The sequence below is a fragment of the Diplotaxodon limnothrissa genome, linkage group LG10 (assembly GCF_057381915.1).
Source record: "Diplotaxodon limnothrissa isolate DT_005_m linkage group LG10, D_limnothrissa_male_GT1.1, whole genome shotgun sequence".
In the NCBI taxonomy this organism is placed as follows: domain Eukaryota; kingdom Metazoa; phylum Chordata; class Actinopteri; order Cichliformes; family Cichlidae; genus Diplotaxodon; species Diplotaxodon limnothrissa.
This window is the reverse complement of record NC_140605.1, coordinates 3542508-3614596: the sequence shown is the minus strand read 5'-3', so window position 1 is coordinate 3614596 and position 72089 is coordinate 3542508. Positions and strand designations below refer to the sequence as shown.

The following is a 72089-nucleotide window of genomic DNA, read 5'->3' as shown; positions in this document are numbered from 1 at the left end:
CTGGCACTTACTTCTTGTCCAGACCTGGCAGAATTCTCTGCTGAGTGCAGGGACTCGATCTCACCCTCGATCATTGCTGCCTCAAGACACTCGTGTAGGTCCTTGAACCCGTTGACCTGCAAGGGGTACTGTCCAAACATCTCTGTGTTTTCAAATTTTTTACCTGTGGGATTGCACACATACAACAGACATGGACAGATGAGTGCACTTGAAAGAGCGTCTGAGAAAAACCAGAGTGCACACTAAGTGCCTATTGTGTGGCCTATGCCCCCAAAACGCAACAGTAGAGGTATGAACATCACTTTGCAATATCACTCACATGATTCAAAGTTATATCAAATTCCAATAATTACATCACTTCAGGGATTAACTGTGTTATTCTGTAATTACAGAAAGCAACAGTTTTTTATATTAAATACTGGCCCCGTACTGGGAACAGCAGGAAGTATGTAAATCTTTTATTTTCTTAATGCTTTGTATTTCCACCTTTGTTCTGGATCACAGACTGAATCCTCTTCAGTAAGCAGAATGTCAGTGCTGCACAAATTTCTGAAGGGATACTCGGCCATTGTTCAGACTGGTTTTGTTTTTTAAAATCTGCTATCTGACTCACTTTTTTTTGTCTTTTTGTCGCTATATGCTTCTCTTTAAATTGTATTAGAGTTCACTGGGGTGTTTATTAACTAGTAGCTCTGAATAGTGTGGCTGGTTTTGCATGCAGTGTTAGGAAAACATGTTTTGAGAATGTAGTGCAGCTCCACATCTTTCAGTTATGGAATTTTGGGAAAATAGTTTCAAACTGGAAATAACATAAACGTCAGAGAAAAAAAAAGTTATACTAAAATGTGAAAAAGCTAGACCACAAAGTGTACATAAAAGATGGATACTGTATTACCATAGAAGTAATCTCAACCAAAGAGCCACATCTTATTCCAAAGCATGGGCCATAATTTAATGACATACTCAATTAATGGAGCGCTATCATTTAAATTATAATACATAAATGTTTTAGCTATTGCTTAAGTCAGGTTGGTCACTTGCTTTAATAGTCTTCTGGTGTCAGATGTCATTTTATTAGGGAAGTGTCCATGATGAGTATATTATATTATCTCCCAACATTCTGCATTAAAGGTGTTGGAAATTTTAAAAGAAAGACAAAGGTGCATGGTACCTTTTATACTTCTTTACATCCGAGGTGATTTTTACTTGTTCAGCACCCACATCCTCACAGTGACTAGGGTGAGGAAGTGACTTTAAAAAAAAAAGGTGCAGGACTGGAGTTGCTAGGGGACATGCAGATGAGGCATTAAGGTCGTTTTGTGAACAGCAGAGTCCATGGGCCCAGCTTTTGGTGGCTCTGGGCCAGTACTGTCATGCGTAATAAGCACAATGTCAATCAGCCGTCGAGGTCTTCCACAATCAATGCAAACACTCTCCTCTTTTGCATGGATCACATCTCATTAAGACAAGGTCACCTTTCATTACTAGGGGCAAGGACTTGCTTTGCTTTGCGGCTGCTGCAATCAGACTATGCTAACACTGTATTTCTCTGTGATACGACCAAGTATGCCTCTTTTTTTCTCTTTATTGGTTTCAATTAAACACCCCGTCTCACCTTCATGGACCCCCACAGCAAGGAAACGACCATAGAAAAGTTCCACCATTGGGTTCTTTGGCTTCTCACCCTCCCTGGAGAAAAATCAGGATAATGTTACAGGCCTCACTTCTTCACATTTCATGTAAACAAGGAAATTTTTTTATTGTGCCCTTTAAAATATGTCACATTCTAATGTCGGAATCAGATTACACAATAATCAGCCTGATTATGACACAACCCACATGAAGAAAGCCGCTGATTTGGTTTGGGAACAAAAATGGCTGCTTTGTGCAACTGTTTACCTCAGCTGTTTGAGGAAAAAAAGGGAACCCTTGTGACAGTGTTTTTGCTCATTCCCTACCGTTCAGCTCTCTAAACCTGACTCTAATAGTCTAATCTGTCATATCACTTGAAAACACTGTGTAGTCTGAGACCGGCACAACATCAGCAAGTCAGACAACCTGCCTGACTATGGGGTCACTGTTTCCACAGCAACCTCTGGATCCAGGTACAGCTGAGCTTACCTGTCTTCTTCTGCCTTCATCTGGAAGGCATCCTCCAACCAGTCCAGCAGCTTGTGGGTGAACTCACTAACATCCTGCTGTTGAGCGAAGCACAGATAAAGAGTAAACAAATAAAAGTACAGAAAACCAATAATATGGAGGTCATTCAAATCAATGTCATCTATCATCTGCGTGCACTTTGGATGTAAGAGCAGCAGTCTTATTGGAGAATCTCGCAACCTGGTGAACTTCAAAGGTAACCCGTATGCCTCGAGGGCACTCTCTGGTAGATATCAATGTCATCTAGTAATTCAGGTTAATGTCTATCCAGCCTGAGTAATACGAAGGAGAGACATGACTGATGAGCACACGGGCCATGAGGCTGACCTCAGTTAACCCCTGGCCTAGCAAGGATGTCTGCGTAAGAAGAACAAATGCACCGTTTCGTACATTTTATGCATGTCTATCACATTTCGTGGATGAACACACAAATCAGATAATTAATGGCCAACGTAACTTTTGTGGCAGACTTCAGAGGGGACGAAGAAGGTTAATAGTCACTAAATAAAGGCGGATAAGTGTTTGGGGTTTTCTTTCCCAATATTCCCGACTGATGCAGTTAATACTATAATACTATTGCCGCCAGCGTTAATCTCGTTAAACTGACGTTAACGCCATAACCGCATTAACGCGGCAAATTTCCATTAGCGAGTTATTGCGGATCGCTGACAGCACTATATAATAAATTAATACTTTTGTTAATATTCATCAGGAAAAGGGTGGCGTGCCCACTCCGGGTCAGGGACAAGACCCTGCCCCAAGTGGAGGAGTTTAAGTATCTCGGGGTCTTGTTCACCAGTGATGGGAGATCGGCAGATGGATTGGTGCAGCGGCTGCAGTGATGTGGACACTGTACCAGTCTGCTGTGGTGAAGAGGGAGCTGAGTGTAAAAGCGAAGCTCTCAATTTACCGGTCAATCTATGCACCTACCCTCACCTATAGTCACGAGCTGTGGGTAGTGACCGAAAGAACGAGATTGCGAATACAAACGGCGGAAATGAGCTTCCTCCGAAAGGTGGCTGGCCTCTCCCTTAGAGATAGGTTGAGAAGTTCGGCCATTCGGGAGGGGCTCAGAGTAGAGCCGCTGCTCCTCCACAGCCAGTTGAGGTGGTTCGGGCATCTGACAAGGATACCTCCTGGGCGCGGTTTTCCGGGCATGTCCCACCGGGAGGAGGCCCCGGGGCAGACCCAGGACATGCTGGAGAGATTAGATCTCTCGGCTGGCCTGGGAACGCCTTGGTGTTCCCCCGGATAAGCTTTGGAGAGGGAGGTCTGGGCTTCTCTGCTTGGGCTGCTGCCCCCGCGACCCGGCCACGGATAAGCGGAAGAAAATGGATGGATGGATGGATACTTTCATTATTCACAAAAACATTATCTGCCAAGCCATAGTTTTATGTCAGAGCTTCACATGTAACTGACACTTGGAGCTCAGATGTATTTGTGCAAGCTCAGCAGTTCATTCCTAGACTAATTCATCATAATCATCATCAAATAAGAGACAAAAAGAGGGGGATATTTCTGCTACTACTGTATGGAGGATATTAGTGCTAATGTAATGGCAGGATCCTCTGCTGCCTGGTGGTATTGGCATCGATCAGATGCCAATAATAAGATGAATGGACTATGGAAGCAATCGCCCAACTCTAATGCCTGACATCTAGGGTGACTGCTAACACCGCCCAAACTTTTGGGACTCCAAACGTTAGTCAACAGTAGCCTGCCTCCGTAAAGTGGAACTGAGAATTACTCTAAGTAATTTGTATTTGCATATTTATCACAATTACACATTTGAGATGCTTAAACTAATTTTAATATTAGTAGACGTTAACCTGATGAAGCACAAAATGTAGTTTTTAAATGATGATTTCATTTATTAAGGGAAAGAAAGCTATGTTAGCCTACCTGATCCTGCATGGACAAAGTTGTTGCCCATAAACCTAAATGTGCCACCCTTACCCCAAGAACTGCAAGAAAATGTTTGTGATAACTGACAATGAATCGGTCACATCGCTGTGGAGGAATTTTGGTCCACTATCTCAGACTGAAGTCTGGACTTTGACTAGGCCACTCCAAAAACTTAATTTCATGTGTTTTTTTAAGGTGGACTTGCAGGTGTGTTATGGATCATTGTCCTGCTGTACAACCCAAGAACACTCAGGGTACAAACTGATAACTGGACATTTCCTTTCAGACTTTTCTGGTAAAGAGCAGAATTCATGGTTCCGTCAATAACAGCAAGTCGTCCAGGTCCTGAACATCCTGGTCCAGGTAAAGCAGCCCCACACCATCACACTACTCCAACCATGTTTTCTGCTGGTAAGAGGTTTTTGGGGTTTTTTCCAGATGAAATACTATATCAATTTTCTGCCAGGTGTAACAGAGCTCAGACCTTCCAAAAAGTGCAATATTCATCTCGTCAGTCGACAGAATTTAATTTTGTTACGCGGGTCATTCCTGAGAAGGTTCACCACTGTTCGACATTTTCTCCATTTATGGATAACGGCACTGGCAAAGCCTTAAACTCAGCTGTCCAAAAATGTGGTTAATTACAGTTCTTTCATGATTTAACAAAGGGGGCAATTACTTTTTCACTTGCCAGGTAGACTTAGCTAGCTTTTCCCTTAATACATGAAATCATTATTTAAAGGTTTTTGCATTTACTCTGGTTATCTTAATCTTTAATGCTCTGAAACGTGTAAATTTGACAATTTTGCAAGAAAACATGCAAATAGTTTTTCACAGCACCGTAAAATTTGAAAAATGCTTTCAGTCGCTTTGATTCGATGGACTAAGAACATAATCTCTGACCTCCTTGCAAAAAAGGTCTTTTCATTGGAGTGCTATTCTGCAAAGCAGGTTGTAACAGAAAGAGGCTTACCTGCTGTGACTCACTCGACTTAAAGGCATCTTTGAGGATTTCCACAGCTCGTGATGGATCTACATATTTCCTCTTAGAGCCCACCATGAGAGAGAAAAGGTTCCTCAGCTCCTGCATGAAGGGCAGGTTCCTGTGCTCCTGGACAAAGAATACAATCCGTGTCAACAATTGAGTGGATCAAACTTACTGAAGACAAGCAATCTAGGTCATAAACAAAAGGCATCTTCTCAATTATTATTAAAAAATGAAGGCAAAGCTAAAGTATCAAAAGTATGTTTCCATTAATATCCAAAAACGAATGCTAGGTGTCATTTTAAATGAATGGAGAGACTAAACTGGCTTTGATATCCATGTTTTTAAGATAAGATAAGATAAGATAAGATAAGATAAGATAAGATAAGATAAGATAAGATAAGATAAGATAAGATAAGATAAGATAAGATAGAACTTTATTAATCCCTCGGGTGGGTTCCTCTGGGAAATTCGACTTCCAAAAAAAGCACAGCAACGACCGAAGTTACAGTTACAGAATTGTTATATATATATATACACACACACACACACACACACACACACATATATATAAATACAGAGACAAATATAAATAAAATATACAAAGGGGATAAATAGAATAAATAGGAATAAAAAATAAAAATACAAGTGAATTGCACATTTCAAGTATTGAGTCTATTGCACTGTTGACTATTTACAAAAAGTATTGCACAAGGGGCAGCACGGTGGCACGGTGGTTAGCACTGTTGCCGCACAGCAAGAAGGTCCTGAGTTCAATTCCAACATCAGGCCGGGGTCTTTCTGTGTGGAGTTTGCATGTTCTCCCCGTGTTTGCGTGGGTTCTCTCCGGGTACTCCGGCTTCCTCCCACCGTCCAAAGACATGCAGCTTGTGGGGATAGGTTAATTGGATAATCCAAATTGTCACTAGGTGTGAATGTGCGAATGAATGTGAGTGTGAATGGTTGTCTGTCCCTGTGTGTTGGCCCTGCGACAGACTGGCGACCTGTCCAGGGTGTACCCCGCCTCTCGCCCTATGTTCCTTTTGTTCCTTTTCAAGCGTTGTTTATTTCTGTCAGGCACTTGACATAATGCGGCATAACTGAGCTGCAGTTTGAATAAAACTGTAATATTTTAGTAATCTGTCAATTACCTCTAATTAGCTGCTATGCCAAGCTATGCTAAGCTAGTTAGTGTTCCACCCTCTGACACGCTGCTGACATGTGGTCAACATCAAAACAACACAGCAGTGGCCAAAACAAAACTCTGAGGTTTCAAATATTGAGAAGGCTTCATTGGAGCCATCTTCTACCGTTCTTTTAAAATTTACATTTTAATATTACTCAACATAGGTTTGTGTTCATGCATATTATTTTAAATATATATATTTTTTGACTTTGTAATAGTTTCAACTGTGTTTTTCATAACATGTCAAAACACAGAGAAAATACATACAATCTTTAAGTAAAGAAATTATACATACAGACTTTGAGTTCCTTATCTTTAACATCAGCAATGACAGCGCAGTGACATAATGCCAACAAGATGCAGGGTTTGAAAGCAGACTACAAAAAGCTCACTTGTTTTTTTGTTCAGGGATGTTTATGTAAAGATTAGATTCCAGCCTGTAGCAATGTAGCACTAAAGCAAAAGGTCAGTGATTAAAACAGAGGGAAGTGAGATGAAGGGATGACCACCCCAAACTATGCTTCTAGAGCAGAGGCTTAGACCAGATTAGCAACAGCCGACTAAACCTACGGTGAGGGCTCTGTAAGAAAAAGGTGTGAAGACACCCTGGGAACTACACTGCTAGTACATCGGTGTGTGTGTGACAAGATGAATTTGAAACAATTAATTATTTTTTTTAAAAAAGCTCCTGGATCAATCATAACACATCTGCTCTGCATGCTGATCTCTATCCTGGCAGATAAATACCAAGACTTCAAACATTTCACGCCAGTCGGCACTTCTTACAGCTTGCTAGCAGTCAGTTAAGTTAACTGTCAGGGGGCAAAATGATAAGCTGGAGTGACCTTAGGGCACGATCGCCAGCTGTTGAATGATGGCAAATGTTTCTAAGAAGGTCAAACCCTCAGAGCTAAAGCACTGCTAGCTGTGACAGGCTGTAGTGGCACTGCTATTATATAAATGGGATATGAAGCAGGGCAGTCAACTGAACTTGAAAGCCTTGGACGACATCATGCACAGACTTAATAATCGGTGCTTCGCTTTACCCTGTCGGATCTGAAGAGGTAGGGCTCTCACCTTTTGATTACGAGGCAGGTCGTGGACTCTGGCTGGCGGTGAGTAATTGAGCACCAGCCTCTGGAACTCGAGCAAGTTGAACAGAGACTTGAGGTTGAAGAAGGATGAAGAAAAATGAGTGAAATCTTGCATACAGGAAGGTATGTATTACTGATGACAAATCTGCAATATCTGTGTGATGCTGTCGTATCAATATGCACCAAAATCTCTGAGGACTGTTTCCAGCATATAGTTGAATTTATACCACAAAGAATTAAAGAAGCTATGAAGCCAAACGGGCTTCTAACTCAATATTAACAAGGTACACCTAATAAAGTGGCCAGTCAGTGTACACTTCTATGATAAGCTGATTTATCCATGAATGTCTTTTGCATTTGTCACACAGAAAAAGTTTTACAACAAGAATTTGACTAAATCTAGTAAACATTTAAGAATATTATGTGATTAATATTAATAAAACACAGCCTGTAAGTACTTAAATATGTAAAACAAACATTTACCATGGAAGGGAATGGGATATACTCATACCCTTTATTCCTTTTTTCATATATGTTATTACTATAGAGACAAGAACATGGTCTATCAGAGATATCATATTTCATCTATAATTATTTTCCCCTTTCATCCTCATCCTCTTCTACCTCTGAGACCGTTTTCCTCCACTGCTGGAATCACTTTCAGCTCACCATTAAATTATATTAGTGAGCTGAATTATATTAGCAACAAGACAGAAAAAATGACTTTGGTTAAAATTATGGATCACAAGTATGTTGCTTTGCCTAGTGAGATTTACAAATTTCACCTGCAAATTGTGCTTAACTAGGTGAAAACGATTTAACGTTTCACCAGAATGGCGATTCCCTCTAAAAGAAACCACATTTGGTTCACATAATAGAATTTAATGTTTTATTAATTCAGAAAACCTGTAAATAAACTGACAACTGATCTGTATTTGCCTGACGTGGCTTCAAATCTTTGTCATTACACAGAAGCTTTAGCAGTGAGCCGACTCCTTGGGTCACGTTGGGTTTATTTTCTACAACTTCCTAAATAAACAAATGCTTTCATTGAAAGCTCAAGTTGTTTACAGTTACATTCTGACTTCCCTTCCAGCTATCATGGCCCACCCCATTAAATACTGTGATAAAAGACACTAAAGAGGAAACGGTCACTACATCAGATTCTGGTGCGACTTGTTACAAATATGAAAACTATAAATATTGCAGAGCACGCAGCAAATTTATTGATGCTTTGTAAATGCATTTTTTTAATTAAAAGCCATTATAAATGTTTCTTTTTTTTCTTTTTTTTTTTTAAAGTCCACTGGAGCTCTTTGAACATAAAACATTATCATAATTTGAATTTAGAAAAGAGAAACTTGTTTACTCCTGTTCTTCTAACTGCAGTGGTGTCAGGTTTAAGGAGTACCTTCTACTCCACAGTAGGGGTAAGATTAAACACTGGTGCCAAGCACCATGTGATAGTGTATCCAATGTTGATCTACCATATTTCACCTTAGGTCACATTTTACCACTCAGTTCCCAGCATACAAGAAGCTGGGTCTTGTTGACATATTCTTGCACCCAGCATTAAGGATTTAGACTCTTTAACAGTCTATTCACTCCTACTTAAGCTGACTGCTGCAGATTACAGCAGTGATATTTGCTTCATAAGCAGGGATGCATTAAGGAATCTCAAGGCCAAGAACTCAAAAGCCTTCATAAATCTCCTTTAGCAAAAACAATTTTAAAAAAAGTTAATAAATAGCAGTAAAAGAAACAGCAAAGAGTCCAGCTGACAAACAAAAAGGGCTTTCAATTTGAAACAATCCTGTTCACTTGCTTTTGAGCCCTCAGGAAGTACATGTGTCCACTTGTGTGTGCCTACCTGAATGACCGCGCTGAACCAGCAGGTATTGCCGACATTTTTCAGACCCACAGGGCAGTTGTCTATCCTCTTCCTGTCGTGTGGGTTGGGTGAGTCGCTCCATACCTCTGTGTGAGTGCGCTTCAGACTCGCTTTGTTTTCTGCTATACTGGCCTCCAAAACTCTGGAAAAGCAGGAAGGAAATAAAAACAAGATAGAGGGAATGAACTTGTGTGTGGGTCACTACATCACCTGCTGCTGGTTATTTACTCTGCATCTCCCAAAAGGTCAAATTTCTTTCGCTCTACTCATCTGCTAAAAAACTGTCGGACAACAGAAAGGCTCATCCTGATGGCCACTGTGCTTCAGTTGAACTGGGGTTTAAAATGCAAAATAACCTCCACATACTTATTACATAGTAGCGGACCATCAAGTACCATTCTGGATGGTGGCCAAAAATATATAAATAATAAAACAAAATTATTGGTCAAATAGTCACTGCAGTATTACTCCTGAGAAATAGACGGGTTGTGTAACGCATGAATTTTCTCTCTGATATAAATTATTTACTATTAAACAGATAACATATGCTGCAAAGACACAGCAACTATTTGACCTGACCTAGTTCTATTTATTACAACAGGGATCATGTGTTTCACAATACAAGAGTAAGTATAGTACTTTCATACTTCTTCTCTTGGCTCTTGACGGAGGCGGTCGCACTTTCTTTCCTGCTTGGCTTCTCATGTCTATTGTATAGTCTCGCTTATTCTCTAACCCTAAGAGAGTCTCCCAGACTTGTTCTCTAAAAACCTAAAGAAGAATTATGGATTTGATCAACTGGTCCCTTAATGAAATTGACAACTCCTGGGAGAGCCCGATTGTCCTGCGGAGACGTTTGCTGCCGGATACTCGATGGTCGGTTGCGTCAGGTGTCTGGAGACACTCTTGATGGAGGACATTAAACGACATCTACCAATTCGGAACCATGATAACAGAGTTCTGGCTGACTGGAGCTGGCTCGGACCGGGCTTATCGAAGAACAAGAAGCAGCTACAGCTGTTCAAAATTCCACAAGGCTGGCCGACATGATAGACGATGGGCAGGGCTGTGAGTACTCAGACTGTGTTTTTGAACGCAATATGGATAAGATCTTGGAGAAGCTCATGGCTCTGCTATATGGATAACATCTTTAGGAAGAACAACAGGAATTGAGAGACCTGTGACCAGTGACGGACATTAGACCAATTGTAAAATTGGATGCAGTTTGTTCACACTAACCAAAACAACTACCATCTTCATCTCATGCGGCCCCCCTGGCACCAGCTGGATGCTCAAGGCAAAAGCTGACAGGAATAAAAATTCTCCTTTAGATAATAAGACTGTGGTGTGACTTTCTCCCTCCTCATTCAAGGCCCCTTGCGTCGACCGAAGATTGTTGACTTTTGCCTAACCGGGCGAAGGGACACTTTCTCTTGGCTGAACACGGAACACACACACACACACACACACACACACACACACACACACACACACACACACACTCCTACGCACAGATATGCATGTACACTGACACAGACCTACACTCACCCCCCACCCCCTTCAAATGCCTTCGAAGCTTATGTCTTCTATGTAGTGAGTTTCCCACGCGTGGGACTAATAAAGGTTATCTTATCTTCATCACACTCAGGGAAAAGATAGAGACCGTGTGGGTGAAGTAAAGTGTGGATTTCTTAAAATATCGTTTCCTGTCAAAGTTGTTGTCAGTCGCTGATACCTGCTGATGGCCTGCTCTTCATCAGTGATGCCCGTCTCCCTGAATGCCCGGTTGGATTCCTCCAAGCTGAGGGCAATGGCCCTCTGCAAGTCATCTTTATCATCTCCAGTCAGGTCAATCACGTCTGCATCAACAAAGCACACACGACAGCAATTTGGTTTGGATCAACACTAACATGCAACCATCATTTACACTCTGGATACTTAGTGTCCTGGACTAAAACTTTGTGTTGGTCAAGTGTGGTGTGTTGAATAACACAATAATGATGTGAAACATGCCAATTTAATACAGATATCCAAGTTTCTCACACATTTAAATTCTAATTATGACAGGGTCCGGATACATGTGCACGTGTAACAGGAGGCAAATGTATGCTCTATTATATTAGTTATATGTTAACAACATTCATGAAATGCTCATTTTGCCAACTGAATCAGCCAGCTACCCATCCAGTGACAACCCTTGACCCGCAGACATAGTCCAACCACACTGGTAGCTGGTGCAGGGTCTGGGTATAGAGCATCTCCAGGGCTATTCAAGACTACTGTAGCAAGTATAGTCGTGGAATATGGACTTGGAGACAGTCCAGCCATGCTATGAGAGACTGGAAAAAATCCAAGTTGAATGATATGAAGGACTGCAACAGCAGTAACTTGTTCAGCAAATCATGTGATGAAGCAACCAAAGATGAGAAAGGGATGCTTGTTAGCAGTGACTGAAATTTGAAAATAAGAACAGGATTGTTTACAAGTGCATCAAAATGCTAAAATCCCCTTAAGTTAAATATACTTGATTAGCTTAGTCAGCTCTTAATTTATGTGAGTGTTGAAGTGAGCATGTCTACTTGTGGGACCACTGGATGTTGACGTGCTGTTCTGAAACTATAACAGCACCAAAACTTGAACCAAGCTACTCACTCGTGTCTGCCTGGCTGCCCACGCTGATGTATCTGTCGCTGGCCACCTGGGATGTCTGGTAGTAAGTGGTCTCATCTTGTTGAGGAACCTTGGCATTCTTCTCTGTCAGAAAGGCCACGGCTTCACCCAGGTCTCCATTACTCACCTGCAGCAACAGCATGTTTAGGTTAATGTCTCCATGTAATTTAAAGAAAATTATTAGCTGCAGGGAAAGACTAGAGAACCTCAAAAATGCCTGCATTTAATACAAAGTAAAACTTTGCTCTGGGAGAAATGACTGCACAGTGTAACTTGTGTCAACAGTCCCATTAGAATAAACTGACTGAGTTTAAGACAGAAAACTCTCACATTTCCCACTGAAAAAATATCTACTGTAAACACACAATATCCCTGACTTTTCCAGTTTTTAGCCTGTGTTTCAAAATGTACCTGCAGGGCCTGCTGAAGCAACTGTACATCTGTGGTGCCTGTGACCTCCCTCAACTGGTTCAGTAGTGTCTGCTGGTGCTGTTGAAGAAGAAAAATCATCAAGAGGGTGTTGATAACAGAGCCTGAAAATGATGGAAACTATATTTTACAGGTCCAACTTCTTCTTCTTCTTCAAAACACAAAAACCCCGTCACTGGCTTTCCCCCCTTAACTGGGATGAAAAGCCAGCAACTCAGTTAAATCAATAAATAACTTACTCTTAACTCATAAGAATGTACAGAAGTGTATTGGCAGCTAGATGATTTACAAAAAGCACAGCATGTTAATCAATCCCATCTAAGGGTATATGGGAAGGCTCGATATTTAGTGGGAGTTGTTTAATCATTTAATGATTTTATCATAATGGTCTCCGGGAAATTGTAGTTGGCATCTTTCAGTGTCCCTGCCACTTCATGGATAAAATGATTAAGAAAAAAAAATAGGCAGATTAACAATAACAAAATTATTCATTAGCTGGATTCCTCGGGGGAGGGCACAGACAAACATTGCACTAGCTGTCCACACCGTTCCTCAGAGACTGATTCAAATTATCAGGAGTGTTTAACTACCTTGAGCGCTCCTATCGCTCACCTGGTTGAGCAGGTAACACATATGCAGGAAGCCTGCAGGAGCATGGTTTTGACTCTGTCCCTTACCATTCACTGTTTCACAGTCCCATGTACTCTCGACTACGCTGTCCAATAAAAGGTAAAAAAAAAAAAAAAAAAAGGCCAGCCCAATTAAAGAAAAAAGTGTTTAACTGAGCATTGATTAATCAATAACAACCACAGCCACACCAAAGTCACTTTTGCCTCACATTAAATGATCTTGAACAGTTCTCTTACATGATATTAGGCTAACAGCTGCAGTCAGGACACTATTTATGTAGACTGTATTATAGTAGTAATAATAATTACAAAATTAATAATACGCTGTCTGTCTATCTATAGATGGATAGTCTATTACAGACAGACAGATGCAATTCTTTAACTCAAATATAGTAACTTTTTAAAACTCAAAGTTCAAAAACGATTTTTAGTTATTTTCTGCTGGACCTTGCTGCAGCCCCCTAAACAAAAAAAAACAACAACTTCCCACTATAAGTCTGCTTTCATTTGATTGGCTGCCTCTTGAAAACAACAACAGCAGGTGGTTGGAGCTTTGGCGTGTGCCTAAGACCACATCAGGCAAGGTTTCTGGATTGTGTTTGTTGCAGTAACAACACAGTGTGAAAGGCAGTGCACCTGTGGTAAATGAAATTATTAATATCATGTAAATTTTGTAACGATAAACAACTTGAACATCCGATACAGACGTCATAAGTCTTGACTGAGAGGTCTACAGACTGTAGCTTTCACAGGTGGAACAGGCGACTGACAAGAATATTCGTTTAAAGGGCTCTTTCATGATTTAGGACTCATTATTGTATGTTATTTACACACTATAAGCTAATTGCACAACAAACACCCATGGCAACGTTGTGCACCACCTATGCGAAAAACATTTCTAAACACTTTCAATGGTGTTGCTCCAGCTACGACACAAAAAGCAGTGAAAAAGAGTGATGTCTGGGAGCACGGCATATCACAAAGCAGCAGGTGTTCTGAGCTATGCTGTTGCACAGTAAACAAACCAGGACAACAACTCCAATTACCAAAAATACTGAATTCTTAATCTTAGATATCAGAGCTGGAAAGCTTGTTGATGCATCGTATACTAATACCATGTAGTTGTGTTTTTGTAACTGCAATACACTACAGGAAGCTATGGGGGCAGTATCACCTCTATCGTCTGCCAAGACTGCACTCAGTACTAACGAAGAAGGACATAGCCTGAGCAGCAAGACAGGAGGAGAGAGAATTTAAAAAATGTGAAAGCATTTAACAGAAAACTAAGAGCTAAATGCAGACTGTGCAAAGTGGAACTTTCCTAACATGACAGCACTACTGCAGTGCACGAGTGTATCAAACACCAGCACCATGGAGCTGTGACCTCGAATGTGAATGGGTCCATTTTAGTGTGTCGCGTTGATACTTTGTTTATGTTAATATTGTACAGTTGGAAACTTCCCCGGATGATGGTTGCTAAACGAACCCCATTTCAGTTTAGTTAGCTAATGAGTGAAATGCGATAGTAAACCATTAAACAGGAGTAGTTACACTGTCTCTTTGTTTTTGTTTTTTCTCATATTAATGTTAGCGTTTATTCTGAATAATAAACCTCTTCCACCTAATGTTAGGTAGTTAATCTGAGGGTTGGACAACACCACCTAATTATATACATATAATCAAATACACTGTTTAACTGGCATTAAACACTACACCATCTGAAAAACACACTGGTCATGGTCTTTTCTGATTCTGTTTGGTTGTTTTACTAGTATTAAGCAAAAACATTATGCACTCCACACTGTATATAAATGCCACTTGTTTTGCACATATTCAACTCTGTATATTTTATATATTTTATTATTATTATTATTTTATTTTATTTTTTTACTATTTAATTTGTAAAAATGTGTATACACACACACACACACACACACACACACACACACACACACACACACACACACACACACACACACACAGGAAAATATTTAGTATACACATCCAGAAATGCATACACTATTATATATTGTACATATATTTATTAGTTTCAGGTTGGCCATTCTTGTATTTTGCTCGTTTGTGTTGTTGTGTTTGCACATCTCTGTTGCTTGTGGGGCTCGCACACAAGAATTTCACTCGCATGTGCTGTGCCAGTGTGCCTGCACATGTGATGTGACAATAAAAAGTGATTTGATTTGATTTGATTTGAAAGCGTATAGATGAATTTGCCCTGTAAAGAGGCTCATGCACCTCTCAAATGGAAGTCATGACAGAAAGCATCTTTAGCAGGTTTTCAGCAGCTGGGAACATCATCTCAAAGATAAGAGCAAGCCTCACTCCAGAGCATGTCCACTGCAATCGTGAATTCATGCACTGACTCATCTGTAAGTTATGGAAACATGTTATTTTAGACTGAGAAAAAATCTTTTTGATTTAATTTGAAGCTTTATTTGACCTTATGGACAGAAACCATTTTATTTTCCTATTTGCACTTTAAATACTTTTTGTTTAAATACCACTAACACTTTAATTTGCATTATCCTTACTAATTTCATTTGTATTCTGACACTTCTATTGAGTAATGTTAAAGATACATTCAAATTCATATGTTTCCTGAATGATTATTTTCATTTGCTGTGGGACGAGACAACAGGGTGATACTGACAGGTGGGCAGACCTGAGCAGGTGAGGTACTGGAGTCTAGAACAGGAGGTTTTTTGCCCACAGGAAGCAGAGATAAGAGTTCTTGAAATAATTGCTGACTAATTAACAAATTGAATCATCATCAGAATGCATGATGATCAAAAGTAGGGCTGTGCCATATCATGACATCCAAAATAACCCAAAAGTTTCAAAGTGTTAATCAGGTATTATATACTTCTACGTAAACATTTCCAAACACTACAAAGTCTACTTGTGTGCCTACATTTGCTCTGTCACTACTATTGTCTATAATGCTGCTGGTAACTTGTAGCAACAGATTCACACTTCAGATTAGGTAGTGTGTCATCAATGACTGCAGCTCCTTAGAAAAGGAGGATGGAAAACTCCCCTCACTTGGTTTCTAGTAATAAATGCTACTGCCTGAAGGCTGCAAACACCAATAAACTTAGGTTTGTTTTTTCCTGTGTCGTCATATAATTACCACAAATTTCACTGAAATGTCATGATAGAATTTTGAGACCAAGAAAGCTCTAAGACTAAGGCTGTTCAGTAAAAAACCTCAGATTTGCACCAGCCATATCTTATTATCCTCAAGTAAGATACTCACTTCCTCCAGCTCTAAGGAGGTTTTTCTCTACAAGGCTGGAGGCTTAACTTCTGTTTCTGATGGATGTTATGTGATTTTCCCTGTGCTTCTGTCAACCCTCAAGAGTAAATGTTTTTGCAGAGTCAGTCAATGTAGAGAATGAAGGAAAGTTAACACCTTGCAGCAACAGAATATACAACAAGTCCAATTTGCCTGCAATAACCTTTCAAGTTTATAAAACGAGAATACGCAGCTGACAGGAATACACGCTTCCTATCAACCTTCTAGAGGAAGTGATACTCTGACTTTTGGCCTGTCACTACAGAGAACAACTAATCTTACTTAAGCTTAACAAGTACTAACATGCGAGGACCAATGTCTAAAATAAAACATGAGTCAGAAACTGCTCATATGCTTCCTCACACCCGCTTCAGTTGTCATAACATTTAAACAATATTTGTAAGTCCACAGTGAAGACAGCTTTTCTCTAAGGCTTCTGTTACAGCAGGCCTGTTGTGAATGGTAAGGCATGGTGAGTGGTAAAGAAAGCACTGATACAAAGGTAGTCGTAGTGCAGTGGCTCATGCACCTATCCTAATCTAATGAAAACAGAGCTTCTGAAAAGGTTGTCCCAGAGTGAAAACCTTAGGAAGCTCTCATTTCTGTGTTTACATATGGATAAGGAAAATGAAGCTCTTGTCTTGCATTCCTTAAAAACCTATGCACCTGTCTTTTTTTGACGTAAGAACTCTGTACCTTGTTTTTGTTGTTCCCGTTAGGCTTTTGACTGGCTGACATTTCACCACCTGTTGCTATGGCATAACCATGACATCCGGTTGTTCAGTCTGACGTCACTAGCCGTGTCTGGGTCTAAACTCCGCTGCAGGTCCATATATCAAACGATCACTATGGCATTACTGAGAGTTGAAAAACTGTCTAAAGTCTTTCATCTTTAATAAAATGATCAGCGTTCTGCTCTACCAGGTGTAACAATTGAGTTTAACATCCAGGCATCCATAAAAACGGAATTTATGACATTTAACGGAGTTAGAAGTTAGCAGGGAGTTAGCTCGCTAGCTTCTATCTAAATATAATATAGCATGTCCTGACTGCGGGGTTTTGGAAACAAATTAAAACGTACAGCTCTGTTATCACTTCCAGCATAAATGAAGACAGAAAACTAAACAGCAGTGACGTTTGTAGGGTTACTGAAGTTGGGCTAGCTGGTATATAATGATGTGCTACGTGACCGCTAGCGACACAGCTATGTTAGCATAATATAAACAAGCTAACTTTTTTTCCACTCGATAAAAGTTAACGTGAGTGTTCTCGGTGGTCAGAAACAAATGTAATCGCATGGCAGGATGCTGTAAAAGGACCAAACTTCAGCCAGGAGAACAACTGAGATAATCCATCCACAATACGAGGTTAGTCATTCATATACTGCTGCATGGGCTGGGCTGTAGCTACATCCTAAGGTTTTAAAAACTGAGCTTAAATAAATGATTAGCGGTAATAAAAGCCGAGGGAGGTCAACAGGGATCACTGACTGTTTTAGGAGCTTTTTGAGATCAAATAGAAGAAAATACATAACATTAAACATGTTAACAACACAAAAGCCATATTAAACGCAGACTACTTTAGACCCGGAAGTAGGATTCGTCGCGTCATCACTGAACAACCGGATTGTTCCTTTGCATTTTCACATGGATGTAGATTCTTTTGAAAATGAAAGCAGAAAATCCTTGTTTAAAAACAAAAAGATACCTATGTACATGTGGAAGCAGCCCAGGACAAGAAATGTGAAGGAAGTTGCACCTGTGACAGATATGGGCCAAGACTACCACAAGAACAGTTGCTCAGACACGCACACACGTTTTAAAGCAGATTTTTTTTTGTTTTTTTTTAGGGGGGGGGGACACAACCAAAAATGAAGAAAAGAAATTGTACAGACAGGATCAGAAGTCTTTTCAAATTTTCTCATCTTGCTATCTACAGGTCTCTGCATGAAAACCAGCACCACACCCTGAGTGTTGATGGAGCACAACTGACTACAGCGATATCCCAAAACACACTACTCTGCTTTCAAAACAAATCAGACCCAAACTACTTTATACATATACTCCAATCAGAATCAGCAGAAACCCTACATATTTATTAACACAAGACAAACAATCTATTACAGTTAGGGCTGCCACGATTAGTCGACTAGTCACGATTACGTCGACTATCAAAATCGTCGACGACTAATTTAATAGTCGACGCCTCGTTTGAAGCTTTGTAAGATCACAAAAGACGCAGGAATAAGTAGTAGGATTTAAGAGTGTAATAATGGACTGAAACAGAAGATGGTAGCACTGCACGTACAAGGATGCCAGCTGCCGTTAAACCCCGAAGAAGTAGCTCTGTCCCAGAATTCATAGCGCAGCCCAGCTCAGTTTCCAACTGTCACTGTCGCTACCCGAGCCGTAGCGGAAACCCGATCGGTACCCCGCATGCGCAAATCTTACGTCACTTCCTCTCTTTGCCAACATTGCGACATTCAATATATTTGAATGACACGGTTAGCGCCCAGTTAGCTCCTAGCATTTCTCAACAGCTCTGCCTCCTTTTCGACTACGGGGACATTTAAACAATGGATACCTCCGTATACAAACAAATTCACACTTTTCTCCTCAACAGAGAGCGTCCCCCGATTGAACAACAGCGCCGTAAAATAAGAAGAATGGCACCTAATTACAGAGTTAATAATACAGACTTTGTAATATGTCACGTGAAGATTCATCAGCCAGATGAAGTGTTTACTGACAATTGACAGTGATAGCGGACATCATCATCACTATTCCAATCAATCCTCTCCACACAGACAAGCATAAACACACTCGACTATCACTAAATCAAATTTAGCACACGTTTGTAATGACGCTAATTCAGTTTACAATAGGGTTCATTCACTCAGTCAGCAGGTGGCGGTATCCTCTTACACTGGGGAGTAAACTGCCATTAAACGGACAGAAGAAGAAAACCCCTGCACATGCGTGGTACGGATCGGGTAGACCCGATTTGTACGGTCCGACTTTGCACATGCGCAGTAAGGATCGGGGAGTCCTGATCCGTAACTATCTTTTTGTTTTTTGTTTTTGTCTACATTATATTGAAATGTTTCATTATTGGAAACATTTTAAGAGATACTTATTATCCTTAACATCTTAACAGATACTCTGACCCGTAACTATCGTAAAACGCTTCGACCGGAAGTAGACACCTTTCGCGCATGCGGGGTACCGATCGGGTTTCCGGTACGGATCGGGTAGTGACACCAACAATGGCAGCAGCTAGTTAGTTTTAATATTACTCTTATTATTCTTTCTGGGTCACAAAATAAACGTTTAACATATTTTTAGGCGAGAATATAACTGTGTAAACCTCAAATATCTGCTCAGTTTATCAAGACACCACATATTTTCAAAAGCGCTCCGACGTTTTCGGAGACGTCTGTTACCCACCAGCTCGATAGCTAGCCGGGGGCAAGGTCACTAGAGCCCGTGAGAACGGCAAATCGTCTTCTTCTTTTTTTCTTAGTAAGATACTCTACTCAGGTTAAACATAAATAAGTCACTTAGATAACTTAAAAATGTTATTGTTTGGCTTTTTTTTAGTATTTTATTTGTTCCTGAGTAAATCGGTTTGGCTGAGATTAAAGTTATAGTTTTTACACAGCTGAATAAACGTCAAGCAGACAGCTGATTATCAGAAGTGTGAGATGCTCGAGAATATACTCCGGTGTCCTGTTATATTTTAGATAGCAATGAGTTTATTAAACTTCATCGAAACAATCTGCAAATTTCATTAAAATTTAATAAAGTATCATCTTGTCTTTATTTTTAGTTAGCACATACCTTAAACACTTAAAGCTGTAAGCTAATGCTAGTTATATAAGAGCAGATGGATGCTGGTGCAATAAGCTGTACGTTTTACGTCCAATGGATGCATGATCTGATTAGTTGACCAATCGCAAAAATAATCGGTGACTAGTCGACTATCAAAAATCATTTGTGGCAGCCCTAATTACAGTACACATTCAACAGCTGTTGTTGTAGTATGATGTCAGCCACTAATAAGGTCAGGCTGCTCAATAACAGAAAAAAATTCAAGTGTGAGCCATTACAGAGGCTCAAGTATTTAGTTTGCCTAAGACCGTAACTTGTGTAATGAGCCCACCATATGCCTGATGGTGCTTACTCATGTTTTAAAGGCTGGGGAGCTGATTTATTTGAACACAGCAGGCCTGCGCTGCAGAGCTCCTGGACTGTATGAAGTGTAGTAAAGCATCGCTGCAATTACATAAGACTTTTGCAAAAATATGATTTCTTTTACTCTGGACCCGCGGAGCAAACATCTAACCTATGATTAAGCAACATCACTCAAGTGGTTACATAAGTACTGGGCATGGTGGCCACGGACTAAATCGCATAACTAGGCGTCTAAGCAGCGGATCTTAATGCACTTTGGTAAAATGAGAGCGGTGTGATCAAATGTAACATAATAATCTGCCTTCTCGGTTATGAACTGTCACACGCCTGGCTTGCAATCCGAACACTCAATCCCTGCCAAGCATCGTTGCTCGGGTGGGTTTCCACCTTCGCCGTTGGACATGCTTTGTAAACAAAGGTATCAGATATGTGATGAGTAACATAGGAAACATTTGCTCACACAAACAAAGAGTAAGCACTTGATCAAACTAAACATTAATTTATTTGGTGGTGATGGGGGGGGGGGGGTAGTTTATCAGAAGACTTTAGCTAAAACCGTCAGAGAAATCAAAGATTTACTTACTATGAAGACGTCGACAAGCTAACGTTAAATCTGTCACTGTCACTTAGCCTTGTTTATTTTAAGTGACGAATAGCCCATATTGCTGACGTTACCATGCAGAGCATCATGTTATAATATAGGAATAGCTAGCTTCTGTTAAACGTAACCCAGCGTAAAGGACGATGTTGGGGTTTCAGGTAACTTTACGTGGTACCGTTAGCTATCGCTAACGGCTACATTAGCACGTACACTGGCTAGCAAAATATTGAATAAAGCACTGACCCAGGGTAACGTAAGGCCCAGCTTACATGCAGTTATGTGGGATTTACAAACGGTTCTTCACAAAAGGGTGACGCACGACGTCTTTAAACAACAATTCAAGGTACACCCTACCAACCAAGGAACTAATTCACCCACCCTCTGCGTTCTTTGAGCTCCTAAACTATGTAGGAATACAGTTAAGCTAAAGTTAGCTAGCCACCAAGTTATCATATGGCAGCTTACCTTCTGAGAATGCTGCTGGAGGACATTCTGCTCCACGGTCATGGCCGGTTCAGTGGGAAATTTTGTTAAATTCAAACCAGGAGTAGCAAAATGCACGATATACCGTTCACCAAAGCGATATAAAAAGGAGATGCTACGATGTCCCCTCCTTAATCAGCGACATTACGGACGCCATGGCAGAGTGACTAGCGCAAGTCGTCAGTAGGCATGAAAACATTGCTCTTCGCTGCCTGTGAGCTGGGATCGATTACTCAGGTCTGTTGAACTGCGTTACCATCATGAACGGGACTTTTGGGGGAAATTAATGCAAACTACAATTATAGCCAGAAATTTTGCGATTCATTTGAACCACATTGTTATTGCTTAGCTTCAGCACATTTCTTAATGCACCAAATCGCCAAGGAATTCTTGATATTTTGTTTGTGTTTTAGTGTACTTGAAAACAGAATTTTTCAAGGAATATATGTATATATATATATATATATATATATATATATATATATATATATATATATATATATATATATTGAAATTAAAATGATTTTAAAACAATCGCTTTTGTCGCTTTGTAAGATAAGGTTACAACTGGTCTTCAGAGCAGGCTGTACCTGCTGCGGAGACTCAGGTCGTTTGGGGTGGAGGGCCCACTCCTGAAGACCTTCTATGACTCTGTGGTGGCTTCTGCTATCTTTTATGGTGTGGTCTGCTGGGGCGGCAGCATCTCTGCTGGGGACAGGAAGAGACTGAACAGGGTGATCCGAAGGGCCAGCTCTGTTCTAGGATGCCCTCTGGACCCAGTGGAGGTGGTGAGTGACAGGAGAATGGCGGCTAAGCTGTCATCCCTGTTGGACAACGTCTCCCACCCCATGCAGCAGACTGTGACAGCACTGAGCAGCTCCTTCAGTGGGAGACTGCGGCACCCACGGTGTGGGACGGAGAGATTTCGCAGGTCTTTCCTCCCCACTGCTGTCAGACTCCACAACAAAGACTTTAACTGAACAAACACACACATCCACACATGTGCAATAACACTAAGTGCAATAATCTTTTCTGGCATCGTTGTATTTTTACTCAGTTGTATATAGCATTCGTATTCTATTTTTATCTTATTGTATATTTTTATTCTATTTTATTCTACTGTATATAGTATATTATTTTATGCTATTCTGTACAGCTGTGTACTGTATTTATTCTTATTGTATTCTAATTTTTGCGTCATAACTTTTGCACTGTCCACTTCCTGCTGTGACAAAACAAATTTCCCACGTGTGGGACTAATAAAGGTTATCTTATCTTATCTTAATCGGAGGGTCGGGTGTTCGATCCCTGCTTCTTTGGCCAAGATACTGAACCCCAAGTTGCCCCGATGCATCATTATGTCTACGAATCTTAGACAAAGTGCCCAGGTAGAGTAGAAAAGTGCTAGATAAGCATCAGTCCTTACACGAAAATGTGACATTATAATGATAGACAAGTTCCAAAACTATGCCTTTAAGTAAGGCATACCTCCTTCAACTTACATTCACAGTTTGTACAGTGACCCATCCAATTTCCCATTATAAAGTCAGGTAGCAGAAAAACATACAGTCACTGTTATAATCCTTGGGTGTGAAATACACACACCAGACTGTTAAAGTGTTTGTGTTGGACATGCTCTGACTTCATAGTTTTCATGTGATCCACAAGACTTTTTCTCTTAACCATTGTGTGTGCCACATTCTGGGCAGCTGCCTTTTTCTTTTTCCTCCAAGGAGTTTATGTTTTTGGTACTGTTTGCATGCGTGTCATTCTGTCTGTAAACTCGAAAAGTTTTGAATGAATTCTGATAACTCTTTGGAGGGGTGTAGAGTGGGGTCGTGTTAACAATCTATTAAAATTTGGCTGACATCCACTGAGGTCTTCAAGGTCAACTTAATGATTTATCAGTCACAAACAGACAAAAAGCCTTATAATTTGGAACCTTTTTTCTTATAAGCTTGGTGTATTGTCAACCTATAAGTACAAAGACTTAAAATCTGACCTCTGACATTTTCTTCAAGGTCAATAGATTGACCCGAAGCTCAGAGTGCTAATAATCCTATACACAGCTATTTAAAAACTATGTTTCTTCCTGTCATTGTTTGCATTGAAAACATATAGGCATATAGGGAACTATATATGAAAATTCTAAATATCACGTTACTTTGAACCTCTGGCCTCTTCTTTGTGGTTAAATAGGGTCAAATTTGGATAAAATGTCTGTTATCTCTCAAACTTTGCTTAAAATTCTGCTGCCTATTGGCAACATTTAGGAAATGATACTGGTATACGGTGAGTTTAAATATCACATTATAGTTTGAATCTGAACATTTGACCTCTGATCACACTTTTATGTTTCACATCTGCCGGTTGTGTTAAAGTATATTAAAATGGATCTTTAGTAGGTGACAAATGACAAAGGCATGCAATTTGTTTTTACTGCACTAAAAACTTCTTAAACTGCATTTTAAAAACATAGAAAATAAACTCAATATATAGAAAATTTATAATATTATTTCATTAAAAGTAAATATTGCCTAGACTGAGCTACCTCAGCAGTGGTTTGCTCTATCTGAGTCGTGTTTTTGTTGTTTTTTGTGATGTATTAGTATCAGATTCACTTTAATTCTCATATATTGAGAACTGCCTTTCCCTTTAGTATGCCTCCATGCTCGGTGCCCAGTGTTCACCTTCTACTCCTGATCCTTACCTCCTGTAAGATGAGAGGAATCATTTGGCCTCAAGGAGGTGCTACTTTACAATTATATAACAGTCAAATTTCCACACCCGGGGTTTTCACTCGGGGTTCTGGAGCAAAAAATGCCATCCCCTTCCATGAAAGGATGATAAGGATAGAAAAGGCTGCTTGTCAGGCTAAAGATGACTGACAACATTCCTGGTTTGTTCATTTATTAGGGGCAGTTATGATCATTTTCTCCTATCACAGCAACATTTCAAAGCTCATGACATCTGTTACCTTTATGGTATTTCATAGTTTGTGAACGCCAGCGTGGGGGTCTTGCAAGTGTAAGGCACTGAATTCAGCTGTCCACATTCTGTCCTAATTATTCAGACCGAGATAATAACACCAACATCCAAACACTGGGCTTTCAGGTCTGTCAGCTGTTATTAATTCAGTGCAAGATGGAAGAGAACAGTCCTCTCACACAGAACTGGGTCATCCTTTAGATGTTCAGGAATAGCATTGTTGTAATAGTTATAACTGTAGCTGTCAGCATGCTTTGTTAACATGAACTGTGTCATCTAACTAGTACATATAAATATTAATGGGAAACATCAGAACTTTATGATGGCACTGGAAGAAGGATCTGGCAACAGAACTGAGGATGTAAACAGGATTTGATCAGTGTACATTTTGTAGTTTCATTATAACAATAACTGCGATTTAGCTCAAACTGAGTTTGAATTTAATTCATATCCATAAACATATAGTAATATAAATATATAACAGTATTAATACATTATTTTGTCATAGCAACAAATCAAGGTTGTGCTGTTACCCCATGCTATTCAGCTTTTCTCCCAGCAGATGGCAACATCCTCCTTTGGAGCACCAGCTTGCATAATCACAGCCCCACACAGCAGCAGCAGAAATGTGGAAAAAGGAATGAAACATGAAAATGATTCCACTTGCCAAATCAAGTAGCATTATAAATCACAGAGTCTGTTTTCATTTTTCAGCACGGTGCCTTAATCAATATTTTATACTTCTATGTGCAGTGTGCTGAAATATTCACTGACCACCACAGAGTGTGTGAAGGTTACCTTAAACACCCAGGGCAGCCTCTTAAAACAGCCTTCTTGTCTGAGCAGACACATCACACAGTTTGACCTCAAGGCAAAAAGTAGAGCTATCAGTCAGAGAATCGGGGAAGCTGTCAGGAAACCAATCAGAAAATAAGTTGATGAATCAATTGGCAAAGTCAAACAGAAGCCGCTGCAGTCTGAATAGATCCTTGGCTGACAAGCTGATGTCTGCTTGTTTGTTGAAGATCAAAACAGATCCCGAAAGTGAGCCCGAGGGCTGTATGATAATAGCTCCACTCGCACCAGGACATTGAAAATCCTCCTTCTCGCTCTGCCCGATACAGTAATCCAACAACAACGCATGTACATTACAACTGTCCTTTAACACAAGGATGTAGCATTCATGTTAGTTCATGGGGCCCATATGGTCTAATCTGAACTTCAACAAACATTTTATAATAACGTATTTAAAGTTTGATCCAAACTACATGCAATATTTTCACTCCTGTGTAGTGATGCCAGTGCTACCAGCCTAAGAACAGCCGAGCATTTAATTGACAATTTGGCTCTATAAATGACTCCACTGTAACTGCCACACTTTGCAGACACGTCCATCGCATTAATGACTTCATAAAGGAGTAAAATGTTGATACTTTCTTGCATCTTGTCACAGAGATACAACTGGATTTACTTATTGAAGCCATTTAAATATATTTAAATTTCTAATATATGTGAAAATGCAACAACATGATGAGCCCGTGCTCCAGGACATAGACCTGCCTTTTAGACCTGCCACACCAATATGTGGGATAAAGGTTTACCCCGCATACTGAATAAAACAGTTACACGTTATTGTATTGTAGAATTCAGTTAATCCACGAACGCACCGATGAGATTTCACAGTCAGTTTTGCTTCTTTATTTTAGCAAATTTTCTGGCTATACCAGCTCCGTGGAACCTGAAAGATAATAAAAATAAGCAGAACTAGAAAATTAATGCTTAAAAATGTTTTGAGATGTGCCCATTTCCCCCCAGGATCTCCCTCTTTAAGCAAACGAACCAACTATGGTGCTTCATGTGTGGCTAAAATAAGACCCTTTGCAAACAGACCAGGTTGGGTTGGCTTCAAGCAGACTTTCTGTATACACATTATATTGCAACAATGTTTTGGAAACAAAATGTTGAAATACCTGTATGGTTATGGGCCATGTGCTGCTCTTGAGTCTGCTTTTGTACCTGCCAGGTTTTCTTCAGTTTTTTTTCCTCAGGGGTTTTAGACACGAGCCAGTGTCCAAGAATGATTTGGTTTAAAGTCTATCTATCTATCTGAATTTTTTTTATGAGTCCATGACGTCTTTAAGAAAAAGAGTCAGCATAAAATTACATATAACTGCGAGGAGTGCAGGTTTTCCGATCGCACTGAAACACATCATTTGTTTTAAAGGCTTATTTGTTAATACAAGCCATTCAGTTAAACCTCATTTCAATCTTAAATTCACTAATGTGAGGGTAACTTATAAACAGGAAAAGAAAATACAATGCATCTACGGAAGCTGCAAAGGAAAGCAGACGGCCAATCAGTAAATCAATCAAATCCAGTCTTTGTTTTTTCATGCAGCAAACCTCAGTGGTTGTTTTCAGCACTACTCACTTATTGTTCCCCAACAGCAAATTTATATGTCATAAAACATGAAGCTGTAAAAACTGATGGGTCATCTGAAAGCATTTTTCTTCACACTAAAGCAGGACCAAGGTTCTGCTTTAGTGTGGAATATATGTATATATATATATTATTATTATTATTATTTATTTTTTTTCCTGGAAACAAGCAAGATCCGTGGACATCTCAGGATTTGATTTTCTTATTAAGTAAATTAGAATACAGACTCAATGGGACTACCATAGATGTTCCTATGTGATATGGAAATGATCAGGTGCCTTAAACCGTCGCAGCACAGCAGTGTCTACAGGCAGTGAAGACATATCACTGCATTTTTTCGGGAGCTGTCGTGCCAACAATAATACAAAGCTTGTTTCATTTTAAAATAACACTGATTGTGTTTTTCCCCTTTGCTTTTTTGAAGCTTAGAGTGCAGCAGGAGCATTGATTTTATGACAGCGTAAAGAATGAAGTAGTTAAACTCTGTCGTGGCTCGATGTCGGGTATCCTGACAAGATCATTATTTTTGAGGATTTCAGCCATTTTCAAGGTGTCTTTCCCAGATAATGAGCAGGACTTTCACCACTTCCCAAATAAACTATGTTTCAAATTCAGTACATTTTTTTATAAAGCTTAACAAAAGCAGCATTAGTCTGTGTTTTACTGCTCATCTCGACCTTGTTGACAGAAATTACATGAGGATTGTTTAGTATCATCTTCTTTGTGTACACGATTAACTGTCACTCCCTGCACGAAAAAATTATTTGGATTCACGTAAAAAATGGAAAGCATTTCCACGGGACTGATTCTGTTGTTTCAACTTAATTTACTTGAGTTAAGCCAACTTAATTAATTAATGATGAATTGACTTATTTACTGTAGTTGAGTCCAACTTCATTGAGCTGATCCAACCCATTACATTACATTAGCCCAACAAAAATACTTAATGCTAATAGAAAGTCATTTATTAATGTAGAAATCTTTTCTGTGATTATTTTAAGTTCATTTAAGGAGGTATTTTGTGGTGTGTTAACATAAAAATTATCATGCACACCTTTTTTTCCCTCCAATTTATAACAAATTCACATAGTTGTCCTTATCAGGGTTGCCGGGGGGCACTGGAGCCTATCCCAGCTCTCACAGGGCGAGAGGCGGCGTACATCCTGGACAGGTCGCCAGTCTAATGAAGACAAACACAGACAACCGTTTTGATTCACACTCACGGGTAATTTAGAATCACCAGTTAACCTAATCCCACTAACTGCATGTCTTTCGACTGTCGCAGGAAGCCAGAGAACCCATGCACACTCCACACAGAAAGGCCTCGGCCAGATGGTGGATTCAAACTCAGGATCTTCTTCCTGTGAGGCAACATTTCTAACCACTGCGCCACAGAGCTGTCACTCAAAGCTTGAAAAAAAAGTAGGGAAGCTATGATTACAAGGCTTGATACAGAATTTTCTTCACGTTTTTGTCCTTGACAGGTTAAACTACAATAAATAGCAATAGCATACACATGGTGTGTGTATGCGTTTCTGCCTCTTATAACCTCAGTGAATAAATTTTGTGTGATCTTATGATATTGTGAGTCCAGGCAACTAACCACTGTTGCTAGATTGCATCACGTCATCTCAAAAAAACAAGTTTGTTCACCATAGAAATCATAGAAACATGAAATTATCAGCATCATTTATTGACCACGACGTACCTGAGTGTTGTTGCTGACCATGCTTCGAGCAGGTTACAAAATTTAAATAATCACAAACTGGTTTCTTGAGCTGCGTTGATACTAGCATGTTAAAAGGACCAATATCTGTAAGTGATGCTTCCTGCATCTTGTTGAATCTATGACATCCAGAATGAAGGCAGTTCATAATGCAGACAATCATACAACAGTTCTGAACAATACAATTAATCACACTCTTTATGATGACCCCATTTTCTTTCCATCTAAAGCAGCGGTATCCAACCCCTGGGCCCCGGACCATTACCGGTCCGTGAGTTGTTTGGTACCGGGCTGCGAGAGTTGAGGCTCAGGTGTGAAATTGATGGTTCTCAGGGTTTTTATCGGTTTTTAACGTTATTATTTTTATAATATATAATCCACGACACCTTAAAGGTTGTGAAAATATTGTCAGTCATAAACCGGTCCGTGGCATAAGGTTGGGGACTGCTGACCTAAAGCACATAAATGCAGCTTCAGAAATTCAGAACTCCAGATTGAACAAACGTGGCAACATAGTGTCTGCGTGCTGATAGGTGTGGTTAGTTTTAGAGGTGATTCACTTAAGTTGTGCTATTTTCTGAAGCACAGTCATTTCATTTCTATTTCATACAAAGAAAAAGTCCAGCTGGCTGTAAATTGCATCTTGCAAACATTAGAAAACATTAGAAAATCAGTTTATGCACTTTAAATATTCTGGGTTTTTTTTCTTTTGTTTTTTTTTTTTTTACACCAAAACCCAGTGTGTGCTGGCGTAATGTGTTCGTAAATCTGTCCCCCAAATTTCATCAGTCACATCTGATCTGTTAAAAAGATGAATACCTGCTGCCAGTGAGGCACTGCCTTGAACTTGACTTCTAATGACCAGAAAGGGATGACCTTTGTGAATGAGACTCTGTTGGAACATGACCCTTGGGCTCCCTCTTCAGTAAATGCTTTCCTAATTGGTTTATAGTTTCATTTACTAGCTTCAAGTTTTATTTAAAACATGATCTTAATATTGTAAATTAAGATAAATTAAGGACATGTATGCCTTACCTTGTAACTGCAAGTTTCTAGACTGTGTCCCCCAGTTCCTTTGTTAGCTCTACGCCTCACTCATCCAGCCTTTAAACAGTAACATGGCAAAAACACCCAGCTTGAAGCTACACAGCAAGATTTTCCTAAATAAAGTAAGTTATTGACAATAAAGAAAAATCAAGATTCATTTGTCCTACAAAAATGGGCATCTATGCTCCATCTGCAGTTGCTGTGGGGCCCAGTTTGAGAACCACAGTGATGAATGAAGAGTCGTGGGATTGTCAAGATCATATATAACCTGGTTACCATGACGTAAAATGTCATATTTAAATGCAAAAGAGAAAAAATTCAGTTTCTGTTAGTGGCCCTATAGTTAAAGTTCCTCACAGTCGATAAGATTAATCTCCTGTGAAACATAGACATCTGTGCAAAATTTCATAGCAACATCAAGACTTTGTCGTCCATAAACTCCTACTGCTGGCAGGCTGAAAAAACTCAACACTAAACAAACAAGCTAATGATTAAAATATGAGGCATGCCACACGAGTACAGGGGCAGCATTTATAATCTGGAGCTATTATATTCCCATATAAAGGTAAACTGGTGTTCCTCCCCGTGTCTTATGGATCGTCTTCCCTTCTAAATATTGTATCATGCTGTCAAACTAATAAGTGCTCTTAACATAACATCTTCACTTTCTGAAATGCAACCAAATCCCCTCTGACTGCCAGATACAGCTTCATTCTGTTTTTTTCCCTTTATGACTTCACACTGAGTTGAATATTAGAAAGCTAATTCAACAGAGTTAAGTTTGGCAGGCTTCATCCTAAGTCTGCACAAAGTTCACATCCCAAGCTGGTCTTAGCCAGACTGGTTGACACTAAACTGCCCTTTCTCACTGTACCGGGGATTTTGAGAGATGTTTACTTGAAAAGTTCATGACCCTGCAGATCAACCACAGTGTCACGATTCATACAGGAAATTAGCGGTAAAAACGTTTCTTGAAGATGACATCGTTCACATGAGAGAGGTGGAAAATAAAAAGATGGCAGTTCATTGTTTGCTGTCACTCGATTTCAAACGGAGAAAATTAAGATTCAGATCAAGCGTGAGCTTAATCGCCTATGAAAACAGGAATGCTCGCTCCCGTCATTACTAATCGAATACCTCAGGATGTGTAAGCGAGAACTTCTTTGAAAGGAGAAACTTTCTGAGATGATCAGAAGCAATACAAGACGCCGGCAGACAGGAGACTGACACTGCTAGCTCTCCCTGGCCAGTTTGTAAAACATTTACCCTTGTGCTTATCTGACATGGCAAATACCATCCATGTTCTTTTAGTGTCAGCCAAGATCCCTCAAGCTGACAGCCTGCTCTGTGGACTACAGGGACTCTCACTCATCATGAATATTACATCGGGCCTGTTTACAGGCCTGCACATGGACATAAGTAAGGAAGCTTTATAAAACTGCCATCGCTGATCAGAGCTGCTGTATTTTCACTTGCAGTGTTCACCCTCTCTGCAGCCTCTCTGCACATTTGGGCTATTAGTCATTCGTGAATAATTACCACATCATGTATGAGGACTGGGAGGCCATGGGAAACAGTGAGGGTCAAGAGGCTATCGAGCTCAAAAGAAAAGAAAGGGCTTGAGCCATGCCGCCACTTGTCATATTTACATGAGAGATTGCGAGAGTGGCCTGAGTGTATTGCTGGGGAGCGGAAGCAGGGAGATGTGGTTTGTGGTTTGAGTGCATATGTGTGCAGAGGAGGTGTCGGGGGGGGGGGGGGGGGGGGGTAGGAAGAGAGGGGAGGGGGAGCTACAGCTGCGGGGCCAACAGTTGATCCTGTCCCGGGAAACAGGATCAGCCAGGTCAGGTCGAGGGAGGTGAGGCAAGAGGTCATGACCCTGGAGGGGGGTTAAGGGAAAGACTTCACAAAGAGGTACATCTTCAAAAGCCTCGGGGAGGGAGGGCTAGTATAAGGTTGTGAAATCAAACGTTGGGACCTTTTTTTCCTTAGTGCATGAGTTTCCCCAGGTGTTTCGCTTCAATCCTTTTGAATACTGACTTGTGGCTCTGCTCATCCAGCCGCTGGAGAAGCATCACCTCAAGGCAAAGTACAGAAACAGTTGGACTGGTATCTGTGAGGCATATCAGCCTTTTATTTATATATTCTACTTTAATGACACTCCAAATGGGACATGAGACCCATAAAATGCTAATTAGATCGTATGTGTGACAGTGTGTGTGTGTGTGTGTGTGTGTGTGCACGCGTATGTTTACATAACATTTGAGGTCAAATCACATGCTCAAAGTTCAAAGGCTTCGCTAAGAAAAGGGCGATGAAACATCTGGGAGCGGATTTATCACGACTGGTGACAAGTGTTAGCTCTGTATGGCCTCCATGTGAATAAACAAAGCACATAAAGAGGAAAGCATCTCATTTACACTAAAGTCGTCAGGCTTGCTGTTTCGAACAAGTTCCCATGCAGATAAACCCTTGGCCCAGCACGTTAAGTGCAGTCATTAAGTTGTTTGTCAGAGACTAAGCATCTGCAATGCCAGGAAATCATTTCTGGACATCTCGTAACTATGAAAACGTCTGTCGTGGGACTTCCGAGTGCTCGGTCTGCAGTTGAGTTGCTGGCGGCCTTATGTGCAGCGTTTACATCCTTTTGGCCTCATGCTGAGGTCAGGAAATCAAAGAGCGAAGCCACAGACAAACAGTCGATTGTCAAGTTTTACACCTTGACCTCAGCTTAAACTCGCAGCCGCCTACTTTAAGCTTGCCGCTGCTCCGGCAATCAGAGGAAATCGAGAGGTTACTGGTAGTTCAGCCTTGATAAGAATCTTGAAATGGAGAAGTTCACTGAGGGGAAAGGTTACTGGGAGTTTAAAGAGAGTGCAGTCAGTCATGGGGAGGATTAAATAAAAGGGAAGTCAGGGCTGAGGAACTGTGCTGCAATTTCAAAAGTGCACTGCAGACAAAAAGCTGTCTGTTCACTCGCTGGACTTCATATTCAGACGGTGCAGGGGAAGTTTAGCTTGAACTTGTCCTCACCTTTAGGAAATCTCACGCTACAGGCTGTTTTTTCTCAAGTCGAGAAAACTATCGCTAAATGGATAATTTTTCAGATGGGACACGAGAATTAAGGTTTTGTAACGACCGCACAAAGAAATCTATTGTAGGCTCTAAATCAAAGATATACGTTCCATTTGTGTAGGGCACATCCTTGGGCACTCGGTGTGCATCTGGTGACCTTCACGTGTCCTCCCTTCTTTCAGTGTCTTTCCTGCCTTTGTTAAAGACTCGGCAACACAGTGAACAGCAGCCAACTCAGAAGCAGGGGTTTAGGGGCAAATACAGGACATCCTCTCACTCTTTTAATAGACCGGACTCTTTGATTGCACGCAGCGCTGTTTGGCTTTGATGTCATTTTCTTTAAATAATAATGTGCTTTAATGTTAAACCTTACTCTGATATTGGGGTGCAGTAGTTGTTCAGTTTCACTGCTGGTTGCTTTGGTTGTGTTAAAGTGACTGCTCACAACAACTAAGCTGATCATGTCAATGAAGCAACATCTGGGCTAAATCTAATCGGCCTGTTGCAGCCTTAAAAAGATGTGGTTGTGTCTAATTTTGGCTAAAAATGTCATTTTTTATGATCCTGGAATGCCTTATTAAATACATGGCCTGGTCTGACCCTGTCTGTAGTTTACATGTTCTCCCTGTGCAAAAACATGCATGTTGGGGTAATTCTCAACTGACTGTGGCTGTGAGGGAGACTAAAGTGTTTGCAGTGCATTCGTAGCATCAGTCTGTGTATGCTAATGTAGCATGTAGTTTCAAAATGCTTTTCAGCAGAACCCACTAGAAGAGTGCTATTTGAAGCTGCTAATGTTAAATGTCATTTACATACATTCTTTTTTTCCATTGTAGTGTTATTATTAGTAGCTGTAGTAGTAGTATTCAAATTTAAAGGCAACCAGGCTATCATTTGTTTGTATACATGGTCAGAGAGACTTTTAAAGTTGTTTCTAAAGTACGAAAAATCCAGGTATGAAAATATTAATAAATCACAATGTAAGCTTAGTAAATGAGGCTCAATGAAAAGGCCTTGCATTTTTCAGATACACAATTCCACCAGCAACATAGTAGAAGATTACAGGTGAACTGGCCTGCCCTGAAACTAAAAACATTTTGTGCATCATGGAAAAAAAGACACAGCACTGTTGATGGTCTGGAACAGTATAGGACAGCACGCCTCCATCTAAAGTTCAGCTTCTACACATTCACTATTTGACTTTGTTAAAAGAAGAGGGGCGCTACAAATGAGCAAACACTGTCCCAACATTTGTCCCAGCACACTGCTGGCTGCTAGACTGGAAAGAGAGGAACACAGTCATACTAGGTCATGCATTTTAGTCCTTTATTTTTCAGATATCAGTGCAAATGAACACCAAAAATGAAAACATAAAAAAATGAAATAATGTTTCAGGTCTTCACATGAAAAAAATGAAACATCCTTTTTTTAATATATATATTTATATATATATTTGCTGCTACAAATGTATTTCTTAGATGCACAATGCAGATCTATGATTGTACGTCAATCCCCCACCTACATCCCCCCAAACTCTTCCACAGAGCTTTGTTAACCAGTAACAGAAAAGAATAATCACAAAAATATTCAATGCACATTTATTTTTCCACACATTTTTTTTTTAAATCAACTTGCTCAACAGTCTGTGGTTATTTAGGGACTGTTCATATTCTAAACCAGCCTCTCTCTCTCTGTGATATAAAAGACCTATTTTAAGACTTGACATTTTCCCCCATCACCAGTAGGGATACACAGGTAGTTCCCATGCGTCTGCATGCAACAGGCAGCAGTGAGGAAAGTCAGACATTATTACACAACACAGCGCAGGATAGATTATCATTTACCACATAGAGACACATGCAGAGAACAAACCAACCAAAAGAAAAAAAGAAAAAAGGAAAACGATGGGCATAGCATCCTCGGCCTTTGTATGTACACTTGTACGCATATAATTCATATTTACATATCAGGGCATTAAAAACTAGGGTAATATCTTTTCTTAAACATTACAAAATAGTCATCTTTCATACTGAAAGTACTATTTACACAAATATATTTAACCATTGTGAAAATGTATTAATAATTGAAGAGACATACTTCATATGTAGTAAAAAGATCACGAGACTAAAATCGATAAAGCAGTATGTGAGATCAACTGAAAAGAGTACAGTACGATCCAAAAATAAGGAGCTAGATCAACCAGATATCCCTCAAGACACCAAAAGGTCTTGGTGATTGCTGGGGGCAGGTACACACATCCAGCTGCTTTCAAAACAAAGATGTACCTGTGGTCTTCTCTTTATTATCATGCAATTCTTTTGACATTTTATGAGATAAGAGACTGCCACAAACAAATAATAATAACAATAAAAAAATCTATAAACCACAATAGTGAAGAAATAAAGGGAAAAAAAATCACAAACTGTCAAATTCTCAACAGATAACAATACTGACTGTTTTTTCTTTTTTATTATCACATGCCATTAAATGATTCTGAAAAGGACTCCAAGGACTCGATAGTGCAAAGTCTGGGTACTCCTTTTAAGTGAAATGAAAAGGAAAAAGCCATGTGCGTCACACTCAAAAGTTTCTGTGTGCATGAAGAAAAGTGCCTTGGGTTTAACCAGGGTCGCAAGATAAGTTTCTCACACACTGCCTTTTTAACTGTTGCTCTAGAAACCTGCTTACACGCAGTTGCTCAACTGTAAGAGCCGCGCTCGCTCTGTTGACCCATCTGCTCCAAACGGCTCAATCTGCAAACATAGTGCCCTGAATTTGCACTGTCGAATATTGGCCTCGAAACACGCACTTCAAATAAAAGCGAAAACAATGAGTTGTGACCGTTTAAAGCGCCAACGATATATTCCTTCTCCACTGGTAATTGTGCCACACCGTGAATCCCGAGGAACAAAGCATTCGTCGCGGCGGGATCTTCGCCGAATGCCGTTTTTAAGGTCCTCTGAATGACTTTAGCACGGACACTGTTGTAATAGACCGCCGTGACTATTTGGAATCTTATCTAAAATTGATGGGTCTCTGTCTATCTGGAAATGTTCTGATGGAGAAAATAAATAAATGTCCACTGAACTGAGCACTAACATTTTTAGAGTCATCAATAATGGATGTTGCTTGAAATGTTCTTTCTAAATGTTTTATGGCAGGCAACAGAAGGACTTGGAGTAGTGATATGTGTACAGTTCAATTAGTAAGAAAGTGTAAAAAAAAAATAACAATAATAAAGGAGGGCTCCGTAATTAACATTGTAGTACAAAATGTAGTGCATGACAATCAGTGATGGGAAGGTTTGATCTGTGACTGATGCACAGTTTTGGCTTTTGTGGCATTCTGCTAAGATACAGCTGTTTTGTACCGTTCCATGACCTCACTATTTAAAAATCGATGCAGAAGTGCATCTGAATTTGCTCTATGCCACCTGAAAAAAAAAAAAATCATTCAATTTGCATTCTTTGTCATTTGTCTCATCAGACCAATTTGGCAAGTCATTCAAAAAATGAAAAACAAACAGAGTCAGTGAATTTCTTTCCATTTCTATTTTTCTGCAGTTGATACAAATTCTACTCAGACGACTGGCTCAGCCCCTGGCTCTCATGGCTGTGCTTGTCGTTGTGGGCGGGTGATTGAGGGGTAGAGCTCAGGCTGCGTTCATAGGCATGCATGTCACTGATAGGCTCTTCTTTAACTCTGACCACAGAATGGGCTCCCTCTGCCTGATCTCTCCCCTCCTTCCTTAGCTGGATGCTGCCCTTCTGCAGCATGTAATATAGGATGGGGTTGGACCGCGAGAGCCGTGGAGAGTCTGGGTTTGAGTCACAACCCTCGTCCTCCTCTTCGTTCTCTTGACTACTCCACCGCACAGGGCTCTCAGGCTCCTGTTTGACTAAAGTAGGCGTCTCCCGTTTTTGAGTGATGGGCCACGGGGACGGGTGGCGACTCCAAGGGGAGCGCAGAGAACTGTCACCTGGAGGAGGGGTGGGTAGTGGTCTGAGATTACTTGGAAACCCTGAGTTGAGGGAACCGTGGGGATGCCAGCTGGGCAGTTGGAGGAAGCTGTGATTTTGGGCAGGCTGAGTGAGAATGCTACCGTTGGCCTTGCCGTTGGTCTGGAGGACGGAAGGACTGGGCGCCCCCCGGGGCTGCTGGGACAGCTCCTTTAGGCAGTTGTCGGAGAGCAGCAGCTGTTTGAGCACATTGAAGCCCCGGCTCTCTCGTGTAAGGGTTTCACTCGGTGGGCTCTTTGGAGGAACCTCTTCTTCCTTTAGAGTCCTCTGCTGCTCAGGCTCTACCGGAACAACAGAGGAGGCAAAAATATTTGTGTCACCACTGTCCACTGCTCTTGGAGAGCTGATGTTACTCAAATTATCAGTCCGATCTGAACAGAGCCGCCTCTTCTTAGGGCTTGGGCTCGGATACTCCCTCTGTTCCTCTTTAACCTGTCTGAGCTGTGTGTCAGCCTGCATAGCAGCACTGGTATAGTAGGTAGCAGTCTGTTGTTTAAGCAACTGGCTGAGGAGGCCATATTTTGCTATAACCTCTGCAGGCCGGGGTTCAGCCTTTAAGTCCTGCTGGGAATCTGAGACGAGGCTATTCTTCTCATAGCAACTCAGCCTCTTTCTGCCAATCACGTCCTCAGACATGGCAGAGGATGGTCCCACGTCCTCCATGAGCTCCGATTTGACCTTTACATCCAGAGGGGGGCCATTGGAGCTGTCGCAGGTGACGTGAGCACCAGGGTTCTTCTCACTGCATCCCCCCGCTGCCTCCACATTCCTCCTGCCACTGCCACTAGGCCTGTCTTTGCGGCTCACAGTCGCTGTAGCTGAGCTTGTTCCTAGAAGGAGCTGCAGCACGGTGCGCCTTTCCAGAAGGTTCTCAATCTGTGATGAAGGAGGAGAAGCTTCCTTCCTACTGAAGGGTGTGCCACTACCTGAAGCTCCATCAGAGAGTGGAGTGGTGGTGGTGGTCCTGCCGATTGGAGCATTGAGTCTTTCCAAAAGGGCAAGGGGCCTGCTGGCATCGTGCTCCTGGCCCAGCCCTTTACCAGAGGGGGTGGGTGGGGAGGAAGCTGTCCCACACTGAGCCAGATTCTGTAACAGTTTACTAGCACTGAAGGCGGGCTCTGAGGCCTTCTCAGCAGGGAAGGTTTTAGATTTACACAAATCCAGTGGGCTGGATTGGACGTTGGGGGAAGGGTAGGAATATGGGGACAGAGCACCGCTTGGGTCACGGCCAAGTGAGTAGAGGGGCTGAGCTGGAGCTACAGACCTATCTATGGGGCTTTTTGTCCTCGCCTCTTCCCAAGATACCAGTCCTTTTGGCTGGTTTCGAGACATGGTGGCTACAGTTGCATCAAGAGGTGAATCTTGGTTACCAACATTTTTCTTAACCATCTCATTATTTCTGCGCTCAAGAAGAAGCTGCATGAGTGTGACTTTAGGGTGGGACTTTCGGTCTGGGCTCATTTCAGGGTCCTTGCCCTTGGACACCTTTGATCCTGATGGCTCTGGCTTCCACTTGTTTATTAAAGATTCTGTTAGTTTGTCCAGGGAAGAGGTAGAGATACAGGAAGAGGAAGAAATAGAGGTGGAAACAGAGGAGACAACAGTAGAAGATGGAGATAAAGTTGTGGTGGGGGGCTGAGCAGAAGCTTGAGGAGAGAATGCACCTGGGGCGGAAGTAGAGAGGGTAGAGGTGAAAGAGGCGGAGGAAGAGGGAACTGTAGTTTTGAGCCCTCCATCTTGCATATTGACACGGCTTCTCATGGAGAGGTCAATGGGAGAGCAACTCGAGTAGGAGCTCTCGGCATCGCTGCTGTCCTTGGTCAGGCTCCGCTCCTGGGTGGAGCATTCGCTATCTGAGGTGACTGAAGAGGAGCCACTTGGTGGCAGAATGCCACAGCTGTCCTCCAAATGCCCATTCTTGGTCAGCTGCTTCTGGTTGTTGTGATTGTTCAGCAGCAGCAGCAGCAAGCTACTGCATGTCTGGGGTGGGCGGGTTGGACGCGAGTCAAAGCCTCGTTTCTCCCGAGATGGCTGGCTGTGAGTGTGGCTTGGAGCACGTGGGGGAGTGGGTGGGGCGCTTTGGCTGTGGCCATGCAGCAAAGAGGGGCTCTGTGGATTTGACAGGGCCATTCGAGGGAGTGTTGTCGTTACTGTGGTGGTTGTTGTCATTCCATTTTGGGTTGTTAAGGAGCTTAGCGTGTCTGGAGCTCCGGGCAGACTGGGTGGCCTTTTGTCCTGGTTGTGCTGCTGGTTTGCCATGGCAGCTAGTCTTTCGCTGGCTGATCTTCCAGAGAGCTGTGCTTTGAGTGCATGCTCCCTGGAATACTGCTGGAGATGGGCTTCGCTGGACAGCAGCAGGGCCAGCTGACTGCAGGCGACACTGGGCTTAGGTGAAGGCGCCGGACTAGAGCGGATTTTCACTATGTTAGCCACGGCCTTCAGTCGCTCTGCACAGGAAACTGAATCTGCAGCTGTAGGAGCAGCAGGAGGCGTGGCACTGTGTGCTGAGCGAGGTGATTCTGGGGGTCTGTCCTGGCTGTGTCCACGACGACTGTAAGGTGTGTTGCTATGATTCTGAAGTTTGCTCTTTCTCATCAGGCCCTTTAAGCGGCTTGAGGCTGTCCCGTACACAGGTAGTGGCTCTTTGTCTGTAGGTGGCGCCTTGGATGGAGACGAACACTCACTCGGGGGTTTATTAGAGTGCTGAGACATCGCCACACTCTGAAGTCGTGAGCTAAATGACTGAAGCAGTGACGCAAGCAGGGTGCTCTCTCCAGCATGAGGAGATCCCTCTAGTGCTCCATTCTGCATCCCTCCCACTTGGCCATTCAGCTCCGCTGGGGGTGAGCTCATTCGCTGGTTCCCTGGATCATTCCAAGCTCCCGAGCGCAGTAAGCGGGCTTTCTTGAGGTGCTGAGAAGAACCCAGAGTGGGCCCATTGGTTCCACCCTTGGGAGCTGTGGGTCCATGGTTGGGCAGTTGGAAGGGCCCACCCACCTTATCACCCTGCTCCTGATTGCTGTGGGCAGCCTCAGACCTCCCACTTGCCGTGGCCCCAGGCCCGGCCACCACTGGATGCATCAGTAAACCTTCCAGATAAGTTAGAACAGCTGAATCCTTGTGTGTCTCAGGGCCAGGCTCCTCCCCATGAGTCATGTTCAATACTAGGATCCCCTCGTATGGCTCAGCACTTCTTACTGGGAAATATGTCCACTAGGTCATCTGGTTGACAGTGGCATGTACTTCCTAAATACCAAAAAGCGGGCAGGCTATTTCACCGAGTCAGTGTACAGCAGAGGGGAGGGGTGGATGCACTAGATGGATGTGATCCTCTCTGTAGTGGGCACAGTCACCACTGTGTTAAAACAGCAATCATGGCTGGAGACAATCCGGGGCAGGTAGGCCTCCCAGGCATTGTTGTATGCCTTTAAATGCCGCAGGATCCCAGAAGGCCCAGCTCGAGGCTTATGTGAAAAGCAACTGAGGAGTCAGCGGGATTTCACCACAAAGATGTTGACACATTCCGTGGCTGTGGATGTTTGGGATGTCTGTCCTATGGCCTGGCTGTGGTTCTGTCAGCGGCGCCTTTCAGCTTTGCAGATCTCACATGGGGGGGACCTATGGCAGTGAGCGAGAGACAGAAAAGAGGGAGGACGAGAAGGTTGGGTGGAGTGGGGGGGAGAAAAAAGAGAAAAGGGGAGAAACTGTGTGAGAAGCAGGGATTTACACAGCACTATATCACATTCATTTCACCACCTTGTCTGCCGTCTCTGTTACTTAGCAACATTTCAGATTGACTGCACACGGCTCCTTCTCCTCTCTGCACTCTCCCCTCACAGCCACCGAACAGACGACAAATGTAGATTAGGCCTGATTGGATCCAAATTGAAAATTCAGGCCCACTACCTTGAAAACATTCAGGTCTCGAGCAGTAAGCCCCTCGCAGCAATGTCTTTCAAAAGCAAAGGGCCTTGTGAGAGCTGTGAATAATTCCTTATGCAGCTTGTCATTTCAGTGGATTATCCCCACCACCACCACCCCCACCGCCCCCTGCTCCTTATGCACTTGAGCAGCATCGCACACGACACAAACCTTGGACTACATAAAGCATGAGCCACCCACCCGCTCCCCGTGTCACATGCACACTAGTAAGCCTTTAAGCGTTCATGCCTAGACACAGGAACGAATGTGTGCACGGAGGCACATATAGACGCATGTATAATCTTACTGCTGCGTTATCTTTATTAACACCTGGCCAGCTGGGCTTCGCGTTTTTGACCCCGATTCTTTTTCCTTTAATCAGAAGTGCAAAACCAGAATACCTAAAGTAACAGAATTACAGTGCTACACTACTTTTTAACAATTAAACGAATAAAAAAGAGAGACCAAATAAGACATATGAACTATGAGACAACATTTACATTCCGAAAACATTTCCACTTATCCACTTATAAAATTCAGCTTTATAATAGTACGCTCAACTCTTACTATTCTAAATATTCTGCACATTTTGGGAGGTTTACAGTGCACCGCACATAAACAGAGCAGAGCTGCATCAAGGATATAACAGACAAGGTGCACTTAACTGTCGAGCACGTCTATATTATTGGGAGGGGTTGCTTAAGGTTCAGGTGCACCTATCACACCACACCACTGTCAGGAGGGCAGAGCCAGTGACACTGGGGTGAACATTGTGCCAGTTGCCATGATACTGTCAGCAGTGCTGCTCTGGGAGACCTCTGCTCTGAACTCTGTCAGCGTGGTTTCCGTGGATACAGGGCACCGCCGACAGTCCTGGCCGCATCCCGTAAAGGTTAATTAATACAGAGTTTCCACCTCGCCTCAGCTGCTGTCCGTGTCCTTTCCCGATGCCGTCCTCACCTTTGGTGTCCGCTGAGCGGACCGACATAGCGGGTCACACGACAGGACAGCAGCCAGTGATTATGACGAAAGGCCATGGCAACCCACCACACAGTCACCGGGCTGAATATTTCACATAGAGGGCAACAGCGAGGGCCAGAAACAACAAGGTGGCAGGCTTCTAATCAGCCTGAAATCCATCCTTGGGGCCAAGGTCCACAGGTTGTCATGACAGTAAGGGCAACAAGGTGGCACTTTTAATGCCACCTTGGAAGTGAGCTGGGATTAGACGCTGGATTTAAGATGATCAGTCTGAGCAGCAGTAGGAAAACAATCAGCTTGGCAATTTAAAAAGACCTTTTCATACCAAAGGTCTAGAATAGGTTGATTAGACTCTTTGTGGTGCACTCCCTCGAAGTGAATAAGTTAATTGAGACTGGCCCATCAGCGTCAGTTACAGTTCAAGGCCATCTTTAAGCTGGTGACCTAAATCTGACAACAACAAAAGCCAACCTGGTCACACTGGGCCATCTGACGTCTGTTGTCATGCTAATCTTAGATGCTCAGGATTAGACTATTTTCCTGCCAGCCTGCTTAGCACAATCATAATAGAACGGCCTGTAAAGACACGTTTGATGGGCACAGTAAACATGTACGCATGTTTACCTTCCACACAGCCTGGCAGCATTACTAATATGCTGGGAGTCAGCCCCACAGTTAGTGAGAGAAAGGGAAACAAAAAAAAAGAGCACTGACAGTTTTAACACAGGGAATTCTGTTAATCTCTGCTACTGGCAATGAACCTTTGGAATTACAGTTGACCTTGTCTATGTTTTTGCCCAAAGACACTTCTATACAGAGCAGACAAGGTAGCATGGGGACACACTGACACTGCACTATATCAGTATATATACAAGAGGTCCAAAGCTGCTGCATTCACTGCATCACATAAAGCACAAATTACTTGAAACAAAAGCGAGGCCCTTCAGGCTCTCGAGATGCATTTAATGACAGAGCCGGTGTCAAAAAGCCCTGCCACGGCAAGGGCACGGGAAAATGCGTTCTGCTCAGTGGCACAGCTCTGTTAACAAATAAATGACCTTAATATAGGGAAAGCTGTCCTCCATCCTGAGCCCCTAAAGCACACGACCCTCTTCCTCTCCACTTTCACAATGCGTGCATTACTTTTACATGCTCTCCCCTGGTGTATACATTGAAAATGACCTTACACATCTGTTAACATGTCATCTCATTGGTGGTGGCACCCAAAATGCCTGACCTCCACCCCCTCCTCCCACAACACCAATGAGCTGCTGTATGGTTTCTGTGGTGATTATCCATTATCCTTGACAATGTCAGCCAATGACAGAGCAGGCACCGGTCTAAAATGATTTTTACCCCTACAGTCAGCCACGTACATGCGCGGGGGAGGGCAAATGATGGGGATGGGGGTGAGGCTTCATCATCCCTTGGCTGGTTGACTCTTCATCTATTTCTTTCCGTTTCACTCCTCTGGTACTTAAAAGACACTCTGAACAGGAAAGGTCACTGCACTTTCGGTCGCACCACAAGGTCGACTGAACGTGTCGATGCAGATGTCTCGGATTAAGTTTTAAAACGTGAGCTTCGCTCTCCTCCCCTAACCCCCAGATTACACTTCCTCCACCACCGCCACCAGGAACAAACAAACACACTTCTTGGTAATCCAGTGTTTTTCCCCTTTCCCAATCTTTAAAAAAAGCGAGTTTCTAAACGACCTTCATCGTCAGCAATGGTAATCCACTTAAGCCATTTAAAATGTATGAGACCAAACAAAAGAATTAAAACGGGGGTAAGAGCCAAAGGAGCGGCAGTTAAAGTCAAGGTCATCCATGCCGCCAAGGCTTTTCCACTTGATGCAACAGCTGGTGTCCATGCAAAGCTCTGGGCGTTAATAAAAAGTGACAATGCTGCCTGAGCGTGTATTACTAATGTCTGACACCAGCCTGGCAGATGTGTTCTCCCTGCATTAAAGGGGAGTCAAGGTTAAAGGAATTTAAAAGGAGAGGCAATGCCTAAACACTATTATATCATGTAATCTGCAGCCCAGCCCTGCTGCACATACTCAACAGGGTAGCTCACTTACACATGCAGCGTGACCGCTATTTGTAAATTCAATATGGCCTGACATGATTAAATAAGACAAAACATAAGCTACCTGACCAAATGCAGTTGCTCCGAGCCTTCCGCAAGCGAACGAGTCCACGAGAGGAAAGTTGAATTAAAAAGCTCGTGTTCACCTTGAGAAAGGTAAAGAAGAGGATAAACATGCTACTGAACAGCGGGAGAGCCTGAGCAAGAAAATGCTTTTGCAGATAAGTCAATCGGGACAAAATAACACTGAAACGCAATACACAGAAACACGCACGCCCACACAGTGAGAACTAGGGCATACTGACCCACTTCTTAGGATGCATTGACCAAACAAGTCATGCATAGCCCGCACACACCCCCCATGTGAGCGCGCTCAAACCCATGGATGCACCCCGCATAGAGGAAATGCGATACGTGAGTGCAGGAAAGTCAGATTTCTTGACTTAAGCAGCACAGGTTGCCTGCTGGAACATCCTACTCAGAGTGTGCTGGGGACATTTCAGAAAATGGGACCAGAGTGCTAAACTTCTCAGGCTGCATCTGGCCTTGGATGAGGAGCGGGGGCGGAATTTAACTTCATCAGTACAAAGAGTTCTTAGGGTTGAGAGAGAGACAGGATAGAGGAATTCATGCATGCTGATGAGTCATCCAAGCACTTCATAGCCCAGCTGAGCAGCTAGCCAAACTAGCCTGTGTATCCCTGCACTGTATCACAGCATCGGACACTCTTTACCTTACATGCCCAGGCTCGCGTGGATGTGCTTACCAAAGTGTTTGCGTCCATAGTAAATATTTGTGTGCCATTTGGAAGACCCACCCAAGGGCCATTTCCTGAGTGGCTGAGAATTAGCGCATCAATTAAACACACACACACACATTCCTTGTTAATGAGCCGTGGCTGCCATCAATCTATACCTGATTCGTTTCTATTGGGCTCCGAGGTAATCTTCTGCTTACATCGCCTGTCTGAAATGGCGCTCATTTCCCTCCCGAAACAACACACATTTTCCATTTGTAAACACTGTTGCTGGAAATAGGAACAGCTGATTGCCCAACGGCCAGCTCACCAAAAGGCAGACTAGGCCCTTGAAACAGACTGCAGTCACTTTGCAATTGAGATCAAATGTCCCACTGTCAGACTGCCCTGAAAGCTGGATAAAACCAGCTAAAAAACCTTGGCCTTTAATGGATCATTTCCATAATATCCTTGGCATCATCCCTAAGAAGGCTGGTGCTATGAGTCAGCAAGATGTCTGGTTTTATTGGGTTAAAAAGAGCCCTGCTTCTTTTTTTCTTTTACTGTAAGTGATATAGGATGGTTTGGAGTATTATAGTGTGTGACAGAGGTCTAAGTGACAGAAAAAGAAGAGGACACATCTCTACTATCATTCCGCCTTTCATAATGCTCCCATTGACCTACTTTTTAGTTTTTAAATCATCCTAATGCTTGCTCCGAGTGAAGCCGGAGAATGGTATCGCAGGGCATAATGGCCTGTGAGGGGACATTCCATTAGAATCATCAAAAACACAACTTCTTTTTTTGTTTTTCCTCTAGATCAGCAAGAATGCAGGGCTATTCAAAGTTCCACAATTAGGGTATCTTTTAAATCAATTAGACACATTTAACCCAATAAAGTATAAAACAATTATGTGCAACCTTTTTTCTGAGAAAAACCTCTCAAGCAGCACCAATCCACTTGGCAGGGCAGAGCTGAGCGCAAGACATTTCAATAAGATTAGTCCTACACCTGGCCTTAAAGCCTGACCGGTGCTCACACGGCCAGAGCTGAGGCAACCACAAAAACAGATCCACTCCACGGCACGGACCGCACAGAAGCAAACTGTTTTCGCAAATATAAAAAGTTGCATTCCTGCTGGCCACTAGAGAAAAGTGTAGGCTTCAGACGCTGACAAGGGTTTCATTTTTCACACTCGGAGCAACATCCAACTTTAACATAAACAAATTAACCACGTTTATGTGCAACTTTGTAACGTGATAATCAGTTTGTATATATGTCGTTGTTGCTGAAATTACAAAGGGACAGTAAGGCGTCGAAGACAGTTAATAACTTAAAAGGTTAACTATACTTTAAATATACCAGGCAAGAGCTTTAGATAACACTGATGCAAACAAGCTGCTGTATGCTTGCCATCCTGCAACCTCAAAGGACCTTGTGCCACTGTGCAATCTTTTGTTACACAACCTGGAGAAACCTCATTATAAGCTGCGGACACACAACCTCAGCTATTTAAACTTGTGTTACAGTCCTTGTGTGACTTTCTTTTCAAGCAAAACACAGAGAGAACGGATTTTAACCAATTCCTAAGCCGAGATAACCCCGATCAATTACACTGGAGATTATAAAGGCATACTTGCCAACACTGCCCTATGGGCAAAGGCTGCTGCAGTTTCATTCGGAAATTCTAAAAAGCCGTTTAAAAAAATAATAAAAAAATCAGGTGTCCTAGATAACGTTAAATGTTCCACTGAGCCTAAATAAAGCACATTTCATACTGAATAATTTATATACTGGTAAAATGTGTTGATATCACCATAATTTGATAGGACATATTTTTTGCTGGAAAAAGAAAACACTGAGCGCTAAATGACACGGTCACTACCTGTTTGTAGGCACAGGCAACAACAGGGCTGAAAGATGATGACAATAACGTAGTGGCGGAGCGCTACTTTGCAGTTGTGAGATGAACTAATATTGAAGAAAAGATGACAAAGATGGTTTGAAAACTAAATATCACAGAGGAGAGGAGTGACTGCTGCAAGCTGACAGCCCATACATGCCCATCTGCTCTGACTTTTAGGACACACATACAGCTTTACAGCTAACACACAAAGAGAATCAGATTGCCTCATTTGAAAGGTTTACATCCCTGAAATAAATAATTTATATAAAATGAGCAAAATATCATTGGGAACTTGTTGCATCTGTTGCATTAACCTCCTAAGACCTGCACTCAGGGCATGCATTTTTAACTTCTCTTTGCTATTTGGGCTGATTGGGACCTGACGAATGTAAAAACAACCAGATTTCTTTTTTTAAACCTCAATTTTGTTTCAGGGGAAAATCAGATCCACATGAGGACATTTGTTTTAAATTTCGATAGAACAGTGGCAGTATAATGTCCTCGTAAGTGGACATCAGGCCCCTGTAGAGAAAAATTAAGTATTTTGGTCTAGACAACCCAAAATGTGATGTCCACATATGTGGATGCCAGGTCCTAGGAGGTTAAAGCTTTTCTTTAAAATGCTTAGACATGAACTCAGCTGGGATATAGAGCAGGGCGATATGACCAAAAATATTTATCACGATACACATTTGAAAATTTGCGATAACGATATAACTGACGATATAATTGACACTAGACAAAATACTTTACAACTCCAAAAAAACATCAATGTATTTTCACTTAAACAAGCAGCTGTTTTTTATGTGCATTAAAGTTATATAAAAATGTAACAGTGCAAATGCAAATTCCTTGCTGACAGTTTAACCAAAGGGCAGACGACATATCCTCAGCATAACCATGTATAATATCCACAAAACTTAAAAAGAGGTTATACACACACAATACGGTAACATTATGTTGAAGCGCAGTACGTATCACTCCGCGAGGCTCCTGCCTACGATAGCCGTAACGCTCCGACAATCCATCAAGCGGTGCGGCTTCGTAGCTTAGCAAAGTCGTACTGAAACATTTGACAGATTTTCGAGCGCCGTGCACATAAAATCGTTTCGAGGTCAGTAAACACGACCAGAGTTCATACATAAGGCACACGGGATTATAAGGGACACTGTTTGCAAGTATGTTTATATTTTCCAAACAACACGGTAATAACGACGGCCCGCTAGCATGCTCTACCAAAAATAGTGCTTTGTTGTGTATCTGACGGACGAAAGCCAAACCAGTTCCACCACTGAAGTTGCAGCATTTTTACAAACCAGTTCTGGTTCATCTGTTTCATTCAACGATCCGCTTTCGCCCTTCTCATTCTGCGTCGCCGCCATGTATGTATGAAAACAAAGGCACTGCGCATGCGCGTTTTATCCATATTCTATCGCCATATTTCATTTTCTTATCGTTGCCCAACATTATACTGGTATTACTGTGAACGGTATGATATGGCCCAGCCCTACTGGGATATTTTTCATATTTAACACACAGCAGGAAAAATGTGTTTGCACTACTGGAGATGAATGGTGTGCAGCACACCTGCGACTCACTCTCACTTTTAAAACCTTTAAACAGGAGACTTAACTATGCACAGTCACTTGAACTTTGTCTGGTTCAAATCAGATAAATGATCAATCCAACTTCATACATGCACCATCAGGTTAACTAAGTGAGAAATTATTTTAAAGATTTTTTTCTTAACTAACAATTTGGAAAGAAATTAGATTTTTTTTATTTGGGTTTTGGGTTGACAGACAAAAAAAGGAGCAAAGGAAATTTCTTATTTTTAACAATCTTTCCCACTTAGCGTTTCATCAATAATGAAAAGGCCCATATGGTTTTACTACAAAATATTATACATATGACAAAAACACATTAGATAAAATGCAGTCTTTTACAGGGATTAAATGTAGCAGCAAGCTAGTGTTAAACTGCAACAAACTGCCTGCTATAAGACCTTTTTCTAGATGTGTGCCAAGATCTTCATGATCTCTGCTGAGCTGTAGATAAATCCATATCCTATAGACACAAGGGCAAAACAAACTTTATTTAGCTTGACCTTCTCCTTATATTTAAGCCTTCCCCTCACCGGTGAGTCTAAGCAGTGGGCTGCACTACTTACTAACTACAGCAGGGTCACTTGAGTGCTAGAATAAAGAAGCAGCGAGGCCCTGCCCGAGCTGCCCTCTGCCTGTCCAGGACTTGTGAGCTGTCCTAGTTAGGAACTAATTTCCAATGTTGGAGTAAAAAATATTTGCCAGACTTATATTTACATAAATATCCCACAATAGAGTTAACAAAAGCCATGTTTATTGACTAGAGTGTTTGGAAAATAAACTATCCATAGTGAAATAACCAACTTTATTAATAGAATTGCCTAAATCAATTAAATTTTATTTATATGGTGCCAATGCACAACAACATGTGCCCCAAAGTGCTTTATATTGTAAGCTAACGACTCTCAGTCACATGACTACCTATGAGCAAGCACCTTGCAACAGTGGGAAGGAAAAACTCCCTTTTAACAGGAAGAAGCTTCAAGCAGAACCAGGCTCAGGGAGGGGCGGGGCCATCTGCCATGAAGCTTGAGGGTAAAGGGAGGGAGACAGAAGAAAAAAAAAACATACTATGGGAGAAAGAACCAGATTTTAATATTTGCTAATGACTACATACAGTACTGTTGAAAAACTAACAGGGAGTGAAAGGAGATGAGTGAAGATAAAACCCTCAGTGCATCATGGGAAGCCCCCAGCAGCCCAGACCTATTGCAGCATAACTAATGGCCCAGGATCACCCGATCCAGCAGCGACTATAAGCTTCATCAAAAAAAAGTGGAGAGAGCGTCTGTCTCTCAAAACCAAACTCAGACTTCGTTCCACAGTAGAGGTGTCTGAAAGAGTCTGCATCACATTCTACTTTTGAAAATGCTAGAAACCAAAAGTAAGCATGCAATTTGAAAGCAAAGTGCTCTGTTAGGATAATACGGTACTATGAGGTCTGCACGATATGTCAGGGCCCGATTATTCAAGATTTTGTATGCGAGAAGATTTTTGAATTCAATTCTGAATTCAACAGGGAACCAGTGAAATTAAGCTAATAAGGGAGAAATACAGCAATTCTTTGTAGTCCCAGAACTCTCGCTGCAGAATTCAGGTTCAACTGAAGGCTTTTCAGAGCAACCTCATAATAATGAATTAAAATAGAAGTAATAAATGCAACAACAATTTTAGACAGGACATTTCTAATTTTAGCGATATTGCCCAAATGAATGAAGGCAGTGCTTTCCTGCTTTTATACTGGGTCCTCTTAAATACATGCACCAGGTCAATTTGACTTAATCAACTTTTATTGGTCACAGTGATTGGAGAGTTCATGATTTGGGCCCTGCCTATTACACATGGAGAATATAAACATACTTGCAATGCCTGCTCAGTATTGACAGCACAGTGAATGCCACTGACAGGCTGAACAGATTGGTGTCATTGGCTTGGAATTTAAATTTCATAGTGGAATGCGTGCACTGGGCTAAGGGGGGGCAAATTATACATATCTAACACTGAATATCTATATATCCTTTTGCATATCTGCTTTAATTAGACAAACTATTCAGCTTTAATCGGGCCGCCAGCACAAATATGTTTCAAAGTTTGGTTTGAAATGCAACTCCAGTTGCATTTCTACAGCTGTGGATCAAGAATATTACAGTTAACCACAACTAGATGTGAAAAGAAACATTTTAGAAATAAAAATGGAAAACTGGACTAAAGGGAGGCAAACTAACTGAAAAGACATTGTGCACTTCAACTATACATTTAAAAAAAAAGAAGAAAAATATACAACAAATCTTGTTCCTTTTAGACGCTGCTGGGTCAAGCCACAAATTTGTACTAAATACTTTTCTCATTTGCAACACACATCATACCAGGAGTGACAGACGCAGAGCTCAGGCTGCTGTTAGAGCACCAGGGGTATATCTGCTGGGGTTTGTGTACAGCCGACCTTTGCTTCGTAGTTACTGACCCCTCGGCTGTTACCGCAGCAACCTATCCCAATGGGCTAGTGATGACCACACACAAATCTGATCTGATCACTTGCAAATAGCAGTCTGCACGATCTGTCTCTACAGATGTGATTGGAGAAACAAATTTGATTTCCCCGCAGCCTGAACAAAGCCTCCAAGCTTTCTTTCTGGTCGTCATTCCTCAAACTGCTGCTGCTTTTCCGTCTAAGCAGAGGTTAATTGCAATTAATTGCCTTCACCTGGCAGCCCAGGTGTAATCAGCGCTCCATTGAGTAGCCAGAATGAAACCCAGCAGGGCTCTAAAGCAGAACCATACCCATCATTAACACTGTGTTGATGGAAATTGTGCAGTAGAAAGAAAAATAATCTCTTTTTTTTGTAATTGCCTTTACTGTAACTAAGAGAAACCTGCTAATTATCAGCCTAAAAGGGCCAAGACCTGCAGGAAACAGGAAACAAGCATGCCCTTCCCTCAGTCAATCACTGACTGTTAAATCAGACCGAGAGACTGGCGAGGCTCGCACCCAACCGCAGCGGGCATATCGCTTCCTGTATTGAATGTGACTGAGAAAAGACGATCCAGTGGTGGTAAAAAGTAAAAAAGAGGGTAGCAAAAAAGCATTTTGCCTAGTGTGGGTTTAACACCGCTATTGTGCCGTGGCTGTGGGGCGAATGCAGACACACATCATGCTCCCGTACCTTGTCATCCTTAGCTGTGGAGGCTGATACAGGTAAAGTGCAGTAATCAATTTGCTCCACTGGCAGGAGTGCTCCTTTAGAATACTAATCAGGTTTCTTCCCTCCCCTCTTCCCTCATTCTAGCCATTCCTCCACTGCTGCCCCCTCTGCCTTTCTCCTTTCTCGTTCACCTTTCTCATGACTTGACACCCCCAACCCCCCTGGTGCCCCAGACCTGACTAAATGCTGAAGGAGGGCGGGCTGTCTTCTGCACAGATAACTGCTGCCACTAATCAAGACTACGTGCACCGGGGCATGGGATTAAAAGAGCTTGCACAGCTTGACTCAGGCACTGAATGGTGCTAGTGCGTGCACGTACACTTGCACAAGATCAAAAATTTAAAGAAAAAAAAAGAAGCCAGCAGTGCAGCAGTGTCTTGTCCTAGAAACACACATGCACACAGGAGCCTCAGACGAGCAAACAACACAACAAGGTCAACTTAAAAGCTGATGTTAGGTGAACATTCTCGGGCTATAAAAGAACACACACAAGAAGATTAGATCTAATTTGCTCCGCCAGTCAAAACGGGACTCAGTGGCGAGCCACCCATCTCTATCTCTCAGAACACATGTCACGCAGGGAGCCGCAGTGTTGTGCGCATCTAAAGCGAAAGAGGAACAAACTCGACTGCGAATTGACAGGGCCTTAATTCCAGTTCGTTTTTCATTTGGGGAGATGGCTTACAACAAGAGGGGAGGGGAGGGGTCTCTACACCATATCAAACACATGCTGGAGTTGCCTGGAGGCTGTAACAAAGCATCCTCAGTGTTGTGCTACACACACACACACAGAAGTATATTATGTATATATATATATGTAGGTTTGTGGGTGGGTGGGTGTGTGTTTCAGAAAAAGAGGAGACAACGCCACCCTATGCATCAGCAGGGAGATTTCATTATGTACATAACGAGTGCCATTAATCGCTCTTAACAAGAGGACACAACCTCACCTTGGCAGTCTCACACGCACAGCAGGAAGGTGGGGGTGGGGGAGATGAAAATATCTATAGCACGCACCGAAATTAAAATTCACCACACTCAAGGACCCGCCGCCTCCTTTTGACCGACCACATCGCGGCCCGAGGGTGCGTGGAGGCAAGCCAGCAGTCATATAGGAGCTGCTCGCCTGATAGACGCATAAAAACACATAAAAAAAAGAACTTAAAAAGAAGAGAAGAAGTGTTAGGAAAATGTCGCAGTGGCGGTTGCCAGCAGGGGCTCGTGCCCTTGACATACTGACACGGGTGGAGGAGGGAGGGTGTCATGTGACACTCCTGTCATTCACCTGATCTCCCGCCTGCCCTCCTGGCCACCTGGCAAATGCACCCACCCCCGCCCCTTTGTGCCGATATATCACCCACCTTCGTGCGACCTCATCCTCCCTGACCTGGCACGGGTACGCCCCACCCTCCCCCTCCCCCACTACAGCACCCATGCCCATTGCCACCACCTCTGCCTCTCTGCAGTACCCTGTCAGCCCCATCGCCAGCTCTCAGTGCTCCCCCCCTCTTCCCTTCCCTCCCTTCCCCATCACCACCACTACCCCACCCCCGCGGCTGTGCAGCAAGGTCAGGTGGGTCACCGTGTCCTCATCTGTAATCCGCTGCCATTCGTCAGCAGCCCCGGCCCAAGCTGGAGGAGAGAGAGAGAGAGAGAGAGAGAGGAGGCTCTCCGACGAGGGGAGAATGCCCAATTAAGCAACTGTCACACACACACACACACAGCTCAACACAGCAGAGCAGGAGAGAGAGCCCGAGAGGGAGGGAGGGAGGCTGCAGAATCAGCCTACTGTCCACAGACACAGGCGTGTGGTGGGGGAGTGTACATGAATCCTTTCAGCTGTGAGTGTCTGTGTATTGTTTGGGTGTGCATGTGTGTGTGTGTGTGTGTGTGTGTGTAGCAGTTGGACGAGGTCAACTTCAGTTTAGACATATCGGACTGCTGTCTGAAGTATATCAGTGGCGATGGGGGGGATGCAGACTTTAGAAGAGATGCTAGAAAATTTTAGGGCAAGTAGTCTTAAAATGACAAAAGTGCTGAAAACGCTCTTGAGTACTGCTTTTATGTGTAACCACAAAATTAATGAGATGATCGGGGAGAAGTGGTTAGATGCTCCTTGGGAAATTAAAAAAAAATAACCCCCCAAGAGATAATCATTGCCTAATGGCTGTAAAAAAAAATATATCCAAAGGCCGGTCGACACTAACCCCACAGTGGACTGCAGGTTTGAGCAGGTAGAGTTACACTGAAATTCTTTACAGTCACAGACTAGCAGCAGATATCAAATGGGTGACAAATATCCCATAATTGGATCATTCATCACCAGCAAACGCGTCTGTTTTGAGTAATGGGAAAACTAATCAGCAAAAATGATACAGAGACGACTCCACGCCAGGCAGCAGGAAGATTTATGCCAGAGCGATTCCAGACTCAAGCCTGTACCTATTGATTGTTTAGTCTAAATGCTTTTTCGTTTAATCAAAAGAAAGAGTCAAAATGGTACTATGCCAGCTGGGTGATGAACAGGTGTGATCGAGCCTCGGGTCTAGGGCACAGAGGGATTCTTAGTTGGTGAGAGGAGGCTCTTTCCGTACTTGTGTCTTCCTTAGTAATACCTTAAAATGTCAAAGTTCAGCAGGGTTCAGTAGAGCTTCAAATCCAGCTTTGAGTGGTTAGAAAGGATTGCGTCACAAGTGTGAGGGACACTTATCCAGTAAATCCTGTCTGAGTAGAGAGTACAGGTCACGGGGACTTAAGCTAGATGTCATACAATGCTGTGAAGTATTCCTGATTTCTTATTTTCTTGCATATTTCTCACACTTAAATGATTCAGATCATCAAGCTAACCTTAATATTAAACAAAGATAAGCCGAGTTGGTAAAAACAGAAAAAAACCAACGACTTTCTAGTTTTTAATTGATACATTTTATTTATTAAGGGAAAAGGCCTATCCAAACTGACTTGAACCAAACTGGGGGATATGGACTTTTTTTTACCAGAGGCCACTTGATTACGATTAGAGTCCATGAGTTATAAGTTCAGCCTGAAGCGCTTCAAACATCAAGGCTAGCATGCTTTAACATTAATAGCCCTACATGGATATCACAGTGCGGGAAAACAGTATTGCTACAACTACAACATCACTGAGTTTTGCATCGTAGTTTCAGAGCTATTCCAACCCTGCTAAGTACAACTGGACACTGTGTAGCTGCGGGAGAAGCTACATTAGCTGCAGACTACTCGTAAATTAGGATTCGGAGTTGTATGTTTTTCATGACTTTTGCTTCTAAATAATCAGAAGCAATTAAGTAACCATTCTAAAGAAGCAAAACAAATCTGCTATGTGGTATTAAAAGTTACTTTCCGCTGCTCCCTTGTGACAAAGGATCTACATGTTTGATGTGAGTTTTACGCTGGATGCCTTTCCCGACGCAACCCCAAAAGATATTTGTGTGACAGAAATAGTTTTACAACGTAACACACACCGACTCCAGATCTCCTTACATTCTGCATTTTGTAATAATGAAAAAGATTTGTTTGCCTGAATCATTCCAAAAACAACACAGTGGTACCAAATGAGACTAAAAAGTCTACTATTAATGTCACTGCAAAATCTCTATGAAGCCCAGCAGACTCACTACAAGTCCTCGTAGGTATACTTTAGTCATTTCTGTCAGGCCGTATCACTGCACAGCTCCACCCATCTCTGTGATTGTTATTATAATGACTCAGTGTTTTGTCGGCCAGTTCTTCCTGCGTTCTTCCAGCACTGAAAGTACCTAAAGTGCTCCCAAAGTCTAAAGATTGTAATCTGTGATGTCATATTGATGCATAGCCTGAAGCAGCTCCATTAGCGGCCCGGGAGACTGACTTTGTGGACTCATACAATGTCTGCCTGTACTTTTACATCTACAAGGAAATTTAGATGATAGTGGGGCTATTAGTTCTGTTCCAGAAAACATAGCCTTATCTCCGTCCAAAAACCATTCTCCATTACATTCACCTTGTACTTCTTTTCCAATAGTTGTATATTGGTGTAAAATGATACATGAGGAGGCGATAGATGGGCTAGCTCAGGAGCAAAATATACTCTCTCGAAGCTAAATTGCATAGAATAATACGCTAAATGGATTCTGTTCATCATGTGAGTCTTTAACGAGCGAAATCCTCCCCACATTTTCCTGTCACTTGGAGGTCAGAGGTCAGCTACGTAATAGGGCCCCAGGACAAATCAGCGTAGCATCGTGCCAAAAACAAGGACTTGAACCCAGATCCTCAGGCTTAAGTCAACCACGAGCCTGCCGCCCTAAGTGCAATCCTGAAATGTACAGCTGTGTGCTGTTGTAGGACAAGGCCATATTCTCACGCAGCGTAATTGGCGCCGCAAACTGATACCTGATTGACCAGCGAACACATGATGACAGTGTAAACAAGCAGCACACGAGATGGTGAGCCTGTAGATACTACAATACCCCCCCCACACACACACACACACTATTAATGACCGAGTTTAATATTGCAAACAGAAACCTAGGATCTGCCCAGGACAGAGCTGTCAGGATAACTGTAACTGTGTCATTTTAAAATCAAAGACTGATATTGTGGCAGTAATGCAGATATGATAATGTAGCTGCTCTTTTTGTATGTTTTTACAGTGAAGATCCCCTCCACCTGCATGTACATGGATTTTGACTTTAATTAACACAGGCAACACAGAACACAGAGTTATAGAGGAATGACAGCATTATTGCTAATTTTCGATATCATGCAATAATATCAAGAGATATTGAGACAATATTGTGCATTTTTCGACTATGGTAATGTGGACGTGAAGCAAAAAACAAACAGATAATAAATAAATGCCATAAGGTAGATTACGTTAAATCACGAGAGGCCCAAAAATGCTACTTCTGATGGTATTTTTTAAGAGCAAATGTTGGCTGGAAGCATCAGTTAGCATGAATTAGCTAAGAACTGTTGCACCACAGTATGTGAAGAAGTCATCTCTAAATTTAATAAAATTTCATATCCAAGTGCATAATGGACACTGGACACGTAGATGATTACATGTCTTCAGCAGACCACTATTTACTGGTAATATTTAAGGAGTAATATAGCTTCCAGGCTCAACTACATTAAACATAAACAAGAGAGAGCTACACTTTTCCTGTATCACGTTATACAGTCACACACACACACACACGCTAACAGTTTCATGTCATTTATGTTATGATAACATTCCCATTGAAAGAAGCCGAATCAGCCACCATTAATTTTTCTGACACCTCTGTCTCTGACACCATAGAGCCAAACCGTCACGGCCTGTTGTCACATTTTCCCTTCACCCGACTGCACCTATATTTCAAACTCGTGACACTCAAAACTCCAAACACTGATGCTGAAAGGTGCACTTTAGGAACCTGCCGGATTCTGAAGGATGGCGTCGTTTTTTGACATTAAACTGCTGAGTAATTATTGCAGATGCTTAGCTGCAGCTGGAAAACAGTTTAATACGGAATAAGAGCAACAGTTAAAAGCATGACACTCCTGGATGTGCCACCGCAACTCTACTTCCCATCTGAAACCACCTGCCGGTGCACTGTACTTAGCCCAAACGGCAGCGTGCGCTCTTTGCAGGTTAGATTCACAAATGCTAGGACTACCTTTCAGCTCAAACTCAGAACTGAAGGGCACTTGCCATTGGTTCCCTGTCCCTTTAAATAACTTTGAGACCCCTTTTCTCTTCTCTACCTCCCTCCCCTGAGGTTTATCACAGTGACTCTTCTCTCTTCCATCTTCTCCTCTCTCTCCCCCTCCTCTCTTTCACACACACACACACAAACCCTGCCTGTATGTGTGGCTGGCAACTACAAAGCAGTTAGCCAAGCATCTCTTGGCTCTGTGCAGAGAGAATAAGACACTCTCATTACTGCCCTTAAAAAGCTCTTGCCCTCACAAAATCCACTGTAGACCCAGACACCAGCACAGAAAGTCACAGGAAAGACTGAAAAGAGTTAATAAAGGCTACTTTTTCACCCCTCTTACAACTCAAGTCACATGCGACTGTGTGTGCTTGTCTGTGGAGGATGGTTTTTGCACCCGCCCCCCGCTCCTTCCAGCCCCCTTTCCTGTTCCTCTTTAATGTCACAGGGCTGGCTCATATGACCTTGAGCAGCAGCGTTGGCACGGCAAGAGCGGGAGCTGCCTCGCCTGCGGGCGCCCTTGAACTGGATCTGCAAGACAAAAAAAAAAAAAAAACGGGGGGAGAAAAAAACCCTTCATGCGGCCTGATAGACATCTCAGCCCTCCTCCTCCTCCTGCCCCCCAACCCCCTCCCTTGCACCTATCCTCCCCCTTTCTCCTCAGCTCTTTTATTCAATCTACGCCACTCCTTATCTGTTCCCCCTGGTGGGAAGAGATTTATCAGGATGCTGTATCTTTAACCTCTCTATCAGACGGAGATAGAAACAGAATTTCAAAATGTCTGACCGGCCCTGCGCAGATTTATTTTTAAACCGGTTTGATGATGATCTGCTGTGTCCCAGTGAGGACCTCTGATTCTCTAAAGTAAACACCACAGTCCACAGTCCAAAGTCTGACTCTGCGCTGTCCAAATCTTGCTATTGCCCGAGAGCACAAAGGAGATTTATTTATTTTTTTGTAAATCAGCAGTAAACACTGGGACACCCTCCCTGCGACTGACACGCGGGCCACCAAGGTTCAAGTGATCCTATAAATATTTGCATCGCCCCGTTACTGGCAGTATGTTCAATACTGAGCTGGAAATTCATAAAAGGACATTTCTCTTGAATGTAACACTAATACGCTGCAGAACAGTGTGTGCACAGAGGACAGGCCCTCCTTCTAGCCCTCCTACTGGTTCTCTTCATGCCTGACCTTTCAAAACTGTAATATTATCACATGTCATATGCAGGCCTGCTGGAAACCATCTGCTAAAGGCAATGCGGTGGCTCCCTATCACCAAAAAGAAAAAGAAAAAAAGGAAACACCGGCTAGATTGGCCGAGCACTGGTTCCGACTGGTTTACTGCTCAGCGTGTCTCACCTTCACACACACAAACACACACATAGAAAAACAGACAGGGCCACGCACACACGCCCTCAGAGGCTGTCGTTGAGCGACATGAGCCACGAGCGCTCTCCTCGATTACTGTTAGGGGCTTTCGCGCAGAGACACGAAGTTCTGGGGCTAAGAATAACATTAGGCAGGTCTGCTTCCCGGCAGTGGCAGAAAGAGCTCGGGAGCCACAGAGGGGAGCTGCATGTGCGGACTAACACGGAGTCTTTCCTGCTAATCCAATCCCCCGCCATGTTTAGCCCCACCTCGGGATATTATGTTATGTTTGTTAGTGGGACACCTCTGCTAATAAGGCTGTTTTTACAGAGAGCGAAACCAATAAGATTAACATGAGCCAGGACTGATACAGGCAAAGAAAACAGATTTTTTTTCATATCAGGGAGATGGATGTGCTGAAATATTAAAAGGCCCACTATAGATTCCCCCTGCACCCCTCCCTCCCCCCTAACTCCAGAAGAGCCAAAAAAACAGACTCGTTTGTGGAGGCACCACAGTGTCCTGAGAGATTCATTACAGGCAGATTTGTTCCACATAGTGAAATATGAGTGAGCTCTACTGCCTGAAAATTGTATTGCTCCATAAGCAGGCCCTGACGCCAAAATGAAACCCCGATTTTCAGTCCTAAAGGTCTTAGCTCAGTATGACAACCGCGGCAATTATTTGCGAGGAGGAGATCAAGCCCAGTGTTTATCCCGCTTTGTCTTTCTGAGGCACAGCGGGAAGACACAAAGGCTATGAAATAACAAGCAACGCGTAGGATCGATATCAAAAACACATGGTTACTGCGGCTAGTCCCTTTCTCTGCCACACTGGGTCCTTTTGCCAAGAATCAGCACGAGCAAAAGTGATCGAACCCTAATTCAAGCGTCTTAAAAATTAACCTGTAGTTGGGAGAAATTGCAGCCATGGTTTACAACCATGTCAGTCCGGCTGAACAAGCATGTGCGCTGCTCCTCTAAACCACAGTTGAACTTGGTACAGTAAATAACCTGACCCAAATAAAGTCAAGAAAATCCTGGAGAAGGCAGGCTATATTTAGCAAACAGCAGCCCGTATGTCAGAGAAACAGAACCAGAAAAGAGCCTTTGCTTAAAAGCATGTGTGGCTCGGGCTTTGAGCCTGACAGGTCTGACTGCAGAAATCAAACGCTATTACTGGAGACTGAGAGGGGAAGAGAGGAACTTATAGGAGGTGGCAGTACTTTAGAGACTCGTGCACTACTGTAAGACTTATACTATATGCGCGAGTGCGTGTGTGTGCTTTTTGAAGTGTGGGTCTGGGGAGTGAGGAGAGACCTCAGCGCTCAGCTTGGGGCGTATAATCTATGGTTCATTTGCAGCTTTTCTCCCCGGTATGACAAGCCGTTTACAAGACATAGCCTCTGCTGCTGACCCAGTTCTGAGTGGCTGCGTCTCGCGACAAGGCCCTGCCTCCCCATCAGGCCCTGCTCCTCGTCTAACTGACGATAACACCACCACCCTCTGCCTTCGTGAACTGTGGGAAAAAAAATAGGTCGCCCTGACCCACTTTTCTTCTTTCTTTTTTTCTTCTCCTTTCTCTCCCCTCCCCTAACGTCGTGCGAGGAGTTCTGCAGAGCATGATCGAGGGAGACAGTGAAAGGGTGAGGGCGAGAGATAGAGAGAGAGAGAGGGAAACAAAGGAATAAAAGAAGTTAAAAAGACAGGCTCAGACTTCTCTCTGATCTTTCCCCACATTCTGGCGGCCTTTGGATTACAGCCGACCCTTATCAGCTGGCCTGCTGCATGTTTGGCAAAAAACCCTCCCACGCCTTGAAACAACAACTGCTCCTGAGGTTAAATACATCTACAGGCCTCTACCATTCCCCCTTCCCACTTCTACCTCTCCTCTTCCAGGTGGCCATTATCTCCCCTCTTACTCAGAATACTAAATAGGAACCCTTTGCCTTATTTAAACGCAGACGCACACGAGCTACTTTGCAGTCATTTGACACCCATGAAAGGATGACCTGTCATACAGCCTAAAAAAAATTTTTCCCGGAGTGGTGGGTGGCTTTACTAGAAGGCTAGCTGAAGCCAGGAGCTGCCTTAATGCCTGGTAGCATGACACTAGTGCTCTCTGAATGTCTTCGCCACGGTTAGCCCAGCTCATGACATGTCTGAGATCACATGCATGGTCCTCTCATGCAATCCTCAGTAAGCTGCACCCGCAGTATATGATCATCACTCTCTCTCTCTCTCTGAGGTTAGTCAAGAACAGCTGAGAGTTTCATTCATTTAGAAACGTTTGTTGTGGGACTCGCTGCGTTTTCAGTGTTGGATTCCTGCTTGAAGCCACAGTGAAATATCTCGCCAAAGCACACGGTTTTTTGCTGCTGATTTAAGTATGAATGTATCTGTCAAAAAATAAATAAATAAATCACCAATCATTAGTCACTACTTGCTGTAGCTTAGCAACCTTTTAGCTTAGCTTCTCCTCGAGACCTATACTTGTAGGAGGCAACCTGACAATTACCTTTAAAAACCTTTAAAGCGACTTACTGAACAGTTCAGCTTGAATGATAGTGTTCCACTTCGTTTTTATTGCTGCAGCAAGCCACTTGTTACCTTGCATAATACACATTAGGCCTTTTAAAACCACAGGATGACTTGCAGAGCATTTGGTTACACAAATCTCTTACAAGTAGACTGTCGAATAGCTCTCCTGACATTAGCGTGCCTTATGCTGGCACCCCGGCGTCACAGTGTGCCCAAGCTAGAATATTAGTCCCGCCAGATGCTAGTGACGACATGTGTTTTGCGTGTACTCATTTGCATCAGCCACAGTTTGACACTTTTAAAAACCAGAGGAGGGTTGACCTGCCACTAAACTCTCACCAGCTTGGTGCTAAGCCCCTGCATGCTAATGGTGACCTAGTGCACACAGACATGTTGGTGCCTCAGAGACAAGCCATGAAGAACGCTGCTCCACTTTCCCATGCTGCCAGACATGCTGCAAAAGCAGCAGAGCTGTGCTGTATCCCTCTAAGTGCACCAAATATGACCAGAGAGCAAATGGCTGTTGGAAAAAAAAAAAGGAGAAAAAAAGCAGAATAGGGTGTCAGGTCTCTTTATTCAACGGGGGTTGGTGGAGGTTCTAGCTAAGTGGGTGGATGTAGGTCAAGCCCTGCCTCTTCGTGAGGTCAACGCTGAATGGAAGGGGAAGGTGGCTTAGACAGAAAGAGGCCCTGGATAAACCACATTCGTCTGGCTCTTGTGCCAGCGCTGGCCCTAGACGTGTAAACAAAGTTACACAAGCACACAGCTCCTCAGTGATAACGCTAGGTGTGTGTGTGTGTGTGTGTGTGTGTTAGTGTGAAAAAAAACATCACACACGTTACAAAAGCTCGACTGTTGCTTTAACAGTCCAAACGCTCCCTGTTTAATGGCACATAAGTTGGTGACACTTGTTTTATTCTACATAACACAGTTATAGGTGAAGAACACCTCCAACTGGCTGACGCTGTAAACAATCAACCAAATTATACAAGCTACAGGTTCATCTTGTGTGTACACGAGCTAAAAGCGTGTCAGGCGGGTGGCGGCTGATGTCTGATTTTAAAATGTCACATCCTGGCAGGTGATCACCTTAATTTAAGTTGCTCCTAACAAGCGAACTCCCTGCACTTAATCAAGAAAGCTTCTGAGCAGTTGGGACTGCAGGGGAGGCCCACTGGGTGGTGGGGGCTGGGGGTTATCTGTGATTAAAAAATACAAACAAGTGCTGATTTTCACTTTTTATCCAAATTTTTAAAAAGTATTATTCATACGCTAAAGTTAACTTTAAAAGAAGAAATGATGCATCTCAAAATACAGAGGACACGCAGATGGTGACTGACGTTTACAATCACAATTTGGCCAATAGCCAACATCAATACCAAAATATACGCCATTTTTTTCTATTAATTTTGATGTTTTCATTTTATCTACTCTTCCTTCATTTCAAAATCTTGATTTCAAAATTACTGGCCAAAACTGCCAACAGATAAATATCAGCATTATCTCATTTGCTGATGTGCAGATATTAGTCGACATATTGGCTGTTGCTGCAGCAGACTGTTTGGCCCTTATAAAGGTGGAAGACCCTGATGCAGGTACAAAGAAAAATGGTTCTGACAACAAATATTTACTTGTAGTAGAGATTACAACACCATGTATGAAAATTAAACCTATTCATAGTTTTTGGTTGTTTTGGATAAACATTCTCACTTTTCTTCCAGTGGCATAAACTATTTTCCGATGGATATTATCTGGTCCACTTAAAGGGGACTAACTTGGCTAATTTCCAAATTCAAAGTTTTATTTGTGGACTTCACTTGAGTAGATTTGCATGATTTACAGTTTAAAAGAATCCTTATTTCTTGGCCTCGGTGCAGCCACTCAGTTCATCTCTTTCATCTGCTGTCTCAGCAAGCCGCTTCAGCTCTTTTTACGATCAGGCACACTTTAGGTGAACTTTCTTCTGATTGGCTGCCCCTCGTAAACCATATTGTGACATCAAACAGAGCCAAGAGTAGAAAAAAAGGTTTGAAACAGAACAATTGGAGCAGTGTGAACCCCAAACCTTTGGCTCACAGGGATCACATATGCCATGAAACCATGTTTAATATGAACACCCACCACTGTGACAGTAAAAAAACAGAACTATATGCAGCCATAAAGGAGCTAATGAACACAGTCTTGTATAACTCCCAACTCCCTCCTGGATCAGTTAGAATACGGTATGCCACAGTCTGCTTTCTAATAATGAGTGAGATGAGAGGCACAAACACATGAGAATGAGCTCCACAGAGAAGAAGGAGGAAGAGTACGTTCCTGTCATGAAAACAAGACAGGAAAATTAGTCGTTGGCTCTTCGTAAAGCTGCCACAGATCCCAGGTGCCACTGAAGCCGCATTCACGCTCCTATCGTGGATAGACAGGTAAACAAATAATCATATAAAGGTAGATTCATTATTTTTGCATTTTGATGCTAAATGTAGGACTCATTTAACTGATGCGACACGATATTTCATTTTCTCTGAAAGAACCAAGTTGCTCCTGATATCAAAGCATCCTGGAATTTAAGGAATAAATAAAAGAGTCCCATTGTCTTTCACCACACACACAACACTGAAGCATCGTAACAGGTCCCAATTAGCCTCAAACGAGCTGAGAAACAGTGGCCCTCGTTGACTGTCCAGTTCTCCCAGCGTAATATCAAGACAAGTTTCTGGGGGGGGGGACTCCATGTCATTTGCCTAAGGTTTATTAAAGCAGCTTTAACAAAGTGGGCTGGGATCCCTATTTACACAGCCATATGGTAAATGTATCCAGGGGCCAGATATGTTAACATTTGAGCATAAAAATACTCTGAAGCAGAGACAGGAGCTTGCTCTAAAGTGAGACAGTGAGCCAGCGTGGTTTAAAACAGCGGGGCAGCTGTGGGGAGTGAGGGAAGGCAACTGCAATAACACACATCCTAGCAGCCAGCTCGCTCTGGACATGAAACGACCTTTCCCTGACATATGCTGGTATCAGTGATTGAGAATCGAGTAGATGACTAAACCTGCTCCTTTCGTCAGCACAGTCAGAGTGGAAACTTGTGGCAGCCATTCTCAAATTCAGATAAAGGCTCGCTGCAGCCGCACTACTGGGTCTGACACAACCTCGACCCTGTTTGACCTTGGGAGCGACTACCAAACTGAACGACGGCCCCCGCGGCGACACACATGCCTGTAGCGAGCGTCTCCGCCCCCTCATCCTGGTAGACATACAAGGTTGGGAGAGAGGACAGGGGGTGAGGCTGGGTGAAGGGTGTCACATGATTGGATCTCCTTCTGGAGAGTTACTTAAAGAGCCTCCTCAGCAATCAGGTCAAGGTCACGTTCTAGCCCTAATGCCAAAGGAAAAGAGAGAAGTCTGTGAATGTGCGTACGTGTGTGTGCGCGCGAGTGTGTGTGTGTTATGGAAGAGTGCATAAATAGAGAGGGGAGGAGGAATGACTACATGTTCAGCAGTCCTGGGTCCTTGACAACTCGAAAACACAAGTTATAATTCTATTAGCTGTATTAATCTTCCTGCTTAGTGGACACTTTTATTCAAAGTCACTTACACGATTATCACTCTTGCACATCTCTTCCCATTTCTACTGCTGGATATTTACTGGAGGAATCCAGGTTAATTACCTTTGCTCAAGGGCAGAGGGTGAGCAGTGTATGAGCCAGCAATCTTCTGGTCACCAGTCCATTTTCCCTAAGTAATAGGTCATATGGCAGCCTCAAGTCATCAGCCCAGTGCTTTCCATCTCCTCTCAAATGGCCTCTCTACCACTGGAAGCCTTCTAACACAGTTATGAGAAAGCTGTACTGCTGAATCCCAGTCTTTCGGTCTGTTTACCCGGCTGTAGTGAGGACTACAGTGAATAACGTCACCTCGCTAATGGATTTACAAGTGGGCTGAAGGTTCACAAAAGGACGGCATGTTTCAGAAATTCGAGAGACAACTGTGAGTGAAGGAGGGATGCTGGGGTTATGCCAAATGTCCCCAGTCCTTCCTTTGCAGCACGGGCATGCATTCGTTTCTCATTTAGCTGTGTACCTCCTATTTAGCCATGTTCTGTTAAAAAGATATTTATTGAAAGTGCAATGAATCATTTCTCTTTGCTGACAATTTTTAAATGGACCGAAGGGAATCTGTAATGTCCAAGCCATTAGAAGGCTGCTCTCCACGAAGCTCTAATGGAATATTATCTTGGATGAATGACAAATATCTACCTTGGAATTGCATGCAAGACACTGAGTGTTTCAAGGGAAATTTTTTGACATTCCTCTATTTAAAAAAGAAAAAAAAGGATAATGTGCTGCAGATCTATCTGAACTCGCACAGCTCGACTCTCCACGGCCACCCGCACAGGTCTCTTGTTGCTCAGCAACAATTCAGCTCATCACTAGCAGCCAAAAAGTTACACAATTACAGTTCAAGCCAAACGAGGGTTAGAGGTGTGCAGTGCGTAACATTATTAAGCGAGATATAGCCATCTTTCACAAGGTGTGGGTCTGAGTGAATGAGGAAGCGGGGAAACCCCAGGTGATGCATTTTCCTCCTGCAGGAACCAAGCAACGTGGAAGTGTGTGAATGCTCGCTGGGTGACAACGCCGCCCTGCAGGACGAGGTGTCGTTGGGCTGACGGCATCCAGCCGTTGCACCCGGGTACAACAAAAGTTTAACAAAGTCTCAAACTGGTCTTGAAACAGAAGCTCATAGCTTATAGTATATATATGTATGCCCTGCTCCCTCTCCTCCACCACTCACCCCCCGCCCCACCCCTCCACTGTGCTGCGCTATATATCCATCATTCATTCATAAATTCTAAAAACTCCTCTTTAGTTAATTGCCTGGGAAAATTTAATTTCAAACGAAAGCTTTTAAAAGAGAAAGATATAATTAAGTTGCAGGGATCTCTCTGCCTGCCCCCCCACCCCCCGTCCAGGGGTGCCAAGGGGACGTGTGCTGTGAGCTGTGGAGCTCTGCACCGCACTGCTCCGTGTCAGGGAAGTCATGCACCCATGTTTAAAGCAGAACGTTACGTAAAGCCTCCCCCTCTGCACAGGCTTACTGCACCAGACGCTGTGTCCTTGCCTGGGCTGCTCAAGGTTCCCAAAAGGACAGGCTGCTAAGAAGTTAGGAAGGACAGGGCCCTGTGATAGCCTGCAAAAAAAAGAGAGGGTAGGCGGGAGGGTGGGTTGCTGCTTGTGACAGCCTTGGACTTTGAATTCAGCGCCAGACAGGCTCATGCATCAATCCCTCAACTTACAAAGACAAGGCACTAACCTTGACGAGGCCAGGGACTCTTCAGGAATGAGTGGCATTTTCACTTAGCCCCAGCTTCTCCCCTGTAGTCCTGCCACATAACCTGCTTAAAATAAGACACAGTTGAAGAACAGTTGACCTCAGTCACTGGACTCTGTGACCCATCGTTCTACTCCTCAACCCTCAGGTTTCTTCCACCGCCCCGGGCGGGGGGATGGGGGGGCTTCGCTACAACACATGGAGAGGTCGCATAAATAGCATTTAGTGCACAAGGTGCAGCAGCCTATCCTGATGCCTGTCAGAAAGTGTTTTGTTTGAGTCACGGCACACTCGAGTGAATCCACGTTTGCTGTGATGCTCGGGATTATCACAGACTTAATTACAACCGTTCCTCCAACTGTTGCAGCTAAACAATTCTAACAAAACTACAAACATGCAGACAAGCATCTACTAGCATTATGCTGTTTATGCCACTGCAGGACAACACGACAGACATCCTCCATCACGTGCACGCAAACAGGCTGGGCATGCCTGCCGTCTATGAGCATCTGTCCTCATTCCCTTTTGCAGCCTGCCCACTCTGACACGCCTGTGACACTGGCCTGCCTGTGGCGAAGCACTTTCCCCCCCTCGTCTGACTGCAGCAGCATCCTGGCTGCACACTCACCACAAGAGTAGAGAAAACCTCCCTACTGCACCTCCACAGCCCCCGGGGTGGCAGCTCTGCTATAGGTGCAAGAGAGGCAAAGAGAGCCAGAGATGGAGGGAGAGAGCAGAGGGAGGGGGAAGTCAGTTCCACTCCGCTCCGCCGCTGTGACCGCACCAGCCTGGCCAGGAAAAGAGTCAGCTTCTCTCACATCACCCAGGAGGTCTGCTGCTCCACGCTACATCTCCTCGGTCTTTACTTAACGTACCAGAGGAGCGGTACAGTGGAGACTTGATGTTACCACACTACAGGCTAGCTTGATGCTGTTTCCCTCCTCCGCTTCATTGATCTGCACACTGGGCCTTGGCGGCGGTTGTTTTCGAAAGGGGCCGATGCTTCATGTGGGTAATTTATTTGACCCGTGGTATCTCGCTCTTTCAGCCTTCCGTCCCCGTTTAGCGAGTAATTTCAGCAAAGTCTAAATAATTCACGGCAACTGCAATCAGCAGCGATCAATTGGGGGAGATAATTGAAGGGCCTGTGAGGTGTGAAGGCAGAGGGGCGGAGAGTTGGAGGTGAAGGCGAAAGTCAAAAGGGAGGAGGAGAAGGTGGTGGGTGCAGGGGGGGCGCGAATCATTCAACAGCTGAGTTCTGGCTAGTATAGCTTTCAGGGATTGCAGAGAAGGAGTCCATCTTTCTTCCTCACATTTCGTCATTCCAGCCTGCATCCAGGAGCGTTTAGCAGTTACTGCTTTGTCATCAAAATAAGTCTCATTGACTTTGGCTGCCTTCTGCTCGCGACAGAAGCACCGGCAGAAGCGCTGTCTCTGAATGAGACACAGCGGCTCGCTATGACTGAGAGCAGAAATCTTTTAAGTGGGAAGACACCACAACTGCCCCCACGGTGATGTCATTTCCAAAAGCAACAGCAAACTTCTGTACTTCCACATCACTTTCTGACTGTGTAGGCATTCTAGGGGGAGAAAATTCAGAGAAAACGCACTGAAAATACACCCCGATCAGTAAACGGTACACATGCATCTTTATGTGTGCTTATCTGCGTGCCCCATTTCTGCTTGGTTTAGAATAGCGGTGTTCCAGTAGTAATTTGAATGTCTATTTTAATTCAGCACTGTTGGCTTCCATCAGTCTGCATTTTTGCTTTAGTCACTCAAGCCCTGATATTTTAGCCTAGTGCTCACCATCATTTTCAAGAAATTTGCTTATGTAAAAGCCACTGACAGACGATCGGTACTAGGGAGGCACTAACAGATCAGCTGAATATCGGCCGATAAGATATCAGCAGATAAGTCTGCATTTACTGATATCAGTTTGAGCATTTAATTTTGGGGGGTTTTCAGGCTGTAGTTACTCAGATTTTGAATTTAGTATGAAAAATAATCACATTATAAGACAGGAAGAAAAAGGGGAGAAGGAGAAATGTCATTACAGATTACAGGTTGGAGGGGGTTTGGCGTGTGGGTAAGGTTGGTGCATTTCTCTAAAAAATGGTAAACATAACAAAATAGGACTGAAACAGTATAGATATGGAGTATCAGGCAAACCTTTATTTGTGACACAGGCACTGGGCAAGAATTTGTATGGAAGAGAGGACAGAAGATTACCAGTACTTAATAGTAAATCAGAGAGAAGTGATCATTTCAGTTTGTTGATTGAACACAACACTGACTTCTGTCTTGTTAATTAGAGGTAAATGTTTCATTCTGACTGTGAAATTTACAGCACAACTGTCACGGTGTAAATCTTTTTCCTGTTACAGCAGCACTTCTGACCATTGTTATTAGAAGAGTGTCTGCTGAACAAACAAACGATAAATGGAACAATAAAATGATTTGGTTTAATGCACGCCCCGCACTGGCATTATGGAGCCCAAACAATTAGAGAAATGAGTTTGTGGCCCAAAGGTGTCTGGTTTCGAATCCTCAGTGGGCTGACAAGAGCGCGGGCCTGTAAGTAGATGAGAAATGCACTTCTGCTCCTCACATCTACTGTCAAAGTGCCCTTGAACAATGTTCGGTGGCCAACAACACAAGTGCTGGGCATCTCCCAGGTCTATAATAAATCAAAAACTCTGCAGTAAATGCATGACACTTGTTCTGGTAGATTGCACATTAGTTTTTCTCTTTTTTTCTTGCTGCCGAGTATCTCAGCAATCAAAAAGCGGGACGCCACTCTCAATTTCTGTCCGCCCTGTGCTCGTGCTGTGGTCTATGACAGATTTACAAACACTAAGGGTTTGAGCTGGCACAGTGGCAGTAGTTAGAGAAGCTGTTAGTAGAGGTAAGTGGCTGGGCAAGTACTCTGTGGAGTCATTGTGTGAAAAAAAAATACATTTTTTACAGCGATTTCTCCTTTACATAATTCAATGTCACAAAGTAGCAACAAGCAGGTGGATTCTGAAATTACTCTGTGTTTTCCACAATGTGCAAAAGAGATGTGCAGAACACACCTGCAAGAGCACACACACACACACACACACACACATAAACACTCATGTCAAAACTTGCCACGTTCATACAGCAGCGGCGGCGGCGGCAGCAGTGTTTTGATGGCAGATAAGATTCTGCAGTAATGAAAGGCAGCCAGTGGACAAGAGAGGAGAGAGTTCAGAGTCCAGTCTTGTGACTGTTGAGCAGCCTCGGCATCATTTGCATTTGGCCATTTGAATGTCCTCTGGTTCTGTTGCAGGCTACTGCACATCACTCAACAGCAGCTCCCGGGACAATAGCAGATGGCAGAGTCAAATCAAGCCCCGTCCAACACAGAGGATCCTATGAATTGCAGCACTCAAACACTCATAAAGCACAACTTAAAAAGTTGGGCTACAAACGTGGAGGTTTTACGTTATCTGTGGCAACAGAGGACAAGCCGAACTACCTTGAACATCTTGTGTAAGTTCAGGTCAAATAATTAAGCAGCTTAAATGTTCAACAAAAGAGAGGCTAAGAGGCAGACCCCCAGACACAGGCAGTATTTAGAAGGCTTTAAAAAAGTTTGACTCTTCTCTGCGTTACTTTAGATTGGTAGCCTAAGTAGTTATGTGGAAGGCAGGAAATTAACTGAACCCTTTTTAAAAAGCCTCATATTCCAACATCCAAACAGGTTATTTCAGAAGCTGAACTGCAGCTTGTACTCTGCCCTCTTTCCGGTAAGTCTCAGAAAACTTCAGCCCCTGACCTTTTGCCTCCACACGGATCCAAAGTCCAATGAAGCAATAAGATATTTGTGAAAAAAAGGAACACCTACGTAAAGGCCACTCAGAAACTCTCGCCGAGAAAACATCCAAGCCTTTGAGATCTATCAAAACACATCTGACATGACGGTCGGGTGATGTGACAGGCTGCAACAGACCAACTTGAAATGATGGGTGTTTTAGTCTGCAGACTAGACTAATCTCTATCAGAGGACCCTGGGGAGGGTAGAGACATTCAGACATTTTCAGAGGTGGGGTAGGTAACAAGCAAAAAAAAAAAAAAAAAAAGAGTATTAATGGGAATCACCAACTAAGCCACACATCAAGTGCACACCTTTTTGAGTGCATTAAAAAAAGCATTACCTTGATCCTGACTGTGTAATAAAGTTGTTGTAGCAACACTGCTTTGCAACATTTTTAACAACCTTCGCCTACACTGTGTTTACTGTACATGCTCAGGGGTTAGTGTCACTGTCCCTGCTTTCCCCTGAGTGCTACTGCAGTGACACATACAAAGTCTTGCTCAATGAATATTCAACCCAAACTCATTTTTACACCCAGTGGGCCCAGGTGGCTTTTAGCACCTTGAAACAATCACATATGAGTCAACGTATAAGACCCTTTACGCTCGGAGGGCCATTAAAAACCCCTTAAGACTTGCCAACTGTAATCTACACACCGGTGCAACTGTGAAGCGTTTCCCTTTGGTGGTGCTAAAACTACAAGATGGGGGGCTGTGCAGTGTTTTGACCCGACGTGATGAACTACATTAACTGTACTAACGTTACATTACAGCTGCCGCGCTCCAAGCAGAAGACGGTGCGCACTGTTATTAAATTAAGCCAACGGGTGACATTAGTCATTCGGTGTTCGTACTGCCAAGCAGCCTGACAGCCCAGAATACACTGTGAAAATTAGCTGGAGGGTTTCAAGAGATTCAGAGGCGGTGTGTGCGTGTATGGGGAGAACATTTATAGAGAAATGCCTCTATCGTGGGCCTAATTTGAGTCACTGATCCGAAGGATACGGGCACTGGCTGCCGTCACTGAGCGGCTGTGCGGCTAAATGGAAAGCCACACGGGCAGGTTTATTCCCCGCTTCTTTATGCAGCGATTTCAGCGACACATCCATAAGCGCCCCTGGTCGCCGTGCGACACACAAACAGCGTTACCGATCCCCGACACAAACGCACACATACACACACACACAGAAAAAAAGCGCACGATCTAACCACTGCCCGACATACGCGCACCCGTGTACGTTTCCACCCGCAGCAGTATAAGAATAATATTGTCCAGACGTAACAGTGCGCTCGCTTACAGATCCCCTTACCTGCGTTCGTCCACCCCACAGAGGCGCATCGTTATCATTCGACAGGAGGAGGCAAATCCAATGAAAACGGTCGCGACACTTTTGGCAGGAAGCAGAAATGGCGAGGCAGGCTTCGAGGGAGGAAAAAATCAAGTCCGAAATAATTTCTAAAAAGCCTCCTTTTGATTTGATTTTTTAATTCTACAAATGAATGCTGCGCCTGTGAGCGAGCCGAGGTGTGGAGTGCGTAGTCTGTGGAAATTGTTTATTCTCGGAGTCCCCTCGCTGTGGAGAAGTGAGCGCAGACAGCTACACTCCTCCTCCTCCGCCTGCCGCTGACACCACCCTTAAAGGAACAAGCCTTCACCGCTGCCCACATACTCCCTCTGCCAACAAGGAAGCACTTTTTAACATTAGATGTACAGCAAATGGTCTTAACGCTGTTTTTTTCCCCATTTTAAACTAAGTAATATACACCGCCTACGGTTTGTCTCACACCAAGGGACATACAATGGAAATGCTTAATTAGCAGATTATTATTTAATCATTTCAATTATTAAGAATAAGCTGGGCTAAAATAACCTACCAAGGAGGGGATCTTTTTGGTTACGTCTCATTCTGTCTCACTTTAAAAAGGAATGTTCAAAAAGTTATGAATAAATGCTGATAAAACTTTGTAGGTGTGTGGAGTGGGGTCATGGTAATAATCCAAAATTTCCACCAACATCCACAAAG

The 72089-nt window shown here is 42.9% G+C and overlaps 2 protein-coding genes across 5 annotated transcripts in view; both read right to left on the bottom strand.

Moving 5' to 3' along the window:
* The window catches only part of usp25 (ubiquitin specific peptidase 25), a 36700-nt gene extending 14947 nt beyond the window's left edge, over nucleotides 1-21753 (bottom strand). For all 4 annotated transcript variants that reach the window (XM_085364276.1, XM_085364277.1, XM_085364278.1 and 1 more), the window contains exons 1-10: nucleotides 21522-21753; nucleotides 12303-12380; nucleotides 11874-12018; nucleotides 10957-11080; nucleotides 9201-9363; nucleotides 7314-7400; nucleotides 5039-5176; nucleotides 2122-2198; nucleotides 1616-1689; nucleotides 12-163 (exon numbers count right to left, since the gene is read on the bottom strand). In XM_085364276.1, the coding sequence (XP_085220402.1) occupies nucleotides 12-163; nucleotides 1616-1689; nucleotides 2122-2198; nucleotides 5039-5176; nucleotides 7314-7400; nucleotides 9201-9363; nucleotides 10957-11080; nucleotides 11874-12018; nucleotides 12303-12380; nucleotides 21522-21563 (1080 nt within the window). In that variant the 5' untranslated portion in view covers nucleotides 21564-21753. The remainder of the gene's footprint in view (nucleotides 1-11; nucleotides 164-1615; nucleotides 1690-2121; nucleotides 2199-5038; nucleotides 5177-7313; nucleotides 7401-9200; nucleotides 9364-10956; nucleotides 11081-11873; nucleotides 12019-12302; nucleotides 12381-21521) is intronic.
* Nucleotides 21754-34216: 12463 nt separating this feature from the next.
* nrip1b (nuclear receptor interacting protein 1b) lies at nucleotides 34217-71660 on the bottom strand. The gene is made up of 2 exons (XM_085364275.1): nucleotides 71376-71660; nucleotides 34217-40452 (listed from the first exon to the last, which is right to left on the bottom strand). The coding sequence occupies exon 2, from the start codon at nucleotides 39988-39990 to the stop codon at nucleotides 36391-36393; it is 3600 nt and encodes a 1199-aa protein (XP_085220401.1). The 5' UTR covers nucleotides 39991-40452; nucleotides 71376-71660; the 3' UTR covers nucleotides 34217-36390.
* Between the last annotated feature and the right edge of the window lie 429 nt (nucleotides 71661-72089).

Excerpts from the sequence above, each read along its gene's own strand:
- nrip1b (XM_085364275.1), bottom strand. The coding sequence starts at position 39,990 with ATGACTCATGGGGAGGAGCCTGGCCCTGAGACACACAAGGATTCAGCT.